Source organism: Microcebus murinus, chromosome 13 (assembly GCF_040939455.1).
Source record: "Microcebus murinus isolate Inina chromosome 13, M.murinus_Inina_mat1.0, whole genome shotgun sequence".
NCBI lineage: Eukaryota > Metazoa > Chordata > Mammalia > Primates > Cheirogaleidae > Microcebus > Microcebus murinus.
Genome location: NC_134116.1, coordinates 79,971,600 through 80,043,688, shown reverse-complemented (window position 1 = coordinate 80,043,688; position 72,089 = coordinate 79,971,600). Strand labels below are relative to the sequence as shown.

At 44.7% G+C, this 72,089-nt stretch overlaps 1 protein-coding gene across 1 annotated transcript; it reads left to right on the top strand.

The window, feature by feature from the left end:
• Positions 1-15,434: 15,434 nt before the first annotated feature.
• FGF9 (fibroblast growth factor 9) lies at positions 15,435-46,803 on the top strand. Its single transcript, XM_012778690.2, has 3 exons — positions 15,435-16,552; positions 24,835-24,938; positions 43,316-46,803. The coding sequence occupies exons 1-3, from the start codon at positions 16,276-16,278 to the stop codon at positions 43,559-43,561; spliced, it is 627 nt and encodes a 208-aa protein (XP_012634144.1). The 5' UTR covers positions 15,435-16,275; the 3' UTR covers positions 43,562-46,803.
• The last annotated feature ends 25,286 nt before the right edge of the window (positions 46,804-72,089 follow it).

Sequence of the window (72,089 nt, the reverse complement as noted above, 5' to 3'; positions counted from 1 at the left end):
ATGTAAATTAGTAAGGAACCGTGGCCTAAAATAAATTTAAGAGACTGCCTGATAAAAATAAAGCTTAATGGAGGGCAAGCATCACAGAGCATTTGGAGCGTGCAGCGCGGGAATCGCCGAGGCTGGCCTCCACCTTCTCTTCTCCTTGCGTTTGACGTTGTTGTCAAAGGGAAGCAAATTTTGCTTTAAACGTTGGCTTTTCCCAGCCTCTCTACTGTGCTTTTCACCAGGGCGGAAGCAGCAGCCTGCACAGAGGAGGAGGGATACTGTCCCCACGTGCCAAGGCATCTCCGGGAGAGTATGGGAACCATGGTGGCTGAGTGTCAAGTTCCTTGTCAGCCTAGCACTGCATCTCCCGCCTCGGGAAGGAAGTCAGAGACTCAGCAAGGGACCATTTCTGGGGAGGGGGTCTGCAACCAGCTGAGATACTAGTGGTTTTAAACACACCAGGAATTAGGAGAAAATAAAGAGAAATGTTGAATTCTACTCGTCGAGGCTATAGTCCCCAGTTAGTCAATCGAATTGTGATGAACATCGACAGTCAGTTGACTTTAACTGGGGAGATGATTCTGGATGATCTGGGTGAGCTTCCTTCAAGCAGTCGCAAGGCTTTAAAAGCAGAACTGAGGTTTCCCTGAGGAAGGAAAAATTCTTCCTAGTGCACTGCAGGGTCAGCTCCTCCTCTGCAGCTGCTGGCCACAGGCTGCCCTGCAGAGCTCCATCACCAATTCACTTCTTGCAAGGAATCTCTCCCTCTCCCTCTTCCTTCCCCTGCTCCTTTTTCCTCTCCGCCACTCCCTGTCTCTCCCCACCTCCCCTCCCTCTTTCTCTGCTTCCCTGGTGGCATCCTGACTGATACAGTGACCCTTACTATGTGGACTGACTCACGATCAGAGAACCACCACCACTGTTGTTATCAAGAGACATAATGAGGGCGGGACCCCATCTCATTTATTTTGCTTCCTCCTGGAGCCTGGCACATGGCTCTCAATAAGTGATGAATTGAGTGAAATCATTTTTAGCAATCATTGCAAACAGCTCTGGAGTGCATAAAACAATATCTTGAAAGTTTCTGCTAGGAAGTAGGTAATTTATTACAAAAAAGGCATCATTTAGCTTTCAAAATTCAATATTTATATATTTATATGTATATAAATAATAGATTATCCTAGTGAAAATCTGGACAATGGAGGACAAAAACAGCATTAAGATCCTAACATAACTAGCGCCAACAGTTTGGTATATTTCCTTCAGGTTCCCCTTTGGAACCCCTATCTCATGCATGTGTTTTTTTTGTATGGTGGTAATCATATTGTATTTAAATTACTTTTTTCCTGCTTTTCCCCTTATTATCACCTGGTCTTCAAAAATTTTTTCTCTCTTTTTTTTTCCTGTTGAAAACAGCCTTACTGCTTAGATAAAGTTAATTTATGCTCATTAACAAGATGTATCTGTATTGAGCTCTTTTTGGGCACCAGTACCAGGTACTGAACTATGCACTTTACATGGTCTATCTCTTTTTATCCTCAAAACAAATATGTGACAAGTATTATAATCACCCCCCTTGTACAGGTGAGGAAATTGATCTTGGAACTATTGAAGTACTTGTTCAATTGACCAGATGGGAGAAGACTATGCAATTTCTACCTTGCTATACTATCTCATTTGTTTATTTTACATTATCTTTTTGTGTGTGTGTGTGGATGAAGGGATCTATGAATTGTGAGAAAGCATTCCTTTTCATCTTTTTCTGTGAAAAAGAATATGTGCAAAGACTCAACATCTGGCTTCATAGTTTACCATGTAGTATAAGTGTTTTTCTTAAACTCAGCAAAATGAAGCATGCCTTTTCTCTTTTGGGTGCATGACTATTGATGTTTTACTTCTGTTCATATTTTCAAATTTAGTTCACATTCCAATAATTTTTATGGAGGTAAAAAGCCATAGATTTTTTTTAGGCATGGCGTTAGTCACTGTAACTATACTATTTGCAATGCACATAATCAGATATAGACTTGAAGTGGTCAGAAAAAGTGTTACATGGTCATCCAACCCAAGTGGAAGGATGCAAAGTGAAATAAACAAATAGATGAATAAATAAACTCCAGCTATCATTAAAGAAATGTTCAGTGATTAACAATGGGCACTGTCAGTGGCTCTCCTCTTAGTTTTCCAGGTGAGAAGTGATTCAAAACATAGAATTCTCTCCATATTTGGACATACTTAGAAATGCTAAGAAATTTTTATTGTTCTTTCACTGTGTGTTCAACACATTGAAGCACACAATGCCAAACCAAACAATCCCAAATATGGCCAACAAATTAAAATATGTACTCAATCAAATTACAGCATTGAAGAGAAGAAAGCATCACTACTCTTTGCATTTTTAAACACAATTTCACTTCCTTTGCCTCATAGTAGCTCTTGTATATTGCAAATAAGAATGCTACATTAACATTAGCTGTCTACAGTGATGTAGTATGCTAAGTATGGCCATATTTTCTTACTTTTCTCTGAACTCATGCTATCAATTATTCTTGAGTAAATGCTCATATACAGCTTGATATTAACTGTGTGTCTTCTGGATCTGGCTAGTTCATGAATAAGATTTGCTCAGGCTGGGTGCGGTGGCTCACACCTGCAATCCTAGGACTCTGGGTGGCCAAGGCTGGTGGATCACTCAAGGTCAGGAGTTTGAAACCAGCCTGAGCAAGAGCAAGACCCTGTCTCTACTAAAAATAGAAAGAAATTTATTGGCCAACTAAACATATATAGAAAAAATTAGCCAGGCATGGTGGTGCATGCCTGTAGTCCCAGCTACTCGGGAGGCTGAGGCAGCAGGATTGCTTGAGCCCAGGAGTTTGAGGTTGCTGTGAGCTAGGCTGATGCCACGCCACTCTAGCCCAGGCAACAAAGTGAGACTCTGTCTCAAAAAAAAAAAAAAAAAAAAAAAAAAGATTTGCTGTCCTCTACCCTCTGATTTTTTTTTCAGTTGTAGTGTTGGGTGAGGAGTTTTGAGCATCGTGATTTTATGGATCTCCTTCAGAGGACAGCACACAAGCGTTGCTGACCACTATGCCAAAGACCAGCTCGGCTGCATAGCAACTACGCTGCCACAGTAGAAGGGGCTTTGCTGAATTACAGGAGCTATCTAGAAGATGGCACTTAAAGATGTTGCACATTGCACTTCTTTGAAACACCAGCTTGGTAAAGCTATGTAGAGAGATAGTAAGATCATACATATCCTCCCAGCTCTATGTAATACCGAGAAGTCAGGATAGTAATCTCGAGGTGACTGTACGTACCTACATAATTCACAGAAGTAACATGTCAGGAGGTTCAAATAGGGTACAATATTATTGTTATGCAGCCTTAGAAAAATTTGGAATGTTATTTTTGCTTTTGTGTTTTTTTCCAATCAGCAACCCAATAGATAATGCTGCCTGAGGTGATTGTTTCATAAATGTTACAAACTTGCCTTTAGCAAGATCTAGGAAAGTGATTCAGTAGTAACTTTAAATCTCAACTTGAATCTGCATTCATGCAGTTTTTTTACACACTAATAAGTGAAAATCTGTTGGAGACTGTGTTGTTTGGCCTGCTGAATAATCTCCTGTTTATTTTATATCCTTACTTTAGAGAGAGTGTATAAGCTCGGTCTCAGAAAGAGTCAGAAAAGCCCTCTTAGCCTTTCCCACGGACAGTTGTGCTCAGGTGGAGTGACTTCAGAGATTCCTGCCGTCGCAGGTACCCCAGTTTACCTACATCACAGACTTGGTAAAGGGTTTAACTGAGATAGTTTAAGACCTTTGACAACTATAGAGCACTACGAAATATAGGGAAGAATATTTGATATATAATAATTTTCTCATTTTCAAAAATGAAATATGAGATGACTACTTCTGGATGGGATGTAACTGGTCCCACTGTAGCAACTCAAAAAAGCTGGAGAAATTACAAAAATTGTAGTTTTACAAACATTAGAGAGCTGTGGAAGAAATGAGTATTAGATGAACTAAAATCACAGAAAGGAGAAGACTATTCCAAGGTAAACTGATGACTGACATTTTTTTTTTTTTGGCCCTAGGGGCATTGGTTGATTCTGGACACTGGTTGAAGATTGCACTTGGTTCAGGCAGAGGGTCTTTGAGAAGGAAAGAGAAACCAGCAATGCTTTAACCAACATGGAGTAGGTGTGATGCATTGGCCACCCAGGGTGCTTCCAACTCAGAACTGGTTTTCTCCACCAGATATTTGCTCAGTTCTTAGGCTTTACAGGATACTGAGGAGTCAGTCTGAAAATTTCTAAAGGCTCCCTGAGGCTTATATTCTTAGGAAACAGGAGCCCCTAGGGGTAAGAGCCTGTTTTTAAACACATGGCTGTTTTTGTTTTCCCCCTTAAGACCTTTGCCAGATTTTGAAATTTTGGGGGCCAAGAGGCTGGAAAGCTGATTTGAAAATCTCTGAGGGGTAGAGTTTCAGGAATCTTTCAGGATTGAGGAAACTGATACCTACCAGATTCTCCATCAGAGGCCTGAGAGGGCTATACATAAGGGACAGGGGTGAACCAAAGGTCTATTCAGTCTTGCTAAAACTGCAACCAAGTCCCAACCCAAATCCGTTTCTGATTGGATTCAGGTGATCAGCCAATCTGTCTAAAAAAAGAAAAAGAACACACTCTGATGAAATATAACATCATCTGAAGCCTTCATTTTTTGATACAATGTCTGGCATATAATCAATAATATCCAGACATGCAAAGGGGCAAAAAATATGAATGATAATAAGAGCAAAAAAAAGGTAGCAGAAGCAGACCAGATGATAAAACTATTAGAATTAGTAGATAGGAAATTTTAAAATAATGTTCAAGAAAAAAGAGATAGAAACAACAGATGAAAATATGGAAAATTTCACCAGAGAATGGGATTCTATTAAAAAATTCAAATGAACAATCAGAATTGAAAAGGTCAATATCTGAAATTAAGAGCTTAGTGGATTAGTCGAACAGCAGAAGGGAAATAGTAGAAACTAGGATTAGCGAATTGGAAGAGAAGTCAGTAGAAATTATACAAACTGAAGCCCAACCTGAAGCACAGAGAAATAAACTACTAGAAAAAAATGCCTAACATATACATAATTGTAGTCCCAGAAAAAGAATAGAGAGAGAGCAGGAAAGAAGCAATATTCAAAAACATGACTAAGAATTTTTTAAAACTAGAGGATATCAATTATGGATTTAAGAAGTTCAGCAAAACCCAGGGAGAAAAAAACATACAATTTTTTAAATCTAGGGACAACATATTAAAGCTGCTGAAAAATCAAATGCTAAAAAAGAAAAATCTTAGAAGCATCCAGACATAAAAGACACATTATCTGCAAAGTGGCAACAATAAGACTTGTAGTTGACTTCTCAACTGAAATTATAGAAGTTAGACTATGAGATGACAACTTTAAAATGGCAACATAAAATAACTGTCAACCAGGAATTCTATACCCAGTGAAAATATCCTTGTAAGGTGAAATAAATAAATTTCAGACAAATGAAAACTGAGGGGATTTAGGCCCAGTAGCCCTAACTAAAAGAAAAACCACACAGAGTTCTTTAGGCAGAATAAAAATGATTCCAGGTAAAAACAGGGAAATGCAGGAGGGAATAAAGGAAAGGGAAAATATAAATGAATATAGGCTATACAAAAATAAAGATGAGATTCAGAACCATTTCCTATATGTATGCACATCAGAAACAATCCTGAAGCACAATGCCTTACACAAAGTACATGCAGCACAATAAAATTTTTCTGGATAGTTTCTTTTTTCTAGAAAAATTTTGATCTAATTAGAAAAGCAATTATTTAATAACTGTATACATTTTTTTTGCAAGAGAAAGGAGTTAGATGGTCTTCTTTCATTTTTTTCTCATTACCATTTTTCTTTTTTTCCTCATCCTTCATCACATTTGACATATGACTTCTACACATTTAAGTCACATCTCTAATCCTATTTTATTGCTCTTAATATAATTTATGCTTCTATAGTTTTTCTACTCTTCCTATGTCTTATGTTTTTAGGTCATACACACTTATTACAAAAATGGCACTTTGGTAATTATTCGTTGAATCACTAAAAAGCATGGGACTATGAGAAATGAAGCAGACAGATGCTCCATTAAACTTAGCATCCTCATTAATGGTGATAACAAAGGGAAGAGTTGTAAATAAATGGAGATGGGGAGAATTTAGACAGACAACTCAGTGGGAGTCTGAATAGAAATTAGGTTTAAGTTGGGGAGAAGGAGATGCAGAGGAAGCTGGGGAAAATACAGTCTTAGAAAATAATTAGTGACAGCAAATATAGGGAAAGGTAAAGACTGTCATTCTAATGAGAGTTACTAAAATTGTAGGCAGAAGATTCTCATGGTGGTTATTCAACACTGTTTAACATTTATTATGTTTGAAAAGTGAAGAAACTGCACTGCATAGCCTGCGGATTCTATTAAGGGAATCATGCATCACGATGGCTGCTCGTCATACTTAGAATAATATTCTGCCCCAGAGCAAGGCTGACAGGGATCTAGAGGACCTGTCCTTTGTCGTGTCTCTCTCATCCATTTCACAGGATTCATCTCACTCACTCTGCCACTGCCACTGGCTGCCTTTCTATTCGCAGTCATTTCCGGGTCATTCCTGGGTCATTTCCGCCTCATCTGTGTACTGCTGATCCCTCCGCCAGGAAGTCCCTGTACAACGATCCCCTCTTATCCATGGCGGGGTGTGTTTCAACTCCCCAGTGAATGCCTGAACCTGCGGGGAGCACTGGACCCTACATATTCTTTTTATGTATTTTGATCTGATAACCACGATGGCTACTGAGTGACTAACGGGCAGGAGGTGTAGACAGCGTGAGTCCACCGGACAAAGGGACGATTCACGTCCCGGGCAGACGCAGCTGGACAGCGAGAGAACGTTCTTGTGCTACTCAGAATGGTGGTGAGCAATTTAAAACTTGCGAATTGTTTATTTCTGGAATTTTCCATTTTTGTTTTTTCAGACCTTGGTTGACCGCGGGTAACTGAAACTGCGGAAAGCAAAACTGCAGATGAGGGTGTCTACTGTACTCAGATCTTAGCAAGGCCAGCTCCTTTTTGTCATTCAAGTCTCAGCTTAAGTGTCACCTTCTTAGAAAGGCCCAGAAGGCAGAGCTTCCGGCCACTTCCACAACACTCTGATTTGTTTTCCTTTTAGCACTTACTGGAATTAGCTTGCTTACTTGCTTTTTGTCTGTTTTCTCTCCTAAGAATGTAAGCTCCACAGCAGCAAAGGCCTGGTGTATCTTACTGTTGTAAATACGTAAGCCAGTAATAATTATTGTGAAGAAAACATAGGGATCGTGGGTGACAGGCTATTTTAGAGAGAGTGGTCAAAGCAAACCCCACTGAGAAGGTGACAGTTCCATGGGGACCTTCCCGAAGTGAGAGAACAAGCCATGAACAATTGAGGGAAAGGCGATGTAAGCAAAGGCCAGCTGATGAGGATGTACTGGCACATTTGAGAGACCACAGGAGGCCTGTCTTACAGGAGTAGAGTGAACACATGGATGGTGGCAGGAAATGGAATCGGAGTGGTGGCCACGGGTCAGGGAATTAATGCTACTGTAGGTAATTTGGTGTCAGGGTAACTGAGAGTGACACAACTTGATTTACGTTGTCTGGCTTGTGGCTACGATGCCTATGCAGGAAGCCCAGTGAGGAAGTCATTGCCGTAATCCAGGCAGGAGATGTTGGTGGCTAGAGCCACAGTTGAATCAGGGAAGTTGCTAAAAAGTAGCTGAGTTTTGGATCTATTTTGACGAGATTGGGCGCGTTCAGGGTGGTATGGCCGTAGTGGATCTATTTTGAAAGTAGAACTGTTATGGCTTGGGTGAGGAATGACTCCTCTGTGTTTGGTCTGAGCAGCTGAGTGAATGCAGTGACGTTTACTGAGACAGGGAATACCTGGGAGTCCAGATTTCCGGAGGAGTGGCATCTGGAGACAAAAGAGATCCATTTTGGTAGTGTTGGGGTTTTTTTTGTTTTGTTTTGTTTTTTGTTTTTTGTCTGTTTGTTTGCTTTGTTTTGTTTTGTATTTTTGAGAAAGTGTTTCATTCTGTCACCAGGGCTGGAGTGCAGTGGTGTCAATTGCTCACAGCAACCTCAAACTCCTGGGCTCAAGCGATCCTCCTGCCTCAGCCTCCTGAGTAGCTGGGACTACTGGCACTCTCCACCACACCTGGCTAATTTAGTGCTGGGATTTGAAGGTCTTCTAGACTGTGGGGTGGAGGTGTCAGGGAAGCAGCTGAATGCAGACTAGAGTTTAGGGGAGAGGGTAGGGCTACAGATGTAATTTGGGAGGCCTCAGTGAATGGATGGTATTTAAAGCTTTGGGAGTTGATGAACTCTTCTAGGAAGTAAGTGTCAATTGGGAAAAGAATAGATCCAAGGACTGAGCCTTTGCATGCTCCAAATGCTGGATGTTGGGGAGAAGAGGATACAGCTGAGGAAACTGAGCAAAATGATTTGTGAAGTAGGAGGAAAACCTAGAATGTGGTCATGGAAGATAGATGAAAAAAAACATATGAAAGCTGGGAGAATGATTAAGTCTGCCAAATTCTGCTGAGGGGTCAATTGAGTAGGTTGATAACTGACCTGGATTTACAAAGTTGGACACCAATTGTAAGAGATTATGGTAGTAGCAATGAGGAGCAATTTGCTATTTGTTCCTACTTACTCTTGGAGAACACTGGGAGTGTTCCATCAACTATCAAGGAAGAAGAAAATATCAAAGATGCCTTTAGGAAAAAGGCATCTTCCCCCTGACATATGTTCAATGTAAGGATCTCAATTTAACAGAAAAACTGTTTCAATATATTATGAAATTCCCCAGTATGTTAAAATAGCTGAGAACCCAGGTGATGGTGTTGAAGGTCTGTGTTAGAACCCTGCCCATCACCTCCTAGCCATCTGACTGTGTCAGTTGTGTTAACCTCCCTAAATCTCAGTTTCCCCAACATTAACAAATAGAAATAATGTCTAACTGGCCATGTAGTGAAGTTAAATGAAACAATATATGTGAAGTTCTATGGTGTGTGTTTGATAAACGTTGTTATTACTTTTATCCATCTATATTGTAAAAGTAGGGAAATAGGAAGGAAAAGAAAAGTTAAGATGGGTTTTGCTGAAGTGGCCATAAGAAGAGTGAAGAGAAATGGAAAAAAGGCAGATGAAGAAGAGGAGGTCATGTGAGGAAGCTGGGCAGTGTTACTGGCCCTAAGGATAGACTTGGAGTGGGAGATGGGGCATGTGGACCTGGCAGTGTGATGTAATAATGGGACAATTACAAGTGAAGAAAATCCCAGGACTTTGTCAGGCACATTTTATGATAGGAGAAATAAGGAGAGACAGGAAGGTAAAATGAACAGGAAAAAGGCCAGGCAATGCTAAGGAAGGACAAGTTAGAGTGGAAGAAAATGGAAAGTAGTAGCATCTTGCCAAGCTTCCCCAAGGCCTGATGAGTTTGACTTTTCACATTTTTGGAGATGTATCAATTCATGCACTGAGGTGAGTGTGGGGGAAAGTGGCCCCCAGTTATAACATTTTCTGCAATTGCTCACAAGATCTTTGTATCAGGCACAGTACTTACAAGCCTTTCAAAGAAGAATATGTAATTATTATAAAAAATTAAACTGTTTATTTGTAAATAGATAAAACATTCAAGAAAGTGTACATAGTGAAAATTCTCCCTCCTACCCCTAGTTCTCCAGCTATATGATTTTCTTTCCCAAAGGCAACCAATGCTATGTTTGTTTCTTGTATAAAAGAAACAGGGGCAGGGGGTGAGCTCCTAAGGCCTCTGGCAGCTCTGCCCCTTTGGCTTTGCTGGATACAGCCCATATGGTCGCTCTCCCAGGGTAGATTCCAATACCTGTAACTATCTCAGGCAAGTGTTGCATGCTGCTGGTGGCACAACAGTTCTGGGGTTATGGGGGCAGCCCCCCCCTCATGGCTCCACTAGGTATTGCCTTGGTAGATACTCTGTGTGGTAGCTCCACCCATGTGGCAGGTTTCTGCCTGGGCCCACTGGCTTCCTGTGACATCCTTTGAAATCTAGGTGGGGGAGATCATGCCTCCATAACTCTTGCATTCTGCATGCCTGCAGAGTTAGCACCATGTGGACATGCCAAAGCCTATGGCTTGTGCTCTCTGGAGCAGTGGCCCAAGCTGCACCTGGGGCCATTTGAACTATGGCTGGGGCTAGGAATTGCTTTACTGGAATTGAAATCACCCTTTATAAAATTAATTAAGGGCCACAAGGTGGGAACTGTGGTAGGGGCCTGAATTAAGGTATAGGCATAGTGTGTGTATATATATATATAGAACCCTGCCCATCACCTCCTAGCCATCTGACTGTGTCAGTTGTGTTAACCTTCCTAAATATCAGTTTCCTCAACCTTAACAAATAGAAATAATGTCTAACTGGCCGTGTAGTGAAGTTAAATGAAACAATATACATGAAGTTCTATGGTGTGTGTTTGATAAACATTGTTGTTATTACTTTTATCCATCTATATTGTAAAAGTAGGGAAATAGGCAGGAAAAGAAAGTTAAGATGGGTTTTGCTGAAGTGTGAACATATATATATATATATATACACACACACACACATATATATGTGAATATATATATGCATATATATACACACACACTATACCTCTCTATATATAACCAGCCATTGTCCCCTAGTTTGCTTTCTAGAGTCACATAGCTGATGGCTATAAAGATTCTTAAATTTCTTAATTACTCCCATAGGTAACATCACCCTTGTAAAACCTAAGGCTAGTTTTTGAGATAACTTCTGGGCCCTGCACTCCAGTGGGTTGGCTGACCCACCCAGACCAGTGGCCCATCCCAAGGAACTGACTCAACTGGTCTTGTGACCTCCACCCAGGAACGGACTCAGCACAAGGAGACAATTTCTACGCCCCTGTGGTTCCACCCTGAACCCAGCCAATCAGTAGACCCATCAAACTATCCTTAAAAACCCTTTCTCTCAAATTCTAGGGGAGACAGATTTGAGAACTTCCTCCCATCTCCTCGCTTTGCGCCCGTGATACTAAACTCTTTCTTTGCTGTAATCCCTGCTGTCTCAGTGTATTGGCTTCCTCTTGAGCAGTGGGCAGTGAGCCCAGTAAGGCTGTCACAGAATGTGGGGAGCAGAGTTCTGAGGTGCCCTTTGCAGTGAGCCTGTCCTGCTCTCAAGGCCCTACTGTGCTCAGCCTGTGGTGGGAGAGGCAGCCTGGGAGCTCTCTGCAATGCCGACGGTCATTGCCCCATCATCCTGATGAATAGTACCTGGCTTCTTTCTACGCCTTTCAATTTGTTCAAGTTTTCTTCTGTGTCCTTAAGGGAGATTTAAAAATATTTCTTCATACAGATCTTGACCAATTTTTAATTATATTCCTAGGGGGTCTTCTCTCTCTCTCCTGTTGTAACAGGGATCTTTTCCTTCATTTTGTCTTTTAACTGGTTGTTGTTTATATAAATCCAATATATTAATAACTGGTTGTTCATGTATATGAGCATATATTCATTGCTGTATATTTTGTGAAAAATGCTTTTTTTTTATTTTGGCAAAAGATGCTTTTTTAAAAAAATTAAAAGTATATGCCGGTTATGATAGAAGGCAGTGTTGCACAATGGAGGTCTGAGGTCTATGAACTTGGCTCCATCATTTATCAGCACTGTGGCAATACGCATGCCATATGCCACAGTTTCCTCACCTGTAAAATGGGATAAAATAGTACTCACCTTACAAGATAGTTTTGAGGATTAAAAAGTTAAAGCACAAAAGCACTTTATAGGTTGTCTGAAACACAGGAAGCAGTCAATAAATGTTAGTTATAATAGTTCTATACTCTTACCATGGAAGCTGGAACCTAGCCCTTGGGGACAGACTGGGAACAGACTTCAACCTTCCCACACCATCCTCCTAAGCTCCTCACAGCACCTAAACCAAAGCCTACAAATAGATTGAGGGCTCATGGGGTGGGGAGGGGGTGAATGGAACTTATGGAGATACAAGGGCAGAGGTCAGCTTTATTGTTGTAGGACAGGAATGAAAGGATACTGTGCTGATTTGCTTTGAGGGTTTAAGGAAGCTGAAGGAGGAGACACAAGTTAGTGAATAAAGCAGGAGAGGTGAAGAGAGCACTTTTTCCAAATGGTCACACCTTAAATTTTTTTGTAGAGGACTTTATAGCTTTACGGGCCACTTTTATAGACCAGTATCCTAACCGGATCTTCATAGCAACAACGCACAGGGGCCTGTGAGGAGCGTACCACAACCAGACAGGGAGCAGGTAGAGGGCTGCATGACATGTTCCAGATCTATTGACTCCTGTTCTAGTGCTCATTCCTCTTCATAGCCCTCTTTACTTGTCATTTATTCCCATCTGGGCCTACATACTAAATTGATGGCAGAAAGAAGATGACACATGTGACAGAAATCACAGGTAAGGGGAAGAAGGGAAAATGAGAGGAATTCAAACATTTAGAGAAGAGCTGGCCTAAGAGAGCTTTGGGATTAAAATCAATAATCATATTTGCCGAATACCGCCTGAGCAGAAATCCATGGAGGAACTATTATAAGGAATAGTATAATGCCAACAACTATGTCTTGTGTGTCTATTATGTGCTGCCTCTTTTATGTGCATTTTTTTTCTTTTATTCCTAACAACAGTCTTCCAAGGCAGGTGTTATTAAGCCCATAACACCAGGTGTCTCTAGGAAGCAAGACCTCAGTCTTTTTGGAGGGTGACATCTATAATATATACTAATTGAAGAATACTTGGAAAATACAGGCATAGGTGAGGACACAGGAGTTCATGATCATGGCCGAGCCGTGAAGTAACCTTGAGGATGTCAGCCATAGCCAGTGGGGTGAGTGCGGGAGAAATGTGATGTGCTCAGCGAAAAGGACGGGCTTGCTTACACTACTACTGAGAAAGCCGACCGAACCGAAGCAGCGAGGGAAAGCAGGTGTGGAGAAAGGCAAGGAGACAAGGAAGCAGCGGAAGCTTCCTGCAGCTGGAGTTAGGGATGCAGACGAAATGTGCACCACGCCAACCGCAGTGGAAGAGAGCTGCGGGAGGAGGCCGCTTCTGCCTGGGAAAGTGCTCCATCAGCTACTTCGCCCTCTCTCCCTTCGCTGCGTCGCCTTTGAAAGTGACAGTCACGATGCTGCAGGATTCGGAAGCGGAAACGGTCTTTGCTCATTGGATGGCAGTCTAAATTCAGACCGAAAGAATGTGGCTGGAGACAGCTGGTGGAAATGGTCCCGGTCTTGTCCTCAGTGGAAACGTCCCAGTGCTGCTCGTCTCTCTCCTTATCAAGCGTCTCCCTGTCTCCGTCTCTCTTTCTGCTTGTCTGTCTTTCTTGCATCAGTTTTTTTTTTCTCTCCCTAAGTAACCAACCCAGCGCATTGTACCCAAGTGGTCGAGGGACGCCCCTGCTTAACCCAGCGCTGCTGGCTGCCTCGGTGATTAACGCGAGCTACTCGGGTGGTTTATGAGATGTGACACTTCCTCCCCAGCCTCTTGTGTCTGCTCCCCAGCAGTCAACGTTAAAGCCCGCTCTGTGCCTCCGCGGGTAAGACTGCTGCGAACACCGCCCGCTAGGGCTCTCGTGCTCCTGAAACACTCAGCAGCACGCACCGACCCAGCCTCCGGACGCCCAGTGACCCCACTGCTGCCAAGGGGTGTGGGAGTGGGGGGAGGAGGAGGACCACCTCGTCCCTCTCTCCTCCCTCCTCGCCCGGCCGAGCACGCCCTGCACCCCGGGGGATGGGGCAGGAGAAGGTCGCTCCAGGTCGCCCGCACCTGCAGCCCTTTAGAAATCTGCAAATTCATTGCCCCCTTTCATCTTCGGGAGAAACTCTTCCGTCGGAGTAGGGCCAGCCCCAGTTCTTCACCTCCAGCCTTCAGCTGACTGCTCAGGCGGGGCAGACTTCTGCATAAAGAGGTTTTGATTCGTTTCCCCACCACAGGGGTTCAGTCTCGCCTTCGACTTCGCTTCTTACTCGCACTCCCCGCAGTCTGGAGCTGCGCTCAAGTCTCGGCAACTTTCACCATCTTGACCGAGTCGGGCCATTTCGGAGACAATGTGAACAAAGGAGCAGGGGGAGGGCGACGGAGGGGCCCGCGGGCGGCTGCGGAGCGAGCGTGCGTGTCGGGGCGCCGCGCGGCAGCGGCGGCCGCGGGGGATGCGGGCGCGGGCCGGCCGCCCCGGGCGCAGAGCGCGCCGCCGCCGGGCTCCCGGGCGGGCCGGGCCAGGCAGCGCCCCTCGCGGCCCTGGGCGGCGGGTTTCTTTGTCCCTGCCTCTGCCTGGGCCCGAAGGCCGCGGGCCGCGAGCAGAAACCCGAGCCGGCGCACGGGAGCTCGGGCTTCCACGTGCGGCCCCGGGGGCGAGCAGGAAGGCGCGGCTGAGGCCCGGGGCGCCCCGCGAGCATCGTGCGCCGCCTCGCCCGGCTCCGCGGCGGGCTTCGGCCCTGGAGGGAGACACTGGAACTCGCCTTTCGCTTCGCCAAGCCGAAACGGGGCTCGGGATGGCAGGCTTCGTCCTAAGGACCGTGGTTTGGGGAGCCCTCTGGAACGCTCTCCTCACCCGGGCTCCCCGAGGAAGCGCGCGCGAGTCGAACTCGGGGACAGAAGAGGTTCTCTGGCGCCCCCCTGCCGGCTGAGCGGCGGCCGCCGGGACTCCGGCGGGGCGGGACCTAAACGTAGCCCCGACCCCAAGATGCACAGCCGAACGCCCCAAACAGAACCGAGTCGGTGGCTCCACCTGCGCGCGCGAGCGCGCGTGTATGTGTGTGTGTGTGTTTGTGTGTGTGTGTGTGCAAGGCGGTGGGGGAGGCTCAGATCCCACCGTTTACCTGCAATATAGTTTGCGCTTCTGTGTATCTGGCATTGAAACGAAAGAGAAATTGCCATGGCCATGCAAGCTCATTAAATCACCCCCTGCCCTCCAACTCTCAACTAAGACCTATTTTATAATGCAATGCAAGATTGCAAAACCCACCCGAAAACTAGTTTCCCTATTTCACTTTGAACCTTCCTCAATGTAGTGAGCTAGATTTTTGGGTTACCAGCTTCTATTCCGCTGAACTTTTGAGTCTCGGGAGACTCGGGGTTCCTTCCTCCTGCCTCGCGCAGTGCATCTTTCATTTGCTTTTCTTTGTAAAGCAAGGGCTCCGCGGCTGCCTCCCTCGGAAGTGCTGCGCTCTGGCGCGCTGCGCCCGGCCTGCCGCAGAGCAGCGCGGGCCGCGCGGCGGACGCTAGGACCGCGGGGAGCCGGGGCGGTCGCGGCGCTACCTTAAACCCAGCCCAATGCCGCTGCCTGCGCCACTCTGCGCGCCGGCGGGGGCTGCGCAGGAGGAGCGCTCCGCCCGGCTACAACGCTCCGCGGGCCGGCGCGGCGACACCTGTTCGCGGCAGCCAGGGCGGCACGCGAGCTCCCGGACGCCGCTCTGCTCGCTCGCCGCTCGCCACCCGCCCCGAGCCCATGGACAGCTGCCGAGCCTCCGGAGAAGCCTGGATACTAGCTTTGGACGCCTAAAGTTTCTTCTTTTTGTTTTATTATTATTATTTTTATTTTTTGGAGGGGGGACCGGGAGGGGAGATTTGTCGTCGCCGCCGCCAACGTGAGATTTTTTTTTCCCCTTGAAGGATTCATGCTGATGTCTGCAGAGTCGGTTAGAGAGTAAAAACAGCGCATGCCTTCCTGGAGTCAGGATCCGTAAATTCTGACGTAGCCCGTGCATCTTAAAAACCCCTATAATAACGCCTAGGCATTTAAGTTGCTATGGTCATTCTGATCTCGAACCAAATGGAGAAACTACGGATCTTTTTTCCTTATTACGGTCGGATGGGATGAAGACCTTCCTGCCTGCTAAGAGCTGGGGATCTATCTATAGAGATACATAGATATGTTTATCAATATGTCAGTGTGTGAGTATAAAGTGGTGGTTTCTTAGACTATCAGTGGTTTGACCTTGAACCTGTGCCAGTGAAACAGCAGATTACTTTTATTTATGCATTTAATGGATTGAAGAAAAGAACCTTTTTTTTTTCTCTCTCTCTCTCTGCAACTGCAGTAAGGGAGGGGAGTTGGATATACCTCGCCTAATATCTCCTGGGTTGGCACCATCATTATTGTTTATTCTTGTGCTCCAAAAGCCGAGTCCTCTGATGGCTCCCTTAGGTGAAGTTGGGAACTATTTCGGTGTGCAGGATGCGGTACCGTTTGGGAATGTGCCCGTGTTGCCGGTGGACAGCCCGGTTTTGTTAAGTGACCACCTGGGTCAGTCCGAAGCAGGGGGGCTCCCCAGGGGACCCGCAGTCACGGACCTGGATCATTTAAAGGGGATTCTCAGGCGAAGGCAGCTATACTGCAGGACTGGATTTCACTTAGAAATCTTCCCCAATGGTACTATCCAGGGAACCAGGAAAGACCACAGCCGATTTGGTAGGTATACCATTAACCCTTTAGTGTCCATGCAATGACATGTTGGGATTATAACTGCCGAGAAGGTGGTGGCCGGGCGGGGGATGTGGGAAGGGACCCCCCCTCCTTTCTCTGTCTCTCTTTCTCTGTGTCTTGCCAGCTCAGGAAAAAAAAAAAAGCCTCCGGAATTGCAGATCTGCTGCTGGCACCGATGCAAGTATACATTTGAAAGCCCCCCTTTTAATTTAAAGGGGGGCATGATTTTAAATATAACACAAGTACCTAGTTTTTTTTTTTGCATGAGATATGTGGGTTTAGGAAGTTTCTTTTGAATGGACTGATTGCACGAGTTTAAAGCTTTAATCATTAACTACTAAGAACTTAATGCATTCAGTTTCCTGAAGGCAGTGGGTATCTTGTACCCAAATGAAGGTTTTCTCCCTTCCTCTTTAATAAGTATACTGCTTGAATTGTAAATTAAGGGTATTGTTTATTCCCCCGCTAGTGAGGGTCTGAAAGCCCAGTAGGCTGAGGTTGCTGACTGATTGTCCTGTTGGGAGGAGGACTAAAGTCACATTTTAGACTCCCTGAGCTGCTAAGGCAGGGGCGCTGGGGGAAAATGACTTGGGAAGGAGCAGGAGGCTTGCCAGGGGTGTTCGCCCTTCCAGCTATCAAGTTATAATCTCTGCTTTTTATTCTCTATAGTGTGCAGCCCTGTGTGGGTTTCCTGCGTGGCTCTCTGGTGTGAGTGTGTGCGGGTGCAAAAGCTGCGAGCTAATTTTAAAGGGCATTCCGAGGATTTCATTTTCAGAGGAGGGTATTTGTGACTCAGCACCGAGGGCTGCAGACTGCCCACTTTAATGCCTGCACACACGTGCTGGCTGGGGCACCCTGAGCCCAAGAGCACGAAGTCAACTAGCAGAGTCCCGACTGGGTGGACTCTCGAGTTTTCCCCTTAGTTAAAAAACAGAAAAATTAAGCGTCTGTTTGGGCAACCAGACTGTTGGAAGGAGTTAACTTCTGAGTGAACCCACCTGACAACACTTAAACTAGGTCGTAAAAAATAAAGTCCTGTGGTGATTTTTCTTCCTCATGCTTTCGTGCCAGATGTTGAACACAATCTAAACTGCATGTTTAGCTTCGTGGGGCCGTAGAGGATGCCCGAAGGTGAGGAGGCTTCAGGCCCGGCGTGGGGACGGTCCCAGATGCGTGAGGCCCAAGGTTTGCCCCTCTGCCCGCCGCTGAGCCTAGCGGTGTGCACTTCTCCGGCCGTCTCCCCTCGCTGCTTAAAAAAAGTTGGAGCTCTTCTCTGTGCAGTGATTCGGTTTAAATATGCCCGTTCCTTCCCGACCCCAGGAGGAGACGTAGCTGCTGGCCGTCGCGGAGGGGAGACCAAACTTCCCCGAAGTGCCGTTCCATCGGCCGCTTTAAGGGCTGCGGCGAGCCTGGCGTTCGGTCCCAGAACAACAGGCAGTGGGCGGCCGTGGGTGGGAGAGCCAGTGCGCCCAGGCCGGGCGGCCGCCCGCGGGCGGGCGGGCGGAGCGGGCGGCGGGCGAGGGCGTGGGCGGCCGGCCGAGGAGCGCGCGGCCGAGCCCCAGCCCTCCCGCGCTCGCGGCCGGCAGGTGCCGGCTGGGCCGCCCGGGCCCCGCGGCGCACTCGGCGGCCGGCCGGCCGGCTCCGCGCGGTCCTAAACGCGCTCGGGTTCTGGCTCCCTTTCCGCCCGGCGCGGGTGCGCCCTTCAGTGCCGCCGAGACCGCTGGTGTCGGGGGGCGGCGGGCAGGGGCTGGCAAACTCATGGCCGCGTTTAGGGAACCCGATGTTTCGTTGTGCCCAAGTTTAGCCCCTTCGCTTTCTCTTTGTGTGCGAGTGTGGGTCCCGCGGGGCTGACAGCCGCCGCCCCGGGCGGCGCGGTGGTTTGCGGTGTGGGAACGGCTGGAGGCGCGCGCCGCGGCGGGAGAGTCGGTGGCGGGGACCAAGGACAGGCTGGAGGTCGGACCCCTGCACTCCCCTGTCCTGTCCCGTGTCTCTCCCCCTCTTTCTGCAGCGCGCGGGGGCTTTCAGGGAGCCGGTGGGCTGCGCGGTGCCCGGGAGGTGGGTCGGGGGCTCCTGTGCGGGCCAGGCCGGAGCCGCAGGGAAGGGTGGGGGACAAAGGGCCGCCGAGGCGGGCGGAGGGGCGCTGTGCTATTGTTAATCGCCTTCGGAGACCAGAGCTAGCGGGCTCGCAGCTCGTGGGTCGGCTCTCCCGCGCCCCGGCCTCGGCCTCGGCCTCCTGGCCAGGAGAGCCCGGGATGCGCGCTGGAGCGCGGCGGGGGCGCACAGCTGTGGCGCCGCGGCGGGCCGGGGCCAGCCTCATTGTGTGGATTGGTCGAGCTCGGCCTTGGAGAGACCCGGTCGGAGCTCGGCTGCAGCCCTGCTGGGCCCCGGTGTAGACAGATTATGGGATGTTCCGGCTGGGGCTCTTCCACGCACCTCTCACCCCCACGAGGTTTTTTTTTTTTTTTTTTTTTGATGCAGTCACCTTTAGGATAGGACGTTTGCCACACGCAGTGTAGCTGTGGAGAACCGGGGTGCGAAGGTGGGGGCCGCGCGGGCGGAGAACCGGGGAGGCGCGTCCTGGGGTCAGCGGGGAGGACTGCAGGGACCGCAGCGGGATAGAGACCATCAAACACAAAACCAGACCTCCTCACCCTCCTCGATCCTAGAGGTTGGAGAAAGGTGTCGCCAAGGAAGTGACATCTCCGTAGACTCTCTGCAGTGTGTGTGTGTTAGGCGGGTGATGTTGGGTGGCAGGGGAGCGGGAGCCCCGGCCCAGGTTGCGGGCCGGGAGCACCGAGCCCGGGGCTTGCAGGTCGGCCGGGGGGGGAAGGGCGCGCCTGGCGCTCCGCGGTGCGGCTCACCCTCGTTTGGCTGGAGTTGAGTGGGTGGCTGTGCGCAGTGGGGGCGGGGAAGGAGGGTGAGGCGGGAGGGTTATTTAAGTCTTTCATCCGGTTGCAGTGAGAAGCCGGCCCCCGGGGTGACAGCAGTGCCGCGGTCTCCCGCTGCTGCCGCTGCGGCAGGTCCCAATATTAGCAACCTCTGCAGAGCCGAGCGTGTGCCCGGAGCCGCCTCCTCTTGCCTTCCCAGCCCCGCCCGGAGGGAGGCAGGGTCGGCGCTAGGACCCCGCGGGCGCCCGGGGAGGGCGGGGGAAGCGAGCCGGCCCGGGGAGGGGGCCGAGGGGCTGCAGCAGCCCGTCACACCTGGCGCTGCGCTCGCCACCGCCTCACCTTCTGCCCTCCTCCTCCCCAGCCCGCGCCTCCCCCTCCGCATCCCTGCTTCCCGCGGGGGACCTCGCCTTTCACCCTCAGTTTCTCTTCCGATTCTCTAGAAAAGAGTAAGGGGGGTGGGGGGGCTTACACCTTGATTAAAATAGAAGGTGTATTTTCTACCTGAAATGAAACAGCAGAAGGAAACGTGCTGGAAAAATGGCTTTTGCCGCCCCCATGCAGTCGCAGGTGACTGCAGCTGCTGGCAAGCCTAGCGGTGACACAGCAGCAGCAGTGCAGGGGACGTGGGGGTGGGGGAGTCTTCTGTTCCTGCAGGAGCTGCAGCAATGTCAACTTAGGTGGGACCTTGAGGGAGCCCTTTGTTTTTTCCTTTGGGGGTGGTGGTGTGGAGGTTAGGTTGAACGAGAGAAAAGGAACTGGGAATTGGATCTCTGGTTAATAGCCTGGGGGAGCAAGCGGTTTTGTTCTATGTGTGTGTGTTTGTGTGTGTGTATACACACACATACACACATACACATTTTTTTCACTTTCTCATATATATTCACTTTTAGAGCACTCCAGTCTTGCTAGATGGGGAAAAAAGGGAGCTGAAAAATCAATGGGGGAAATGGGAATGTAGAATAATAAAAAAGTGAACCTTGGGCCTGATCTACCATTTAACTTGCACAGGAAACCCAAGGAAGCTGAGCTTTTGGCTGGTGTAGTGGGTCCAACAAGCCGGACCTCATTAGAGAGCCAAACTGGGGCTTCAGAGGGGGTCAGGTGTCAGATGGAAGTTGAATTAGAGGGGAGAAATAGGATAGACAGTATGATTTTTTTTAAAAAGAGATATTTTTTAAAAAATCTTATTTCCAGGGTTTTACACTTTAAAAAATTCTGTTCTATGTATCTGATTCTTCAGTGTCTCACTAGGGAAAAGACTGCGCATTTAAGGAGCTGTTTTTAGGATGGCTTCAGATTCTGGGAAAATTGGTGGGGCTATATCTCCCATTCAGTTAGTCATTTTCTAAGTAAACTCTGCGCTGTGTGCCAGTTGCGACAGACCCAGACTTACCCGATGCAGGCTCTGGGAGGGTGGGTCTGGCACCTGGGTGTGGGCTTCTCCAGGTGAGCAGCTGAGCTCTGCAGGGAAGGGGCTCACTGGTGGCTTTGCCGAAGTCTGCATGCGTTTGTGTGGTCTGGAGAGTGCACTCTGGTAAGTGTCGGGGGCTTTTAGGTTAGAGGGCTGTTTGACAGAGGCCAGAGTGGAGCAGCTCTGCCCAGTCTCCCAAACTGGCCTTGTCTGGCCTTGGAGGTGAGCCCCGGCACAGATGGGCCTGGGGGCTGGGCCCCCTTTGGGTTGATGATCTGTTTGAACAGAGGCAGGGCAGCCCATCGGCTCTGGGCCTGATCACTAGTAGAGTGTGAGTCTGGGGAAAGGAGGAATGTCTGGTGTAGTCATTATTCTGAAGTCATCCAGGCACTGACCTGGTCTCTTGTGGACCAGGGACAATCTCTGACCTCATCAGACCCCATGGACCCCCATGAGCACATTCTCCTTTGGAACTGTGGGCTGCTGTGGAAGATAATAAAGAAATGACACCAGCCACTGACCCCATGCTTCCATTACTCCACCACAACCTGTCACTCTGGGCCTTCTGAGCTGAGGTTGTCCAGGCTGTGTCTGCCCAAGAGACAGGCCACCATGCTGCACATGTGAGGGGCACAGTTCTAATTTTTGGCATAATTTCATCATTCTCTCCTTCCCTCCCCCCTCCTCCTCTCCTTTCTTCATTCTTTCCTTCCTTCCTCTGTCCTTCTTTCCCTTCCTCTCCCTTTGGTCACTAAATGTTCAGACATCTCTATGCAGAGGCCTTCCCCTGGGCTGTTACTGCCCACTCAAGTAAACAGGTAAGGTGGGGGTGGGTCATGCTCTAGGGAGTATAGTCGGAAGCTTGCTTGACACCGCCCCTGGCCCAGAGAGGGATGAGCTGACCTGGTTAGGGTGCAGAGCTTATTGTGGACAAGATGGTGCCAGGAATGATAAGGATTGCAGTCTGGTTGGGGTGGGATCCTGCTGCTGGGCTGCCAGGTCTTCCTGACCTCACAGTACTGGCGCTCTTTGTGTGCTCAACCATTCAGGTGCGCTTCCTGCCCTGGGGTCACTAGGGTCACCTCTTAAAAAGTTGGGCTGTTCTTTTGAGGTCTCTGTTTTCCAGGAGCTGCAGAGATAAGGATGGTGGTTTGAGGTGATGAAATCTTTTCCACCTGGGGTCACTAGATAGTTGCTTCTCACTTGGATAGCTCCTTGGGGACTTATCTCAGCTATTACTTTTTTCAGGAAGCTTCCTCTGACTTGCCTTCCCAAACCTTAGTAACTGCCCACACACTGAACACCTCCCTCCTCACATTGACCATGTTGTTATAACATGTATCTGTGTATTTGTCCTTCTTCCCATTAGATGGTGAGCAATTTGAGGGTGATAGGGCCTAGGCTGCATCTTATTCATCTTTATGGTCTCAACAAATGGCATGGTGCTGGGCTTATAGTAGTCCCTCCATAGTAGTTTATTGGACGAATAAGTGAATGCACATGAATTACAGTTATCTTGTCAATGCCAGAAAAAGAAACAAGATAGATATCTTAATACTTTCATTTCCAAGTTATATTATGGTAATAATTTCAGAACTTAAATATGTGACAATGGTATAGAAATCACAGATACATTAAAAAAAAGTAAAACCCAAATGTAAGACATGTGTAATATTAATAGTTAAGGAAATAGGCTTTGGAGTCTAATTGCTTGGGAGTCAGTTATTTAACCTTGTTAAAACCTCAATTTCCCCATTTGTACACCGGGGATTAAAACACTGTAATGCCTCGGGTTGTTCTGAGGATTGAGTGAGAGAAGGCCTCTCATCTGGCATAGATGAAATGCTCGAGAATTCCAGCTATTACGATCACCATCATTGTTGTCATTTTCCTTGATGTTCTGCAGACTGGCCAGTGAAATGGTTTTCTGAAATCGCATACACCTTGTTCTTTGTTGGACACCTAATTATTAGTTCTCAGAGTTGCCTCATGTTTAGCGAAAACAGAAAGATCATCACATGTCCTCTTAGAAGATGCAAGTGTCTTTTAGTTTTATAATTAAAGCTTTCCTCATTGACCTGGTAACTTAAATTCTTCAGACCTCAAAGATGGCAAATTATTTCTGTATTTCATTTTATAATGAAGATTGGACATGAATTAACTCCTTACACTAATTTCAGGATACATGCGATCCATATTGTGGTGTGCTTTCAGGTAGCTAAGAAGAGACGCACATATATATGATTCCCAATAGTAATAAAATGCCACAATTTTGATTAATTTGAATTATAAGAATTAGAAATAGTACAATGAAATAAAATGATTGCATCAAAAAGAGAGTGCCTTTCATGTGAAATGCATCTCATGGTAACATTGCTTCATTTACCTTTCCATTTGCTTTGTGAGGGAGGGAAGGCTAGCAGTAAGCTGGCTTGTTTTAGATGTGTCTTCCATGACAGAGTCAGAGATTATCAGATTCGAAATATAACTTATAATTTCTCTTTATATTTTTTCTGTATATTATTTCATACTCTATTAAAATAAATAAGTTTGCATATCCAGATATATATTCTATAAACTGTAGCACAAGATAAAGTTATTAGGTTTTGTCCTTATAAAAGAATTAGGAATACCCCTTTAGAAGAAATAGCTCTTCATTTTTGTATCACCTTAGAACAGAGTTTCCCCTTGAGTTAATCTTTGCTGTATTAGATTTATGCAGTTCATGTCTTCTCTTGATTGTGGCTTAGTCTATTTTGTGAGAGTTGCAAAACTAATTGTTTAAAAATCCATGTAAGTGCTTTTATATTGGTCACATGAGACTGACTATAGCACAGTGTTTCCCTTAGTTTTTGCTAAACTCTTACATGTAAGGTTAATTCTTCAATATTTGAAGATATTTTTAAAATAAGAACTCAATATTTGGTATGCATTAACACAAGGTCTACACAAAGTAGAGACTTTAATTTATAACAAAAATGAGAAAATGGCTGAGCACAAGTAATATTAGCAGCGTCCTAAATAAATTGTGGGATAATCATCTTAAAACAACAATGTAGTTAGAGAAATTGAAGCTGCTGTTGTGTGGCCATAAAATTCTGGATTTATGCCCAGCTTAGGTGTTGTTATTCTTAGTGAGGTAAGCAAGGGGAAAGAAGGAAGTAAAAGAAGATCATTATGTTGAGTTGATTTTGGGATATGGTATTCTATTCCTATTGTAAATCAAGAACATTTTTGGAACCAGAATTTTTCCCTCCAGAATATTGTTATCTTAATTGCTTTACATACCTGAGAGTTGGATAAGTGCAGCAAAAATCAACACTTGGTTTAAGCAGAAGTATTTGGGATGTATGTAGGCTATTTTAGTTTTCCACATCTCAAAAAAGTAATACAATAGCAAGACTGGGTACTTTTCTGTCTCAATCAAGGCTTTAATTAGCACTTTATGCTTTCATTTTTGAGAGACATTGTCTGTGAATAGAATACTTTTTTTTTTTTTGTCTTATACAATAGACACTTATTTCTCACAGTTCTAGAGGTTGGGAAGTCCAATATCAAGATATCCATATACATACATTTTACTTCACATTTATAAAGTGGAAGTAGGTTGTTTTCCTCTTAAATTTTACTCTTCCAGTTGAATTAGAATATGTATGTTGGTTTGTCTGTCCTATCACTTCCTAGCCTGTCTATGTAGATACTAGCTTTCTTATTTTTAAAATGTTTTGTTTATTATGTAAGTCATGTTGAGAAATATTTTTGTATCACTATGATAAGTTACAATGTAGTTGGAAAATCAATTCTTTTAGGCAGCAGTTTTAGCAGAGAAGACTCTTCTTTAACTAGTGAGAGGTTATCAAAGTTGGGAGCTGGGCTCAGGGTCCTCTCCAAAACCTCGGGGGTGCTGAGGCTCTCCGGGTATGTTCTCTGCTCTAACCTGTGCTCTGCCTGCCGCCTTTGTCTCGCAGGCATTCTGGAATTTATCAGTATAGCAGTGGGCCTGGTCAGCATTCGAGGCGTGGACAGTGGACTCTACCTCGGGATGAACGAGAAGGGGGAGCTGTACGGATCAGTAAGTACTGGCAGAGACTTCATCAAGCTTTGTGTCCTATGGCTGCTTTGAGCCGCATTTTCTGGATTAAAAAGGGCTAGAAACGAAATGGAGTCTGTTTGGAAGGCAAATGTAAGCTTTTCCTTTTTTGAGGAAAGCTATTTTATTTTTATTAATAGATAAACAGCTCTGCATCTTCACTAGAGCAAAGTTGCTAAGAAAATGCATTTATTTATGTGCCAAACCCTCTTCATTATCAAGTAAATACAAAATTCACAAAGTGTGAAAAATCCCATCTTCTTATATTGAATGGGAGTTATTTTTGAAATGAATTGGAATGATGTCCCAAGCTTTGCCAAGCATTGTAATTAAAACTAGAAATAGACCATGCAGTGAGTCTGAACTCTTTCTCTGAGCCTTGTCCAAGATTTTCATTATGCAGGGAGAGAAGGGAGATGGAAATTGTTGTCAGATATTTTTGTATGCGAATAAGAATATAACAATATTGTAATTATTTGCAAGTGTTATGAGTTTCTTTTTCCCCAGCTTTATTCCCCGTCCCCACTAGGATGTACAGTCTTGGGGGAGGCGGAGAAGGGCACTTACCTGTGTTCTGCCAGGTGTGGGCCACTGTTCTAGGTGCTGGGGCACAGCCGGGGAGTGAGGCCAAGTCTTCACTGCGCCTCCTCTTCTGGGAGGGGACTGACTTTATGTCATCGCATTTCTTTCTTCCTGCTAGTACAGTACCTAAAACACAGTGCCTGGTACACAGTAGGGATTCAACAAACTTGCTAAATGTATGAGTGTGAGTTATAGATTGTTAGTTACCATATACTAACTTGGGTTTTCAGCATTAAAACTGGTGATTAAATTAATCGTCAGTTTTTCTTTTCCTTTATAATTATTGGTGGTCAGATGAGCATTTAAGCCATGTTATCTGAAATATGAGAACTTTGTTTAGAGTCTGCAAAAAGTTGAAAATTAGAGGAAGCTTGGAATGGGACAAGTTTCGGGTTCCTCAGATATGAAAGGCAAACATTTTTCTAGACATGCTCCTCTCCTAGCTATATGCTAGTAAAGATTATGTACACACTCAGATATATATGTGGTGCAAGGAAACTATATGTAGTATTAAAGTTTTACTCAAAAACTCCACATAACAGTAAATAATAGCCTGTATAACTTGAGTGTAACACACACCATTGTCAATGACACCAGGATGTGATTTTTTTCTGTCTTGGTAGAACTTTGAACTATAGGTGGGGCAGTTTAGTTAAATATTTAAGTCTTTTAAGAAAAGTGCCTCGAGAGAATAAATTATTTTAATATATATGTTTGTAAGTATAGAATTGATTTTAGCTTTTTCGGTTTAGACAAACCGAAAATACAGTTTAGACAAAATTATTTACTTCCTAAATGACTTTTGTCAACACCTTCAAGAGCAAAGAGAGATATGTAAGATACAAGACGAAAGATGCTTTTAAGTTTAAAAAATATAAAATAATGAAAAAAAGTATAAAATGATATTCTCTTTTCATCAAACCCTCAACTTTTTTCACCTTTGGGTATGTAACGTGGGTTGAAGTCGGTCACAGTTGAACCACAATAAAATGCTTTTTTGTATGTAGAAGAGAAGTTCTGACCTTTAGTAGGTGGAAGGGGCTATGGTTTATCACAGTGGTCTCAAAACATTTTTTTTTATCACATAACCCCACCCCTCATCTTAACATATGTATATTATTAATAAATTATTTTAAAACTGTGTATATGAAAGTATAGTTCATATGTTATATTATTATGTAAGGTATTCAAAAGATCGTAACGAATGAGTAAGTCCAAGGAGAGCCCACACTATTGGTTCCCTGCTGCAAGGGTCACCTTGCACACCCCTCTGATTGTCCCCGGTTGTGAGGTGACCAGTGTGTCACATGGAAGCACTGGCATGATTCAGACGCCTGCGGTTTATTGGTTGACAAGGAGAGCACAGCGGATTTTGTGTTCAGCAAAGTGGCCTGTAGGATTGTTGCCCGGGCTGCTGCTCCTGCCCCCGTCTGGGCTGTGAGTGGTTTCTTACTCGCGCCCTTCTGCCTGGGTACGCCCCAGTTCAGAGCGCAGTGCTGGGAACGGGGAGAAGGACCCGGCGGCGTGGAGACTCAGTGGATGCCGGTGGCGATACTGTGGGAAAGGGCAGGCGGGAGGTGGAAAGGTGGAGAATGCCATCTTGTGTGTTTTCTGGGCAGCCAGACTGTCTTGTTATGCTTTCTGGGAATCCTGACTGCCTCATCTCGGGCTTTTTAAGAACAAACACAGAGTGTGTGGTTAGGAGTAGACTTCTCCCTGACCCGCCACACGGCCACACAGCTCACTGACAATCCCAGTCACAGAATCCCAGCTAGGCAAAGGGGTGTCCAAGAGAAGGCAGAATGGCCCTCCTTGTACGAGAAATGCATACCTTGTTAGGGAAGGAGTTTCCCCAGGCTTGGAAATGCTCTGAGGAACGACACTTTTCCATGTCATGATTTCCCTGTGCAAACCTATCTCCAGTATCAGGCATCTCCCATCTCCAATCTATTGTCTGCACCGATGGCAGAATTACCCTTGAAACCCAGATATGAGTGTCACCTCCCCACTGAGATCCCGCCGAATACTTGTCTCTGAAGCAAAATGCCCCCAGTTTTTAGTGTAGCAATCAATACTTTTGACAACCACTTTGCCTGGATCTGCTGTGCTAGATCATCTTTTGCACCTTTTTTCTCCTTGTAATCTGAGTCCATCTGTTTGCTGGTTTCCAGACACTTCATGCAGTCTGAAGTGGCCTTTCTTGGATGCCCTTTCTCTTCCATTCTCCACCTGATGAAGCAGCACTCTTGATTTAAGATTCAATGGAAACATGACTTCTTCTGCAAAGCCTTCATTATACCCCTAACTGTACACCTGCTTACTTTAGTTAGCATTTCTTGTGTTTTCCTTTGGGCCCCAGTAATACTTTGTTTATATCTCCATTATTACACAAGTAATAGTACAGTTTAAATGGCCAATTGGCCGGGCGCAGTGGCTCATGCCTATAATCCTAGCACTCTGGGAGGCCCAGGCGGGAGGATCGCTTGAGCTCTGGAGTTAGAGGCCAGCCTGAGCAAGAGCAAGACACCATCTCTACTAAAAATAGAAAAATTTCCCAGGTGTGGTGGTGCACACCTGTAGGCCCAGGTACTCGGGAGGCTGACGCAGGAGGATTCGTTTGAGCCTAGGAGTTGGAGGTTGCAGTCGGCTTCGATGACGCCACTGTAGTCTAGCTGGGATGACAGAGTAAGACTCTGTCTCAAAAAAACAAACAAAAAACCCCCCCTGCCAACCTTAAATTCTACAGTCATTGAACACAAATGTCAAACATAAACAACAACAACAACAAAAATGAAGTATGGCCAATTGTATTTCTGTATTCTATAATGTATCAAAAGGGCGTGGAACACATTTTTCTTTTTAACATTGCCTGACACATAGCAATGGCTCTAGCACATAGCAGATGCTCGGTAACAGTCGTTGGATGGAATTGAAGTAAAGGCTGTGATTTATTTCTATCCCCCATTAGATATATAGGTGCGGGCCTCAGGGTGGCTGCGCCTGTGTGGCTGGTGTGTGCTTAGGACTCGGGTGGGAGAAGGATCACCGCCTTCCTTTCCCAGGCGTCACTGGACCGTGCCGTGCTGTCTCTTGTGCGCGGCCCAAGGGGTGTGGCTGAGGCCGAGCGAAGGCAGGGTGTGGTTGTTGAGCGCTCATTCTGCCTCCGCTACGAAGGAGGCGCCGGGCCCTCATTCTCCTCACCTCTGAGATGAAGTTAGACGTCTGCAGTGTCTCTTCCCATCCTGGATGGATCTCAAGAATTCTATAGTTTGGATTTTTTCAGGCTTCACCCTCGAGTCTTCTGTGCCTCACCCATGATGTTCTCTGCATGTGCACGAAATGGTGTTTATGCAGCGAGATGGCTCGCCTCTTCTGCGCGGAGCTGGAGGAGAGCTCCCTGGGCAGCAGGCATCTCCCCGCGGCCTGCGCCTGGCGCGGCCAGGGGAGGACCAGGGCGAGAGCCTGGCTCCTCGGGGGCCGGAATCGCGCTTCCCACTGGGTTTGCGGTTATCATGCCCGTGTGGCCGTGGGAATGAGGAGTGGCCAAAATATCTGATTTTCCTTGTGACGAGTCTGAGAGAGGGAAAGCGAAGAAACAGGCGATGTTTCTCTTACTAAATACACTGGCGTTTGGAGCTTAAGGCATCTTTACCCGGGCAAAGGTGCGTGAAGCTCGGTGAGCTAACGTGGAGGAGAGTCATTTCTAAATGTTAAAAAAACCTTGAGAAGACTGGTCTTACTATGAAAGAAGATAATTAGGAGATTTGGGGAAATAAGAGTCAGTTGCATAAGGTAAATTAATATGTAAATATAGCTAAAATTCATTTAAAGTGTATTTTCTTATTTTGGGATTAATTTCTCTTTTCATTTATGTAGTTTTTTGGTCTCCATGTTTACCTTGAACATGGATCTAAGAAGTCAGAGGTCAATGAGGTAAAACTTCTTCAGAAAAATATCTAGGATTCTGATAGCCTATTAGAATGTAGAAATAGGAAAAACTGTGTTGCTGATGTGTATCACGATTTGATTTGAAGGAGAACGTGAATAATTCTAACTCCAGGGTAGAGTTTGATTACTATATGCATGTGTTAATTAATCTATGCATCCATTCACTTATTTGCTCATTTATTTATTTCACAAACATTTGTGTCTACGATGTGTCTAGCACTATGGTAAGAGTGTGTAAAACAACGAAACAGATATCTCAAAATCTGGCAGAAGACATATACTTATAAATAACGAGTGTCATGTGAAATTTTCTATGGTAGAGGAATGCACAGATGTCTTGGGAGCCCAGAAGAGTGTTTAAATAGCTGCTTAGGGAAGTTGGCTGGTAGCATTTAAACTGGGTGTTGAGGGATGAATAGGAGTCCCCGAAAAGGGAGGTCAGGCAAGTTAAGTCACATAACTTTTCAAATGTAAAGATTAGAATATTCTGCCTGGTTGACATTTAGAGAAGATGTTAAATCACTCACACACACACACACACACCACCCACTTGGCTAGAGGATTAGAGTATTAGTTTACATTTGTCACTTGTGTTCTTATCAAAGAGGCTAGAGGTATGGCTTTGATAGTTACTTTTAGGGTCTTAATCTAAATCATCTGAGTATTATCAAAATACTTTAAAGCATCAAGAATAATTGACTATAAGAAACGTCTCCTTAAAAAAGAATGCCATGAAAAAATTAATCTCCTACAAGAAGGTTGCACTTAATGAAAGGTATTTGACCTGTCCATTAGAAAAGGTAGCACAGTCACTAAAATTATAATGTTGTAGGAACGTAGAGCATGGAACCTGCCAGAGGGGTGCCGGAGGATGGCACACTGATGGGGAGGCGCTGGCCTTTCTGGACTGTGTCCCTCTACGGCATTTACTTTATTCTGCCTGGAATTTTAATTCCTGCTGATCTCTCCCATCAGATGAAGTTTTTTGGAGTCTTGAGTCTCTGGCTTTAAAATCGTCCTATTTCCTGAAGGCCCGGCGGTGTGCTTTGTGTGAAGTTAGCATGTGGTAAATGTTTGCTGACCCAGTTATTCAACCGTCGTGAACCACGGGTGTGCAGCGGCAACGCTGTCTGAGCTTGTGCAGGGACAGCGCTGCCTGGCTGTGTAGTTGTCAGCTCCACCATCCAGGTGTCTCTCATTCAGCTACCGGCACTGGAAACGAGAGAGGTTAAGTGACCTGCTCCGACGTGCAGAGCTTGTAGATGCAGGGGCAGGCCTCGTTCCAGTGTTCTGGAGCCATTTCTGTCCTCATCCTGGCAGAGCTGCTTGTTAAAGCAGGTGTCTATGGTGGGCTTGGTTATGTGTCCAGGGACACAGCTGGGCCCTGGTTTATAGGAATCATGTAATGAGTAACCAAGCTGTGATGGGTTTTGACAGGGTTTGCGATGTGCAGAGACTTTGTTTCAGTAAGTACATTAGTGGGGCAGTCGTCTCTCCTGGGTAGAGGTGTATGAGCCAAAGAGGGTTCTTGCATGGTGTGTCCGTATTGTCGGGTAAATGGAAGGAACCCTGTAGATGTACCTGTCCCAGGGTTGAGGAATGTATCAAGCTCTTTAAAGGGGAGAAATACAGTGTTCCAGATCCTCAGGACCCCATATTGACTTAAATTAGTTTTATTATGTTATTTACATAGTATGTACACTCATAAAACCGATGCATATTCCTTATACCTCTTTGACAACTGTAATTCAAAACATATTTATATTAAAATTCAAACTGCACTGCAAGACCAGTGCAATCCGAATTGGCACGATCGGTGTAACGTGGAGGGTGGTGTTGCCTGGCCGAGACCCGGAGGCCGCTTGGCTGTGCGTGGCCCTGACGGCCGATGTCGGGCGCCTGTGCCTCAGGGAACCTCGCGTGCCTGGGTTCTCCCTCGCTCCATCCTGTTTGGATCACTGCGAAACCAGGTACTGTCACCTTATCTTCCCAGGCACGCTGCTCATGTGCCACGTGTGCCTCTCCCTTTTCCTGCTAGCCCTGAGGCTGAAAGCAGCACTAGGTGGCACTGAGAGTCATTTTAAGCCCAAATGCATTCTTGGTGGCAGTAGTCTATGGTTATGGGGTGTCACCTGGAAGATCCTGAGTATCCTTAAAATGATTGCTCTACTTTCTCACTGAAATGAAAAGGCGATGCAAACTTGTGGCCCCGGATGATGTCGTCGTCTAGGGATCTGCAGACCCGGGTTTGCAGAGCTCTGCCTCGGCGGGCTCCGTGGTGTGCTGTGGTGGCTGGAGGTCCGACCTGGCGACTTGTGGAGGCCTTCCTGTCTCCGTCAGGCGCTCTGCAGGGGCGGTTCTGAGCCGCTTTTGAACGCGCGGAGTAACCTGTGTGTGCGTGGAACAGGAAACCATACTGAACGGCAAGGCACTGCCGAACTTAGTAATTTGTCACTGTGGTGCTTCAGTTCGGATTGCTTTGATGGGAGACGTTCAGGCATGTCCTGTACAAAGTCTCCAAAGAATGCAATTCACATAAAGAAGATGAAAAGGTTCATTTGTTTGGGAATCTACCTGATATCAGGCATGCTCTGGAAATGGGTGGTTTTCAACAGACATTTTGGGTAATTGAGCATTGCCTTCTATCATGCTTCATATGTGCCAATTTTCAAGGGATTAAGTAATAATTCTTAGGTGATAAAGAGGGTAGCACCTCAGAATAGCATCTTTTACTATATGACTTAGTCCATGCAGTATCCTTGTTTTACAGATGGGGAGAGTGAGATTTTTAATGGCTTAGTGACTTACTGTAGGTCACATAGTAAGTAACAAATCAGGATTTGAATGTAGGTAAATTAGTAAATCTTGTCTGATATATATGCCTGTTAAAAGTGGCCATCCATTTTTGTGAATAATTTTTTTTTAACTAGAATTAACCACATAGTGGAACAAGATTTTAGTATTTCTTTCACAGATATGATTTTGGAGGAATTTTTTTCTTTCCAGTAGTCTAGTTGTAATCTAGTGGTTTGTTTCTTTCCTTAGCTAGATCTATACTGATGGCCATTAGTTAGTGAAAAACCATCTTTTAAATCATGTATTCACTTATTTAATTTTAGTTAAGTTTATGTTGTTGGGCAGGGTAGCTACATGACTAAGCATCTAAGGCACACTTAAAATATCCTAAGGTAGCATGGCCAAAGTCACAGAACAGTGGCCTGGAGATTTCCCAGGTTTTGGGAAAGATTTCATCTTAATCATTCGTGGCTCAGTAGGCACATTCCCCATCTGGGATGAGAATTTGGAGGAGAATGGTTCTGGGTCCCAGGGAACATGCTCAGAAGGCCCAGAGCAGAATCCTCCTGGTGGCAGGTGCAGCGCTTGCAGCTGACCCCAACTCCCATCCCCTCTCACCTCTGTGTCATGCCACACTGCGGCTCCACACTGCTGCATTTGCTGAAGTCACCTTGCCCTAGTCCCTGCCGGAGAAGCCTGCGTGGGAAGGCCTGAGAGAATGGCTTTGGGAAGACCCACGTCAGACACTTCGCAAGCTGTTGGCTTTCTTAAAGCAGAAGATCTGTGAAGGCAGGGGCTTGGCTCCTTTTGTTTCCTGTACTGCCACTAGTTAAAACAGAGCCTTGCATGCAGTGGGCACTTAATAAGTATTGAATGAATGAATGTGTTGTCAGTGGCATCCCAGATCACTTATGTGTGTGTTTGTGTGTGTGTTTTAACAAAAAGACCAGGCAGGCCCTGGCTTATAAGTACCTAATGTACGAATAGGCGTCTGAGAGCTTAGGGGAGTTGGCACATAGTCCTGTGGGTCCTGGTCACTTGAGTGTGAGGTTTCCTTTTAGTCAAAAGTGTTAGGGAGCCGCACGTGGTGGTCGTAAGTGTCTTGTGCTTGTGTCTTTTGATTGACGGCAACAGCTGTGAATTCATTGACACGGGAAGATGAAACGCTTCCCCGCAGGTTGGGTAGATGTTGGGGAAGAGTGGCGGTCTGTGCTGTGGATGGATATTTCTCATCGGTGGGGTGACTGTCTCGGGACACAGGTCACGTCTGATTAGCTTGTGAGTTGGGGACCATGGGTGACAACAGCATTAGGGACAACAGGCACAAGCTCGCTGACCCCCAGCGTGACCTGCTTCCTCTGCCCCTGCTACCTCCTGAATCCCGGATGCCTGTCACCCAGCCCTTCTCGCCACTGTCCTCTGTCTCACCTCTCAGCGTCACCCCTTTTTTCAGAATAGACTGACGGAAGAAACCAGAGCCTCTGTGTTTCTGACTGGTCTTGAATTGCAGAGCTTCTTGCTTCTTGAGCAGAGTGGTCTCCCTGAGTTCTTCCAGTTCATGCCGTTGGTTGGACAGGTGGATTCGGAATTTGGGCTCAGACTGGAAGTGCTTTCTAGTCGGTCTGTCGTGCACACGTGCACTCTTCTGTTAATGGCACACGTGCATACTCACTCGTGCTTGCTCGCACACTCCTTGCTTTCTTTTGCAAAGTCAGCAAGTGTTGCTGTTCACCTGCTACTGATACGTGCCAGGTACTTTAGTAGGTGCTGGAGATAAAGTTGATCCCCATTTGCAGATCATGTATTTGTGAATTCGCCTACTTGCTAAAATTTGCTTGTAACCCCCAAATCAATATTCACCTGACATTCATGGTTATTTGTGGATGTGTGCAGAGAAGCAAAAAGCGTGAGTCACCTTCGTGCACTCATTCCCAGCTGAGGCCTCTCAGCCTCCTTGTCCCAGCAATCAGGCTGCAACAAACAAGGGTCCTTTTGGGATCACTTTGTTCCGTGTACTTCACATTTTGTGCTTCTTGTCGGTGACATTGGCGTGTAAATGTCTCCTGCATGGTCTGGAGGTGTTTCTGGCGTTGCCGGGCGGTGGCTGAGGGGGCAAACGCATGCGTTCGAGAAGCTTCCTTCGGGCATGAATTACAGTGCTGCCTGGCTGTTGGTTGTTAATGAAGCAACAGTGTGTTTAGATAAGGTAAACATACACAAAAAGGTTATATGTGAATCAGCTGACAAAAATGTTATGACCAGAGGCTCACAGGAACCCAACCCTGTATTTCCCGCTAGGAGCAATGGCTCAGTGTTCTGGGAGACTTCCTGGAACCTCACCACCTGGAATAGCAGCAGTCAGCGGGACCTACAAATGCAGATGTCCTTCCTCTTGTGGGTGACCTTAGAACTGCTCAGGAAGAATTTGCAACGAGGGAGTCAGACATGTAAACCAAGAATTACAATTTGGTGTGGCAAATGCTACAGAATCATGTGTAGAAAAGGCTCAGAGACGTGCAGGAGGGAGCTTACTTCTAGGGGTAGGAGAGAACCTTAGGTTATTCACAGGGGAGGTGGAGACGAACGGATAGTTGTTCTCAGCAGAGGGAAAAACTTTCTGGTCGAGGAGGCAGCTTTGCTGCCGGGCGGCCGTGAGACGTGTCTGGGTTCCGGCTGTCTCTCCTCCGGCCCGCGTGGCTTCTGTCCATCCCAGCTGTTGCCAGAGGCTTCTTTGTTGACATTTGGAGGGTCCTCCCCTGTCGGCAGCATGAGCCACTCGGGCTGTTGCCGCTGCATGTTGTTCTGTGTCCTGGCCTGGGAGGTGACCTTGGTCCTCACAAAAAATGCTGGCCCTGCTGGCGTGAAGTGGGAGCCACTGCCCTGGGGGCAGCGTCAGCAGTGGCCGGCCACCCCATCCCTCCTGCCTTCCCCGCGCCAGGGAATGACTTGAACTCGTACAAAAACATCGTTCGTCAGCCTGCTGGCCTGCTGTTCCTCCGTGGCATTGTGACAACTGGCTGAGAAAAACGTCTTCATTCCTGACACCCCTGCTGCAGAGGGCTTCCCCCGAGCGCCGGAGGGTGGCGGCGCTAAGTGGGAGGGACAGGCTCGGAGCTGTCTTCCTTTGTGCTTGCTGTAAATGCCTAAAATCCCGACACAAGTTGATTTCGTGACACAGCCTCTGACAACAGATAAACTTTTTTTCTTCAGATCAGAATGTGGCATTGCTCAAATCTTACTTTAAAATGTCAACTGTGAAACCTTATTTATCAGGATTGATTTTGTGTCCTCTGTTCTCATGCTGCTCATCATTATTTTATCCACTTAAAGAATTTTCTTTGATTCGGGGTTTCATTTACTTTGTGATTATGATTATTATTTATTAAATGCCCACGTGTCAGTGAATGCACAGGCTGTCCCGGCACCCAAGATGCCTCCGCACCGTCAGCGACTGTCTCTCGGGGCAAGGCGCCATGTTTAGCAAGGCCCAGGTCAGCGTGCACGTTTGGTTTTCCTGGAGGAGTAGGTTGACCAGATGACCGTCTTAGCCTTGATGAGCACTGGGAGAGAGAGGGACCCTGAGAGAATCAGAGACAGTCGCGTCAGTGTTGAGGAGAGGCAGGGCCTTTTCTACATCTCGAGGGGGGTTGGCAGGAAGGGTTGGGTTCCAGAGAAATGTGGGCTGATGTGAGTACGGGGGTGCTAGGAGTTGGGGAGCCAGGGGCAGGTGAGTGTGCTGGAGACAAGCTTTATCCCCCTTGCAGTCTTACTTGGGATTTCCTGGTGGGTGTTGGGTAGAGATGGGGAACACAGGCTCCACTGAGGGGGGGTGGTCTCAGTAATTCAGGAGTCACGTGGAAATATCAAATAATGACCGAGGGAGTCCTGGTATTCTCTCTTCGGTGTTGCATTTTCTCTACCTTGTGCACCTGTCCAACTTTCCCCTGAGATTTGGGAGTTCTACGATATTTCTAACTTTTTGTTTTCTTACAGGGCTTGGGTTTTCTTTCCAGTAAGCTCTCTTTGGGCAGTTCATGATGTAGGGTTTATTGGTCAGGCAGGCCGCTCGTTAACGAGCCGTGTTTATTGAGGCCAGTGCTGGGAGAGGATGTGGCAGGCGCCCAATTGCAAGGACATGTAATAGTAACGTCCCCAAGGAGCACATCATCGGACGGCCTCCCAGGGAGGACATGCGAAGGCCCCTCCTGCCAACGTGGCTGTCTTCTTCCCTGCCCTTCTTTCCTCCTTGAAATAGCAACCTCATTCTCTTGACTGTTTCTGGAAGCATAAATTCAGTCCACGTTTCCAATCTGCTGCCTGCTCCCCCCTGCAGTGGGCAACTGACGCAGCACATTTTATTTGGTTTCTTTCCCTACTTTCCAACTGCACTGCAGTTTCTTTTGTCATTTCCTGTTCGATATGTCCTTCCAGGGTTATCGTAGATAACTTTGCTTTTCACATTTTGATGTTCCAAGACTGAATCGCTAGAATCTTAGTCTCACAGGGACATTAGAAATCTCTTAGTCCAAGTCCCTCACTTTACAGAAAAGGAAATCGAGGCCCAGGAATGTTAACCAACCCACCCACAGCTACCAGTTATATGTGCACGTTTCTGCGAGGTTGGCATTGCCTTTACTAAGGAAATTCTACGCAGCTTTGAGTTCGTCAGAATTTGTCTTTGGGTTTATACTGTCATCCTATTTGTTAATCTTTCCATTTATCTTGTTAAATTTATACAAACCATGTGCTGAATTTAACCTGCCTTGTCTATCACAGGAAGTCTTTGGTACATCTTTCTTTTTTGACTCTGCTCCCTCCAGTATCTCAAGAACCAAACAGTTGGATTCAGTTGTCTTTGTATAATGTCCTTCTTGAATCCTCATTCCCTTAATTTCACCTCTCAGCCTTTTAGCTTTTCATTTCTCCTGCATTGTCTGTCAGTCTGACCCTTCAAGGTCATGCAATATTTAATTTGAAGTATTTTCAGCTTTTGTATAACTTTGATAGTCATTTCAAGTGGTCATTGAATGACACTTATCAGATAATAGTCTACGCGGGAAGAAATGTTACATGTGATTTTTTTCAACTTGGTGTTCTAAAATTCTAAAAAAATATGATGATTTTTTCCCTATGGATTTGTTTATGGAAGAATTAAATATATATTGGCTACACATTAACACAAGCACAAATATTAAAGTGAATATTGAACTTTTCAAATTTTCAAATTTGAATTCTATCATTCCCTTGAGCAGGACTTTCTTTCTCCTGTGGGAATGCAGCTCTGAAAATGTATCGAAGGTTTATGAGAGAATATGATATGCTAAACAAATATTCATTTTATAGGCAGTTTCTAAGGAAGGCCCCTCAGCTGTCTGGTTTGTCCTGTGGTCCATTTGGCAAGTTCTGTCCTGGCAGCATATTGGGGGCCACATGGCCAGTGAGCGTGCAGCATGGAAGGTGTGTGTACGTGTGCACGTCTGCATGTGTATGTGCACGTGTGTATGCGTGTATGTGTGCATGTGTGTATGTGTGCATATGTGTATATGTGCACGTGTGTATGTGTGCATGTGTGTATGTGTGTATGTGTGCACGTGTGTATATGTGCACGTGTGTATATGTGCACGTGTGTATGTGTGTACGTGTGTATGTGTGCATGTGTGTATGTGTGCATGTGTGCATGTGTGTATGTGTGTGAGCACCTAGACTCATACTGGAACCCTGATCTTTGGGTCCCCAATACTGAAGTAAGAAGCTTCTGAGGAGAAAGTGTTTTCTGTTTTCTTTTTTTTTTTTAGGTGGGGCAGTGGTGGAGAGAATTTAAGAATTCTTAAATTTTGACATATTTTGATGAGACAAAATGAAAAAATGCCTACCTACTTGCATCATTTTGTTTACATTGACCAGATGCAACTGAGTCAATTGTTCCCACAATTCCAGCGGCAATTTTGACGGCCACGATGGTAGATATAAAAAGCAATCCTGTCTGGGATAGTGGGGAATTTTAAGAGGTCTTGAAAAACGGGGCTTAAGGTGCAGCATATTATTGAGGGTCCCAGGGGGTTGAATCTGGACTGGGGCTCCTAACAAAATAAAAAATAGCGCCCTCCTGCCTGTTCTCTCTGTGCTTGTTGCTTTCTGTCTAGTTGGAGACTTCTCCCAGGAGAGAAGAGTTAAAAGATCTGGCTTCTTATTAATGGTTCTTTAGTCATTATATTTAATCACCCTGATCCTTGCAACAACTCCCATTAAGGATTTGCTGCTAGATTATTAATGAAGAAGAGTACATCTGTACGAGTAATTGTGGTTAAGGAAGGTTTAAATACCATGACTGTAATAAACAGTAGATATGAGAATGAATGATTGCATCAAAGTCATTAACTTATGAAATGTTCAGGAACTCTACAATTAAGTCAATGTATAGTCACTGATCATGAGTTTACGTGTCGTAGTAGTTTATAATGTAGTAGCAAGTAGTTTAAGCAACCCCTGAGTTAAATAAATACATCCATTTGGGTAGTGTGGTTAAAGCTACACCATATGCGTGTTAATATGGAAATTATATTTTAAAATAGCAGCATGACATAAGTCTATATGTTTTCAATGAGAACTACTACTGAATCTTGAATTTTCAAACAAATCTGATTTCATTTTTTAAATGGGCATAGATATGAATTGGCCATAATCATGCCCATGTGGATTACACGTTTTCAAATTGTCTAATATTTTAAAATGGTGTCTATATAAGTTTATGTCTTATAACATTCCTAAGCATTCTCTGGGCTGTACTATAATTTTCACATTATTATCTCATACTTCGGTTTTAATAGGATTGGTAAAAGTTTTGAAGTTTTAATTTCAGTTTTTCCCAGTGCTCAGAATTTGATGATACAAAACGAAAAGAGGTTTCCATAGTTGCTAACATTCACCAGATTTTGTTCCAAAGCATGGGCTTTAGTAGATTTTTGAATTAAATCCACATTCTCCACCCAAGCCTAGTGATATAATCCAACAGTTCAAAGATAGGTATGCCATAAACAGCTATAGTTAAATAATCTAAAAAAAAAATTAAAACATGGAAATACAATAAAACAAGAATTGATCACTTTATAGTGGAATACTCTATAAACTGTCTGCATTGGAAACATGTGGTGAGTTTTAAAACATCTGAGTTCTATAATTCTAGAGTGTATAGTTTATTTGAAGGCAGACACTCTCTCCTGCCCCTCCAACATATATAAGAATATAGGTTAATAGTTTTTTGTTGTCCCAATTTGCAATCATTTACTTATTTTTAATTTAGAAAAATAGTTTTGGAGTAGAAATATATAATATAAATATACTCACCACAACTAAATGATTTATCATTAAGTACTGAAGTGTGATCATAAAGAGATTAATTTTGTAAATCTTGCTATTCTGTCTAAAACGAAAACCACACATTGATATAGTCCCAAATAAGAGGAAGAAAAATATTTAAAAGCATATACATGGTTTAGAAAAGTAACATGGTCTTTAACTTTTAATGATAATTTTAATTTTTCAAGTGTGCAGGTTTGTCAGTGTGGCATAATTGGTGTAATTGCAGGAGCTGAAATGTGGCAGTGGTTTTGCAATGTAATAATGTCTGCACAGTCTCATTTAACTTGTTAACCAAAGTTATACAGCTCTCCCCTGAACAAGACAACTGGACTCTGAACCATCATGAAAGGTGCTGACTACGGATTGTACTTTTTAAAATTGAAATAATTCACTTTATTTTCTGGGCTGCCTTGAAAGTTATGTGTGTGAGCGATGCTCTCACGGCCTGCCAGGGACATAGAGCAGTGTGAGCTGTGCAGCGAAAGGCCAGCTCCGTTTCTTAGCTAATTCACTATTTTGAAAGCAGTTTTTCATATTCTTAATAAAAGTATAAAATGACAGTCTTTTCTTAATCACTGAAAACAAGTCAGTGTCCCATGTAGATGGTGCTGCCTCTACCCCGTAGGATTTGGTTTGTGCTTTCTCATTTCCTTCTCTCTGTGCCCCTTCCTTCTGCAAAGTGAATAGCATTTTTAGAAAATTATATTTTGATGTAAAGAGGCAAGGATGCCTCTCTGAGAAGAGTCACTGCACTCAGCTCCTGAGCCTACTTTGCAAACTCCAGCCCTTTGCCTATAAGACCCTCCCCAGCGCTGGCCCCTTGGGAAATGGCATCTGAAGTCTCACGGATGAGAGGGGCGCTAGCAATCACACCACCCAGTCAGTGAAAAATGGAAAACGGAAGGACTCTGTCCCAAGAGTGTGGCAGCTCCGGTAGGGGTCCGGGAGACTTGCTCTAGTGGCTTCTTTATGTAATAACGAGATCTCGTTATCACCCAAAGACTGCGGCAAACCACTTCACATCTGGGCCTTGCTGTCCTGTGTGTTTAACATAATATCAACACCCCGCCCTGTATTCAGGGCTTCCTCTGTGCTCAGCACTGTCCTTCGGTTGCATCTTTGTCACTACCCTGTCTCAAGATACTTATTACTGACCTGTTTTAAAGATGAGGCTACCAAGACTTGGAGAGGTGAAATAACTAGGTGTAGATGTCCTTCAGCTGGCGACCGGGGGAAGTTGGGACTTGAGTAGGCTCTGACTCCAAAGCCAGCCTCTTTCCTATTGTGTAAACTCGCTATCTTCTGCTGAGGTTTCTGAGTTGCTATTTCTGATCCAAGAAAGGTCATTCATTGTGCTATAGGCATGCGACGTGTGCAAAGGAAATATAAATGTGTGCCCAACTCATGGCTGCAAAAGGAGGAGGAAGTGTTCTACTTTTTAAAAATAAAGATTAATTTTACAGTGTTTGCCAGGTGATATGATTTCCTGCTGAGAAAAAGAAAGCTTGATTTGAATTAGTTTTTCCTGTCCTTTGTAGAACTATACACTTGGCATCCATTCCCATGCTTTGGTCCATTTTATTAATGAAAAAATAAATGCACATAATTTGTTTAGAAAATTTACTTAATTACAGCAGACCGAAACCAGCCATTTTTAGCCAGGAATAATCTTGCCTGTAAGGAAACTATTTATTATGCAAATGTAGTAAGGACTAAAATAGACCTTAATGTCTTTAACACACTTTAAAAATTTCATTAGTTTTAATAGAGATGAGAGAAAATGACATTCAGCCAGATCTCGCCAGTGCAGGAGGCAGTCGTGTCCCCAGAAGAATGCCCTTCTAGATTCACACACAGAGGGGTCGCGGGGTGCCTCTCCACTGTGCACCCCATCCTGCAAGGTGCCTCTCCACTGTGCACCCCGCCTGCTTCTCTAGGCACCCCCAAATGGGAGTAGTCCGGTTGTGGATGCAGCCTGCTTTCCGCATCAGCAGTCTAAAGTTTTCCCATCATTTCGTCCTTGCCTAACATGTTTTTTTCCTGCTTTTTCTTATTTCTCCCTTGGCAAAAATGTGTCCAGTGAGAGAATATTTTGCTAAAAACCTACTTGGTGCTTTTGACCACTTGAAGAGCACCTGTTAGGAGGCACAAGCTCTCACGAGCTATTTATTGCGTGGGTCATAAGCCTTAAGGTTGGGGAAGGGACATAGAGAAGGCCTCAGATTGGACTATTTATTGATTTTATCAAATTCTCTCCTCTGTCCTTTCCTTTGCTCTCTGGACTTACTCCACAAGCAGTTGGAGAAGATTGATTCTACTCAAGTGCTACTATAAATTCAGCATATTAAATTGTGTTCTTAACTATGTGCACATAAAAAGGACATCTGTATTTTGGCCACGTATAAAGTTTGCTGTTTGTCCTCTGGGTCTGAATGGCAGAAATGAAAGATTGTTAAACGCTCTTATTTGCATTCGCCTATTTGTTCTCTTATTCATGTAAGGTTCCAGGAGGATAAGAGCAAAGGAACTATCTGAAGTCATCCTACTGTTTACTTTTTAAAAATTACCATCTGGGAAGGTATTGATTTTAAAAGTTTCAACGGAGTGAGTAGAAGAGCAAAAAGGCCAGTGGATCCTGTTGCCTGTTTCCCCAGGGCCCAGCTCAGACACTCCGCCGTCTGCCTGGAGCCTGTTCAAGGCTCTGGGTCCCGGCGGTCACTGCCCACGAGTGACACGGCGCAGGGGCCCCAGGTTGGGCAGTTGAGCGAGACCCGGGCTTTCACAGAGCTCAGGTGGAGGGAAGTGAGCATGTCTGAGAAGACGGGGATCCGTTTTGTTCTGGGAATGTAGGAATAGGTACAGGTTTCCTCTTGGCATCTGTGTACCTGAGAACGTGGCTTTTTTAGTTGGGAGTCTCTTCCTCTATCTAAATTCAAGGAAATGGAAGAGCCAGAATATTTGTTTTCACTTTGTATTTAGGAAGACCATCAGTCATGACAGAAGCATTACATTTTAACGTGGAGTGAGGACTATCTGCATCGGAATTCTTTCAGGCACCTGTTAAAAATGCACATATATATATATATATATATATTTTGAGAATTTCTAGATCAGAATTTTAAAGGGGTAGGGCTCAGAAATCTGCATCTGAAAAATCATCTTGGGTGATTCTACTGCACAGTGAAGCTTGAAAACCACTCTTGGAGAGTAATAAACAAACAACCCTGCTGAAAAGTACAGGAATATCTGATACCACCAGTAATTTGCTAATGTTGGTCTCCATGGCAAGTACTTTATAAAAAGTATACCTGTATTAAAGATGAAGCGGTTATCCGAGCCTCGGGCAGGCAAAGTCCCTTCCTCCCAGCTGGGTCACCGTGTAACTGCCGTGGGAACAGCTATCACCTTTTGCCACCGCCTCTTTCACATAATGGCCATGCGGAAGATGGTTAACTGGAAGGCATTTAGAATCTCTGTACTTCAGCCATTAGGAATAGGAAATTAGAATGTAGTTACAGAGTTCAGCAGTTTTTGCAAAATGCATTAAAATGTATTAAAAATCAGTATTTTCTTTCTCATCAGGGTTATATTGTATAGCAACAGAATATTACTTTTAATACAGAAAGTGGCCAATTTTGCAACATATTTATTTGCCTTTTTTTTTTTTTTAACAGGAAAAACTAACCCAAGAGTGTGTATTCAGAGAACAGTTTGAAGAAAACTGGTATAACACGTACTCGTCGAACCTGTACAAGCACGTGGACACTGGCAGGCGGTACTATGTCGCGTTAAATAAGGACGGGACTCCGAGAGAGGGGACCAGGACTAAACGGCACCAGAAATTCACACATTTTTTACCTAGACCGGTGGACCCCGACAAAGTACCTGAACTATATAAGGATATTCTAAGCCAAAGTTGACAAAAGACAAAATTTCTTCACTTGAGCCCTTAAAAAAAAAAAAAAAAGTAACCACTATAAAGGTTTCACGCGGCGGGTTCTTATTGATTAGCTGTGTCATCACATCAGCTCCACTGTTGCCAAACTTTGTCGCATGCATAATGTACGATGGAGGCTTGGATGGGAACATGCTGACTTTGTTCTGCACTTAACTGGCTCGTCCTCCCGGAGGGCAGAGGGCCCCTCGCCCGCCTATCGCGAGAGGAGAGGGGCGAGAGTCCGCGCGAGGGGCGGGGCGTGGCGTGTGTTCCGGGGGAGCGGGGAGCAGGGGGAGCCGGGAGATGCTCGAGGACCAGGACGGCGGCCCGATGCATGCTGGGAAATAGACACGCTTTTCCATTTTTGATCAGTTGTCACTTCATCCCGTGTCAGCGCGGCCCCCCCCCTTGGACTCCTCGGGGTTCTGGCTGGCGGCCTGCGCGAGGGTACATTGCTGCATTTTTCAAAGGCATGGAGGGTGCAGTCTTACTTAAAAGACTTTTTCAGTTAATTCTCACTGGTATCATCCCAGTGACCTTAAAGCAAAGACCTCTTAGTAAAAAAAAAGAAAAAAAAAAAAGAAAAAAAAAAGAAAGAAAGAAAAAAAATGTTAAATTTATTTATAGAAATTCCAAAGGCAACATTTTATTTATTTTATATATTTATTTATTATATAGAGTTTATTTTTAATGAAATATGTACAGGCCAGATAGGCATTTTGGAAGCTTTAGGCTCTGTTAAGCATTAAAATGGCAAAGTCCGCTATGAACCTGTGGTAAATTCATGCAAGTAGGTATAATGGTGCATGGATATGAGAAATTCTAATGACCCCAATGTACTAAAGGCGACAATCTATTTTGTGCCCGTATTATTGTAAACTTATGCACATCGCTCATGACACTGAGTATTCACTCTTCAGACTGCTTGTTTCATAGCTTATCCCAGAGGATTAAAGATAAACTGGGTCTCAAACTTTTATCCTGTGTCTGTAATATTTCCTCTCTCATAAGTGACTCCATCACTGTAGTTTCACGGTTGGAAAGTATGAGGGTTGGTATATGTCTTACTTGTTTAAATCTATTGCAGAACATACCAAAGCTAAACAATAACTATGCTTTTAGCCAATCTCCAGAACAACAGGACTCATATCAAAAATTGTACTGACTTAAAATTCTTTAAAAAAAGGCAAAAAAAAAAAAAAAGCTTACATAGCACAGACTATTTTTTTAAGAGACAAAAATAAGATTAACAGGATCATACTTGTAAACTTTTTGTTTGTGCACTTGGCTATCAAATATGAAATTATACAAGGACCATAGGGGTCATTGTAACATCTTTTAGAGAAAATGGCTTTCAGTGTGAATTGTCATAATTACGTGGTAATAGCACCCTTCAAGAAAACTTGCAAAGTGAAACTAATAAATATTTATCAATAATGACAATGAGGGGGAAAGTATAATATTTGTTGACTGTGTTTTGTTTTTTAAAATGGTCTTCACAAACGCTCAATTTTTTTAGAGGGGAGGTTACTATATAGAATATCTTTTACAAGGCTTTTATAACATTTTATGCTGAAAAGCATAAGAATACATATTTCTTGAGTAGCAATAATTTTGGAACTTGCCCTTGGGCAAGGGAGACTATTTCTTACTATATAATAAGGAAAAAAGAGCCAAATTCTTAAAGCAATATTTGAGAAAAAGGAATTTATAACAAATTCTTGTCTACATACAACACTTTCTAGCCAGTTATGTTGGGAAATTGAAAGTGACAGTTAAAAAATGTGCTGGGATTTATGTAACTAATTTTAAAATTTAATATTCCAATGTTGTTTTACTCTGATGCACATTCTCTATAAAAAATAAAAGTTTGTCACTGGTGAGTTAAATCTGTTACGAGCTAGAAGTGCATGACTTATTGTGGTGACAATATATTGCCTTTCTATGGTCCAAGTTGGAGAATGTGGCACTGCCCTCCTGCTGATGTGCATTAAGGAAAAACTAGTCTAATATTTGGAAATGAGAAATATTCTTGGGGGAGGGGACAGAAGCAATGTAAAATAGTTGATTTCTGATAAAAGATTGCCCTCATTTCATTTACTTTCTTTTCTTTTTCCCTTTTTCTTTTCTTTTTTAACTTTCTAAACAGAAATTGCATTTAATTCCAAGAAGTAGTATTCTTATTTATTATTTAACCCTTTGCTGCTGCTAAAATGTGCACATATTCAGGCTTTAGTTTTTCCAAAAGGCATTTAATTATTATTATTATTTTTTGGTCTAAAAAACATTAAACATCTGACCACAGGGAAGACGAATCAGGTTTCTAGGATGTCATAGGTGTAATATTTAGCACTGAAGAAACTGATTTTAGAAGACAGCCAAAAGTAATCTTAAAGTAGCACAATTCCCTAGATTATCAGCTTAAAAGAAAAACATATTTGTGAAAAAGACTAAAATCTCCATGCATTCCTAGAAAATGCTACTTTAATGTCTACTTTTGGAGTTGTTTTGGTACCTTTTTATCTTTAAAGAAAAGCAAAATGTTATATGCTTTTGGCAATTGATACAATAAACTGTAATGGTCTGTAAATAAATAAATACTGACTTATGCAATTTATGTGAATAGGCGTTCTGGAAGAGTAGATGGCTCAGGGTTTCGCGTGGGCATTGTCTGTTGGGCAGTAGCGCCAGCGAGTCATCCCCAGCTTGTGGGTTTGCCTCGGTTCTTGTCCTGAGAGACCCAAAGCCTGCTGGATGGCAGCCCTGAGCCCCTGCAGAGTGGGTGGCCCCAGTTTCACAAACAGTTGCTCATGTAGCTAAACCACTATCTTTTTGGTGCCAACACTTGCACATGGTCAAAGACTTACCGAGTACGGACTGAACCACCTCTCCTTCTGTCACACGAATGTCCCCCAGCAGTGCTGAAGAACATGCCAAGTCAGTCTTGGGGAACCTACCTTGCCAGGTCCTGTTTTGTAGATAAATGGGTGGCTTCCGTATGGTGTTTTCATTCTATCTCATCTCATTAACACTACAACATTGTGTTACTTACTTGATAATCTGTAATTGTATGTAAATACATACAGAATTATGTAATTTGTGTAAATACATAATTACAGACTTTTGAAAACTGGTATATATATATATATTTTTAACTTGATGTCCATTTTGGAGCTGCTTCAGATTCTGTGCCTACATGAACCAATGGAATTTTAAAAACATGCTTTCCTTGCTCTTACAGCTGTGCGTGTGTGTTGAGGGCTTGGGGGTGTGGGGCGGGGGAGGGGGAGGCGCACACACATCCAGATGTCTTTTCTGCAAGCATTCAACGAAGAAGCAAGTAATGTTCTGGGACGAAGATTTATGAACTTGCAGCAAGTGAAGTGCAGTGTGTGTGCACGTTTTCGTGGACGAGTGAATGGACAAAGGCGTATTGTTTGAGGTCAGATTCTGTTTGCTGCATCACTTGACCTTAAAATGTGCCAAATTTAGATCTACTGTTCGTGATCACTTGCACGAAAGAGCAATGAAATGGTGGGGTTAGGGGAACATGCCAGATGGATTTGAAAGATGTATTAGCCACCAAGCCCCCTCAAGCGTACGTGCGCGTATGTGTGGTCTCCATGCTATACGATGCCCGAGTGTATCCATAGACATTGCACAGTTTTGAATTGATATTCTATTCTTAAAAGGGGAATGGGGGGAATTATGACAATAAATTGTGTCTGCCACCTTTAGCACACAGTCCAAAATTCAGAGATTCAGGTTTGTAGCATGGACCCTGGCCACAGAAGCCTTGCTCACAAATGTGTGAATGATGGCTTGAAAGTGTGATTTCTACCTTTTACTTGCAGTGAGCGTGTCACTGTTGTTGCCTTAGTTCTTTAGAAAAGTTTTGATGTAACCTTTTCTTCATCAGAGAGGAACATGCAGAAGTAAGAAACAGATGCTTCTGTAATTTTCTTTGGGAAGAAAGCGAAAGCCTGTATTCATTCTTACGTGCATGCTCCACCAGCCATGGTCACTGAGTTGCTGGACAGAGGACAATTATGAAGCTTTTTGCTATTATGGTCAATAGTAAAAGAGAAAATTCCAACTGTATTCTAGCTTATATCCTGGAAAACACTTTAAAAATTTAATTAAAAATGTTGTAGGCATAACTGCATAACTGAATAACCCTTGGCAAGCCGTGCTTATAACTGGTCTTCGCTTTCCCCACCGTCCCCCGTCCCCTTCAGAAGGTCCTTTTAACTGTTTTCATGGTTAACGTTATGATTCCCATTGATATGAGCAGACTTGGGAGAGTTTGATATGGGGGGCGAAGGAGCTAAAATTAAAAGTCGGGCGACGAGAAGACCCAGAGCTGAACAACCGGCACTGCTCCCCGCATGCAGGGAAGGGCAAGCATTATTAATAATGTGGATGACCTGGCTTGAAGAAACTTGTTTTTAAAAACCCTCATGTAGGCCGGGCGCGGTGGCTCACGCCTGTAATCCTAGCCCTCTGGGACGCCGAGGCGGGCAGATCACTCAAGGCCAGGAGTTCAAAACCAGCCTGAGCAAGAGCCAGACCCCCGTCTCTACTAAAAATAGAAAGAAATTAGCCAGACAACTAAAAATATATAGAAAAAATTAGCCTGGCATGGTGGCGCATGCCTGTAGTCCCAGCTACTTGGGAGGCTGAGGCAGGAGGATCGCTTGAGCCCAGGAGTTTGAGGCTGCTGTGAGCTAGGCTGACGCCACGGCACTCACTCTAGCCCTGGGCAGTAGAGCGAGACTCTGTCTCAAAAAAACCCAGAAAAAACAAACAAACTAAAACCCTCAGGCTTTTTCCTGAGTGTATCGTGGGACGCGGCAAAACACTCTGTAAGCTCCACCGGGCTGTCGCCTCTGGCTTCTAGGCACTGGGTTGGGAACGACAGCCTCGTGAGGGTTCTGTTTCTGCTGACACTAAGCGGGCTGTGCCCAGTCTGCGAAGGCATTCGAATGAGAACTGCTCTTTCAGAGGGAAGCAATACTTCAATGTGTCTTTATGTTCAACCAAACTCTTCCCCTCCTCCCTCCCTTGCTATTTTCCTTCCCTCCCTCTCCTCCCTCCTCCCTTCGTCCTTTATGCGGAGCTGGCATCGGGTCCAAGCAGACGGGCCTGGCGCAGACGGCGCTCGCAGAGTTTAAACCAGCAGGCGTCCTGGGCCACCTTGGCGAGTCTGTGCCACGTGAGGTGTGCGCAGTGCAGGCTTGGGAGGCTCCGGGGTCTTGACGGCTAAGATGTCACGCGAGGGATAAGTAGGAGTCATGGGAAAGAGAGCTGCCGATTCTCCGGTGTCTTTTACATGTGTCAAGAAGGTGCTTTGCCCGTTGAGAATCTGGGCTCGTGGCATCTTTCACTGACGTTTCCCGGATGACGGTGGCTGAGCCTGCTTATGGGCTGGCTTTGGTCTGCGGAGTGTCCTGGCCTGCGCAGGGGTCGGTTCCTGGAGGCCCCAGAACCGCCGTCTCCGAGTCAGACCCGCGCTGTTGCCCGGCCTCACCTGCGGCCTGTTCCCGATGCTCCTTGTTACTCTTGCTGTCTATCCCGAAGGAGGTGACCCTACCAGTTTTCATTCATGTTACTCATTTTAATTTTTCACCTCACATTCACGTTCATGTCACAGGCAAATTCTGCAACACAAAAACAATTGAATATAGGAAAATGAAAGAGGCAAAACTATAACACAATCTTTAAAATATCCAGGTCATTCTTTCAATAAATATGTATCAGGCAACTACTATAAAACAGTGTTGGGGACGAAACAGTGTTGGGGACATAGTAGGAAAAAGAGAAAGACAACGTTCTGATCTTGTTTCTTAAATACCGAGCTGAGTTCTCTGTCAACGATCCTGGAGACGCAGGGGACCGGCTCACGCGCCGTAGGACTGGACGCCAGCGTTTAAAGGCAATTAGGACGACTTTGCCGATTTTCCATAAACTTCACTCTTCTTCAACTCTGTGTTTAATTTTTATTAATATATAAGCACCCAGTTAGAAGCAGCCTCGTTCAACTCCTATTATTTTAAGTAGGATGGCATCGGGAGGGTGTCCTCAAATTTGGTGGTACAGACTGTTTCAGTAGATGAGCTCCTCCTTGGCAGAAAATGAGTCTCTTTTGACATAAACAGAGGCTGACCTGCTCTCTTCTTCTCAGGAAAATTCAAGGAAAAAGGCAGTGGAATTCCAAAAGTTTATTCATTATAGATTTGTGATGTCTTTTGAGGGCATGAGTGCTCAGTGTAGATATCACTTACTGGGCTAGAAGAACTGATGATGCTTGGAAGATGCCTCATCTCCTGCCATCACACCCACCCCCTTGGAATAAAATGGGCATAGAACATACACCCATAGCTTTATTGCCAGAGAGATGAAATTATACACCTGGGTACAGGAATAAAAGCTTTTATTTTGTTTGTCTTCACCGGAATGACAAATCTGCGGTTAATGAGGTTCTGGCTTTCTCGTGGCTGGCTTTGGTTTTCTTTTCTAGTTGTAGGGGTACCACTATGCATTCCTACTCTCTTGGGTCTCTCTCTCTCACCATCCCATATTTCGAGAGTAGACATGTTTAAATGCATGCTGCAGGATAAGTAGAACTGATAGAGTGTGATGGATGGTTTTTAGAATTTTCCCAGAAGAGTTTTATGATCTTCAATGTGGCATAGGAAATAAGAGTTAATAGAATGACAGCAATGTTCAAAGCAGGGCGTCTCGGCTAGAAAAGAAACTCTCTATCCTTCAGGACATACTGGAGGGCTGACCCCGGTAAAGCCCAAGGGCTAACCGTTCTATGATGCTGCCGTTCCCCGAGCATCGGAAGTGCCATCTGCAGATGGATGAGGGTTATGAATGACTCTTTGGTAAATGGGCACAGAATTAGAAATCAGGCCATTTTTTCTGATGATCTGTTTCAAAGAAGCAATTTAAAATTTTCTGGTGACTCTAATGTGCCTATATATATGCTTCCTGTTTTGTCCTCTTGGTGTATTTCCTATGCAAGCAGGCTAAATTCTACTAACTTCATCTCAGAGCTTTCATTTTTTCCCTAGATGCAAAATGCTTATTTTTAAAAAAAGTATAGATTATTGAGTGGAAGATTTATATTGCATTAATTGTGCTTTCTGTCAAAGTACATGAATTGACCTGTCTGAAAACATGATTTAGTAACATCTAGCTCATATCCATGACCCCAAGAGCAGATTTCTGTATTTTGGACCCTTTCTGTATTCTATGCAGCCCTAAATGTGTTTCAAGTTTTGGTACCTTGAAGTGGCCAAAATGCATCTCAAATGAGTTGTTTTATGTCCTAATGAACTGGTTTCGATAGACACTTGGATTGTATATATATTTTTTCAAATATCAGAAGTTCAGATTAAAGGAGACCTAAAAATAAAATACAGATCAATGTTGTAGTTTGAATAAAAGAAGTTGTTTTATTGTAGTCATGAATCACATTTGGTACTTGAAAAAACCAAACTTTTAAAAACTGGCCAACAATTGAGTTTTATTAGGTAAAGCCATGATTTTTCAACATGTCTATAATAACCAATGCATGGCTTAGAACCAAAATTCAAGTGATAGGAACTTTTCATTGAAACTTATTAATTTATTCAATAAGGCATTATTGACATATATATTCCAGGATTATGAAAGTAGAGGCAGAAATATTAAAATTTATTTTCATATATGTGTATAGACATATTTGGCTTATGCCTACCTATCATAGAATTTTCATGAACTAATTTCATGAGGTTTTTTCTTGTTTCCTCCCTGGAAAATATCACTTCTTCCTGGGAAAGGGACTGGGATATGGCTTAAAGTAGAGGACCATTTCTCTAAAGCAAGTACATTAAATAATGAACTTATGCCATTTGGAAATCTTTTGTTTCTCATTCAAATGGGTGCTTAAAATTGTTCCCAGAGGAATTCCTTCTTGGTTTGACTTTGAATTGAAAAGCATCTCTGAAAAATAAAGCATGCATAAAGTTAATATGAAGTAATTTAGCATAACTTTTTGGCATGTTTTATAACAATGAGTTTTATATTTTTAGTTCAGAACAGCAGTTAAAGTTCAAAATTCCTGTGTGACTGTTTTTATCTCAGAAACATGTGACAGCTTGTCATAAGGCTATCTTATTTGGGAACCACACCCAATGGTTTTGAGCACATTCAAGGAACTATATTAAGGAGCATGTGACAAATGTATGAACAATTTATAAATATATTTGATTAGTTACTACTCTCTAAAAGGGACTGCATACTGATTGGTGCATGAGTATAAGGAAACTACTTAAGGACAGAGAAAGAGTCACTCTAAAAGATGATGAGTAACAGTACTTGACACTTACAAAGGGCTAGGAATAGTGCCTTCCCTCTAGCCAGACTAGAAAACGTCAAGAGTCATGAGCACTGGGTAAAGTACACAGAAGGTTCTGCTTCAGTTGTGGAGAATAATTAGTCCTAGACTAAACACTGTTCAGTCCCACTTAGCATATTTTAAAAGCAACACCAAAAAGAATCAAACTATTTTCATGTTTGATAAAGCTCATCCCAGAGCAAAGCTCAATAAAATATATAGGAATAAAAAAAATCTAGCACCCAGGAAGGTGCTAGAAATGCACAATATCAGATATCCAATCAAAACCACCAGAAATGCAACAGGCAAGAAAATACAACTCATAATGAAAAAAAATTAATTCAACCTGATCTACAACTACAAAGATGTTAGAATGAGCAGAAAAATACATAGAAACAGTTATTATAACTATATTCTACATTTTCAAAAAGTTAGAGGCATAGAAGATATAAAAAAGATCCAAATTGGACTTCTAGAGATGAAAACTACAATGTGTGAGATGAAAAATACACTAGACAGGATTAATAGCAATCTATTTGCAAATTTGGGCAAAAGAAAAGATGAATGCTTACAAAATTATAGCAATAGAGACTATCTAAAGTGAAAGAAAAGGGAATTAAAAAAATTGAACAGAGCATCAGTGACCTTTGGCACAACTTCAGATAGTTTAATATATATGTAATTGAAGTGTCTAAAAGAGAGGAGAGGGAGGAGACACAAAATATTTGAACATATAGTGGCCAGATAATTTCTAAAATTGATAACAACTATAAACATACAGATTCAAAGTTCAATAAAACTCAAGTTTATTGGAGAACATGTTCATGTTCATAAGGAACATGAAAGACACTACACCAAAATGCACAAAAGCTTAAAAGCTGCCAGTTAAGAAACACAAGTTACAGAGAAACAAAGTTAAGATGACAGCAGATTTCTTATCAGAAACAACTAATGTAAGAAGACAGTGGAAATATTAATGTAAATATTAATGTTAAAAATGTCAAAATCATAAAATCCTTCAGGTAGATGGAAAAAGATACCACATGAAAAATATGTATCTATACAAAGGAATGAAGAACACCAGAAATGATAACTATAGGGGTAGATATATAAGATTTTTTTCTTTTTATTCATATCTTTTAAAAAGATAATTGACTATTTAAACAGCAATAGTAACAATGTAATGTGAAATTTATTGCATATGCAAAAGTAGAATATATGATAAAAATAGTACAAACCTGGGAGTGGAGAAATGGAAACAGATTATTATAAGGTTCTCATACTGCACATGGAGTGGTATAATATCACAACAGGTTAAAGATGTGTGATATAACCTTAAATCAATCACTAAAATTATTATTATAACATTATTATTATTATAAAGTTATAACAAATTGATATATTTAAACCTATTCATGCTAATAATCACATTAAAAGCAGAGATTGTCGTATCTGATTTAAAAAGGCAAGATCCAGCTATATTCTGCCTATAAGAAATACAGTTTAAATATAAAGACACAGATAGAATAAAAATAAAATAAAAATAAAAAAATGAAAGGATGGAAAAATATACACTATGCTAACACTAATCAGATGAAAGCAGGAATGGCTATATTAATATCAAACAAGCTTGATTTCACAGCAAAGGATATTATCAGGGACAAATAAGGTCTTGATTTAAAAATCAAGAAAATGTAAAATTCCAAAATATTTGTGTACCTAAAACATAGAGCTTAAATATACATGAAGTGAAATGTGATAAAACCTCAAAGAGAAATAGACAAATTCACAATTATAGCTTAAGATCTTAATAACCCTCTTTCAATAATTGATAGAACATGTAGACAGTAAATCATTAAGGATATAGAATGTTTATACAACACTATCAACTAATATGATCTAATTGACATTTATAGAACACTCTACCCAATGCTAGCAGAATATGTAACCTTTTCAAGCACACCAGGAACATTTACCAAGATATTCAGAGCCATTCAAGCAAATCTCAATAAATTTAAAAGGTTTCAAATCATATAAGTATGTTCTCTGACAGTGAAATTCAATTAGTAGAAAGGTCTGTGGATAATCCCCAAATAATGGGAAAGAAATAATATACTTTAACCCATGGCTCAAAGAAGAAATCAAAAGTGAAATTAGAAAGTAATTTGAACTGAATAAAAATTAAAATACAACATATGAAAAATTATACACCACTACTAAATTAATACATAGGAGTAAATTTATAGCAATTTTTGTATTAGAAAACAAGAAAGGTCTCAAGTCAACAATCCCAACTTTTCTCCTAAGAAACTAGAAAAAAGAAGAGAAAATGAAACACAAAGTAAAAGAATAAAGGACATATAAAGATCTGAGTAGAAATCAAGGAAATAGAAAACTGAAAAACAATGAAAAAATCCCCCAAACTTTGACATAATCAATAAAATTGATAAAAATTACAAACCTTTAGCCAAACTGATTAGGAAAAAAATAAAGAATATACAAATATTAAAAACCAGAGGTGACATCACTGCAGATTCCAGAGATGTTAGAATGAGGGAATATTAAAAATAATTGATACTAACATTTCATGTTGAATAAATTCAGCAATTTAGATAAATGGATGAAGTCCTTGAAAAACACAAACTAGCAAATACCAAACTCACTCAGGAAGACATAGATAACATTTATAGCCCTATTTTTCTTAAAGGAATTTATAATTAAAAACCTTGCCACAAGTAAAACCCTAAGCTCAGATGGTATCACTGATAAATTCTGCCAAATATTTAAGAAAAAAGAAGCGCTATTTTAAGATAAACTCAGAAAATGTAAGAGAAGGGAATACTTTTTATTTAATAAATTAATTTTATAAATTAAACCAGAGCAAGACATTATAAGAAAACTACAGACTAATATCCCTTATGAACATAGATACAAAAATCTAAACAAATTTAAATCCAACAATATGTAAAATAGATAATATGTCATGCCCAAGTGGAGTTTATCCAAATTATGCAAGATTGATTTAACAATCAAAAATTAATCAGTGTAATTCATCTTATCACCAAACTAAAAGGGAAAAAAAATCTTAATAAACACAGAAAAAGCATTTGACAAAATCCAAGTTGTCCCTGATAAAACCTCAACAAATTATGAATAGAAAGACACTTCCTCAACCTAATAAAAGCTGTCTGTGACAAACCTACAGTGAACATCACACTTAAGAAAGACTGAGTGCTTCTCACTCCAAATCTCAGGAGCAAGACAAGGATGCTCACTGTTATCACTTCTGTGTAGCATTGTACTTGAGATCCTAGACAGTATGATATTATTTCTTAATAAAAAGCATCTCTGTTGAAAAGCAAGAAGAAATACTGTCTTGGCTTTTGCAGATGACATGATCATTTATGTAGAAAATTGTATGAAATCTACAGAAACGCTATTAGAATTCAAAAGTGAGTTCAGCAAGGTTGAAAGAGCAATGTACAAAAATTAATTGTATTTCTACACGTTATTAATGAACAGTTGGATATTGAAATTTAAAAATGCCATTTAATAAGATAAAAAATGAAATATTTTAGGGATTTAAAATGACAAAAGATGTTCAGGACCAATATACTGCAAACTATAAAACATGGCTGAGATAAATTAGAGAAGGTCTAAATAAATGGAGCGATATACCATGTTCATGTGTTATTATCATGTCAATTTCCTGCAAATTGATCTATAGATCCAAGGCAAGCCCAGTCAAAATCTCATAGGCATTTCACCTTTTTTGTTTAAGAAATTAACAAACTGATTCTAAAATTCATATGGAAGTCCAGAAGATCTAGAATAGCTGAAACAACTCTGAAAAGGAACAAAGTTGGTGGACCGACACTACATGAATTCAAGATTTATTAGAAAGCTACAGTAATTCAGATAGTGTGGTATTTGTAAAATGTGTATCTGATAAGGACTTAATTCTCAAAACTCAAGAAAATAAACAACCCAGGTAACAAAATGAGCCAAAGATTTGAACAGACACTTGACCAAAGAATATATGAATGGCAAATAAAATATGCTCAATATAATTGCTCATCAAGGAAATACAAAATTAAACAATAATTAGATATAGCAATATGCACCTATTAAAAGGGCATTTTAATTGACTATATTAAGTGTTGGTGGATTTGTTGGTGGAGGAACTGGAACTCTCATACACAGCTAGTGGGAATATAAAATTGTACAACCTTTTTAGAAAACATCTTGGTGGTTTCTTAAAAAGTTAAACATATGCCTACCATATGATTTAGTCTTTCCTCTCCTACGTATGCACTCAATAGAAATAAAAGCATATGTTCACACAAAAACATGCAGCTTTATTTGTAATAGCCCAAAACTGTGAAAAACAGTAGAGGCGAGTGAGTAAGGTGAATGAATAAACAAACTACGGTATATCTATACAGTGAAATATTGCCTCGCAGTAACCAAGAAGGGATTACTGACTCACACGGCAGCACTGACAAGTCTCAAAATAATTATGCAGAATGAAAGAAGCTAGACAAAAAGAGTACATACTGTATGTTTCCATTTAGATAAAAGTCTAGAAAGTTAGAGCTAACGTTGAATTCTAGAAAGACCGTTGGTTGCCCGGGGACGGGTGGGACAGGTAGGGGGGTGGGGAGGGGTCGCCAAGGGGGATGGGGAAACTTTTGGGGGTGATGGATATGTTAACAGTCTTGATTTCCGGGGTGCGTAAACATGTCCAACTCATCCAATTATACACTCGTGTGTAGTTTGTTGTTTGCCGATTCTACCACAATAACACATTTGAAAAACATGATATAAAATGATCGCAAGTGATAATGGCCTTCCAGGGCTGTCAGGTGGATGAAATGAGGTAACGGAAGGTGGTGTGACCCTGGCATGTCAGGGAGCCCAGGTATAAGTCAGCCTAGAGCCGCGGCCTGACGTTGTCCCTCAGGGACGTGTTCCTCAAATTTGCCAACTCCTGGGGCAAGGGAGAGTTCCGGGGACGGGAAATAGGACATTCGCCCCACTGCTGCTTTCTAACATTCAGCTCTGAGGACTGGAGTGACCCCCCGGGGAGAGAGACGGGCGGTCTGAGGACGAAGGAGGACGCTCCGGATGAGGCTGAAGGAGCTCTCCCCTCCGATTCGGACCGGACCCGCCTGCGGGAAGCCGCAGCCTCCGTGGGAGAGAGCAGCTTGCTCTGCCACGGCGTGCGGCCCGGGAGACGCGGAAGCAAAACGGACACCGAGAAAATCCAGCCGTGTATGTAACGTCGTTTGGAACATCTCTCTGATACGCTTTGTAATGATTAGCTCTGTATTTTTAGTTCAGAACAGCAGTTAAGTTGCAAAATTCCTCTTTAGCTGTTTTTATCTCAGAAACATGTGGTCGTCAGGAGGCTAAATTGGGAACCACACCCGATGGCTCTGAGCACGCCCAGGGGACTATATTAAGGACCATGTGACAAATGTATGAACAAATTACAAACCCATTCAGTCAGTTACTGCTCTGTGCTAGGGGCTGAGTGAGCGTGTGAAGCAAATGCCGGGATTCGGACGTGTGCTGTGAAGCCATGGGAGAGGGGAGGGGCGTTAACGTGACATGCAGTGCGGTGACCACTGAGCTGGCCGTCCTTCGGACTGCCTGACTTTCAGATACGGCACAAAGCAAGGTCGAGAATGTAGGGTTATGGATTAAGGGCCTGAAAACAAGTTATGTGTAAAGAAGAGGAGGCCTAATCAAAGCCTCATTTGGGGTTTCCGCAACAGGACGTGAAAACGTTTTGTTTGGAGGGCAGTCAACAAGTCTCAACAGGAATTAGTTCATTTTGTGCCTGTAGTAAACAGTGTTGTGCCCAGCACTAAATAGGATCTACTGGACTTAAAAATTACACATTCAGACTGTGCAGCTTAACTATTTAAAAAGGAGAACTGGGCCCATTAAAATATTAATCATTTGTACTGGTGCTAATTCACATTTGAGTAATTGTCGTTAATAAAGAATATTTGCTTGCATTTTCTCACGGCGAGCTGGCTGATGGAGACCAATGAGACGCCAACATTTTAAGAAGAGTGGGGGTTACAGGATAGTGCCATGCTTCAACATTTATGAAACGGGCGGTTTACAAAGCACGGCGTTCGGGAGCGTGGGCGTTGCCGTCAGGCCACCTGGATTTGCATCCCACCTCCACCGTTTCTTCTAACTTTGTGAACCGGGACAAAGTTGCTTGCCTCTTTGCGCCTTAGCTGGGTCCTCCCTCCCTGCCTCTATAGGGGCCGCTGTCAAGATGAAGAGCAGATTCGTGACGCATTTTCAACAGTGCCTGGCACACAGTGAGCACTCGGCAGGTCGTGGCTGTCCCCGGATACCTAACATCTGAGTCTTAGAATAACACAAGAAGGAGCTGTGACTGTCCCTGTTTCATGGATAACAAACTAGCTAGCCCGTGCTGTCTCTGTGCTTGGGCTGGGCTTTCTGACCTGCCTGGTCTTGGCTTTTCTTCTCGACACTGTATTATGACACCAGAGAAGTGCTGCCCACGGAGATTTCTATTTACGGGAAAGTGCCACCTAGTATTCTTCTGAAATCGAGACGGATTTCCTTGTGCTCCTCCTGACCCTGCTCTGACGGTGCAAATGTGGGGTCCGCAGTGCCCTCTGCAAGCTGCGTTGCCTCTTGGAATGTGGAGCCGTGGACAGGCGCCGTCTCTCTTACCTTCCCCGCATTCCAGAGAGGTGATGCACTGGCCGCGGGCCTCTTTTATTTCAGAATTGAAAACAAATGGAAGTTTGCAGAAGTGATGTGACTTGATTCGATTCAGTTGCCACTGGGAGTGAGAAACAATCCGCCTGGGAATCCGACTGTCCAATGTGCACATCCTGTATCCCAGTAACATGCCCGCTCCCTTCTGTCCGATCTCCTACGTCCCTTTATTCCCTCCTCCATGTGGCCGAGATCTGGCCAGATGGGCAGTCCAGGAGTCTGCGGTAGGACTGGCTTGGGGCGGACTTGTTGGGCTTAATGGGGAAAGACACGGCTGTCCATTAAGGTCCAGACTTTTCTTCCCTGGGTAGCCAGGTCCATGGAAATGCTCCTGACCTAGAGACGCAACTTTGACCTTACGGACAAGCCGGTGGTTGGTGGGGCGATGGAGATACGAGAGGGAAGGAACCTTTACTCCTTAGATGTCCGAGCACAGCATTCAGCCCGCCTGCCCTGGGCTATTACAAGAGGAGAGAAATAAACAAGGACATATTCGCACTCACTGAAGCAGAGAGGAGAAAGGGGCTGGGATGGGGGATCCGGGGCATGCTAATCAAAGGACACAGAATTTCAGGTAGGCAGGAGGAGTAAGTCCAAGAGCTCTATTGTGCATCATGGTGACGATGGTTAATCACAGTGTATTGTACACTTAAAAATTGCCAAGAGAGACTGTAAGTGTTCTCACCACAGAAAAAGGTGAAGTAATACATATGTTAATTGTAATAGCCTGATTTAGCCATTTCACGATACGGCATGCACATTTTTCAAAACATGTTTTACACTATAAACATGTATAATTTTTATGCATCAGTTAGAATATAAATAAAGCCACTGCCCCACTCAAGGACATATCATCGAGACCGTATTATTGGTTCTCTCTATTTCATCTTAGCCTTGCCCTTAGCTTTACGCTCTGTCTCTTCCAGAGAAGTTCTGCCCACTTCAAATGAGCAACAAATTCCGAAGACAAAACAAAAAAGTAGCCCATAAGCAGTGCTGCCCACCTAGGTTCATCGAGTAAGAAGGACTTGCTTCATATAAAACGGGTTCTCGGCTGGGCGCTGTGGCTCACGCCTGTAATCCTAGCTCTCTGGGAGGCCAAGGCGGGCGGATTGCTCAAGGTCAGGAGTTCAAAACCAGCCTGAGCAAGAGCGAGACCCCGTCTCTACTATAAATAGAAAGAAAAATAATTGGCCAACTGATATATATATATATAAAAAAATTTAGCCGGGCATGGTGGCACATGCCTGTAGTCCCAGCTACTCGGGAGGCTGAGGCAGTAGGATTGCTTGAGCCCAGGAGTTTGAGGTTGCTGTGAGCTAGGCTGACGCCATGGCACTCACTCTAGCCTGGACAACAAAGCAAGACTCTGTCTCAAAAAAAAAACCAAAAAACAAAAACAAAAAAAAAAAAAAACGGGTTCTCAATCTTCGGTAAGTCCGCTGTCCGCTTTTGGCTCCAGAACTGCGCTTTTGGGTGAGATCTCCTGGTTGGGACTTCGCTAGGGTGTGCTGCTATGCCTTCCTTCCTGCCTGGAATCTGGGGGCTCCTTCGAGGGAACACGCCTGCATTTTATAAATGACTTCTGAAACCACTTCAGAGATATCAGGAGAAGAGTGAAAAAGCTGTAGACAAGGAATCCAGTGCTAGGAGAAGTGCAGGTGGGAGGAGAGAGGAATGTTGACTCATTATGTCTCCCCTTACTTAATAAAACGCCACCGTAGACAGTCGTGGAACTCCTTATTGCTCTGATTTTAAAACATTCACAAGCTCATACTCTCCTACCTCTGTATCTCAAAACAAAACAAAACAAAATGAATGCCAACCATATATTTTTATTTTACTATATAATGGTGCTTGAATTGCTACCACGCTGTTTACCCAATAACCTGTTTCTTTGCCATTAACAAAAGAGGCCACGGTGGTGACCACCCCTGGGCAGGAGTGGAGGCTGTCCGAGGAGACAGATGTGTTTGGGTGCTAACCTGGGTCAATGGCAGGAAGCAGCTTAGGATGTGACCAAGCCAGCACAGGGCAGGCAGGAGGAACAGAAGACCAGGGCAACTTTAGAGCCCTTCCTCTGCCTTCTGGCGCCCGCCTCAAGCATACCTGAGATAGCTTCTTTAGGGGGTTGCTGGAGAGCCTCGCTGGGGCTTCTCTGCCGTCTCTTCTTGCAAGGTGGAAAAGAATTCTGAATTGCCTCTCCTCTCCTTCCTCTTCTTTTGCTCAGTATCAATCTATAAAATTTTAATTTACCACCATGCACTGCCGAACATCTCCCCTGGGCTAGCTTGCAGCCTGCATGTCCAGCTCCTTGCCGGACGGCTCTATCCGACGTCTCCTTGGCGCTTCCCACTCGGTGTGTTCAGAGCTGAGCTGCTGATGCTGCTCCCTAACCTGCTCCGCCCTGGCAGGCAGAGGGAACTGGGAGTCCTTGCCCCCACCTCCCAACCCTGTATGTCACAGTCTCCAAATCCTGCTGGTTTCTCTCCAAATTATTTTCCACACTTATTTCCTTCCCTCTATCCCTCCTTCCAGGACCTCCACAGACCTGGACTCCCCACCTCAGCTCATGGCCCTCCCCACAACGTTCCCAGAGCTGCCAGGATGGTTGGAAGCTGCAACTGCATACCTCCGGGGTCTGCTGGGCTTTGGAATGTTCCAGATTTTAGAAAGGTGATATGGTGTGTACATACCATATATTATATAACACCCCAGCAGGCTCTGAGGTAGCACTTCATGTTCTAACACATTAATATGGAAAAACCGATCACATTAAGTGGATAAATAAAGTCTAGGCGTAGCTTCAGACCATTGCAGGTCAGGTCCTGCACAAGTCCCAAGTTTAGGTCGGGAGTGATTTTGTCAACCAAGGTGTTAGGAATCTACCGTTTGTGCTCTGCACTTTTGGGGTTCCGAGGTGCACACCTCAGTTAAATGTCACTGCGCCTGCACCAGCTTTGGCCTGCAGGACAGATTCTAATGGAACTTCCCAGCCGCCATCACCTGGGCTCCCTGAGCTTCTGCAAAGTTAGCATTTGCTTCTCCTTTCTCTGCCCCTGCACCCCTGAAACGCTCACAGTTTCCCCATACACCCCACTTTTTCTTGACCTTCTGCTTTTGCTTGCACAGGAGCCCCCCTGCTCCCTTGCTGGGCTCCACAAGACCCTGGTTTCCCTCACCCACCTGGTTTGTGTTCGTACCCTGAGAGCAAGCCTTAGTCTCGTTTCTCTTTGTATTCCCAGTGCCTGCAAGTGCCCAGGGCGGTGCACCGAGTAACAACCCAGGAGCAGCTCCCCGTCCTTGCTTTCTCCCTGGAAGGCATTCCCCGGGTTCTTGTTGATGTTCGTGGGGGAACGGGAATTCCGTAGATGGACTTTAAACTTTAAAGTTGGCTTTTTCAGAACAAACGTATGCATCAAGGGCTGCCTGGACTTTGCCTCCAAATTTCCTAACTACAACTCATAAGCATTGGCTAAACCGATGCAGAAAATTGTTCACCAAACATCGCAATGAGCTGGGGTCTGCAGCTTTGTCTGATGAGCTGGTGCAGAGAAATGTGGGGTGCAGGGAAGTGGGGGGCAGGCAGCAGGGTGGGCTGTGCAGGTGGCCTGCGGCGGCTGAAGCGTGGCTCCGCCACTTGCTCTAGGTAGTTATTTACCTTGTGAAAGCCTCAGTTTCTTCATTTGTAATTAACATCTCGTGCTGCGAGCAGCACCTGGTAAGCTCAGCGATGACTATAGCGCTGGGTGTGCTGCGAATCGGGTCATCTGGGCTTGACTCCACCTAAGAACCTGAAAACGGAAGTGTCGTGCTGGGAAGGCTGAGTCTCCAGCCTCCGCGGTTGTATCCCACCACGCACGTCCCACCCAGGCGCGAGTGGTGGAGCAAGTAGTTTCATTATTGGAGATTCAACACTTCCAAGAAATGTTCTTGTGGGCGTGGAAACGTGCCGGGCCTGTGTCGGGATGGGGACGCTCGGGGAACCAGGAGGCCCCTGTCCACAGGGGACATGAAGTCCGGAAGGGGAGACGGGTGTGAATAGGCAATGCACAGGGGTAGTGGGGGGGGTGACGCATGAAAGCAGTCCATGGATTATTTACTTTTTGATTTCTAATAGGTCAGAGTGCCTCCTTCCAGGTTATCCGTGTAACAATGCCACTCTCATTTAGTTGTGTTCTGATAAGTGTTTTTTTTTTAATTGTAGAAGAATTGTTTTAATAGCTTTATTGAGCCATAATGGACGAGCAGGAATTGTTTCTATCTAAGGCGTACAGCTTGCCGTGGCGATGCACATATGCACTGCGGAACGCTCGCTACGGATGCTAATTATCGTATCTGTCACCTCACCCCGAGGATCTTCCCTCTCAGCACGTCTCGAGTACACGGTACAGAGCCGTCAGCCACTGTCACCACGCCGCGTCTCACGTCTGCAGAATGCTCTCGTCTCCCATACCTGGAACTTCGCACCCTTTGACCAGCACCCCCCGTTTCTGCCCCCTCGTCCCTGGCAACCACCACTCTACTCTCTGCTTCTCCGAGTTCCACTATTTTAGATGCCACCTGTCAATGAGGTCTCGCTCCTGTTTGTCTTTCTGTGTGTGGTTATTCCACCGAGCAGAAAGTCCTCCAGGATCATCTATGGCGCCATTTTCCTCTTCTTCTTTTTAGTGGCTGGATAGTACTCCATTGTATGTATAAACCCTTTCTTTATCCATTCATCCACTGCCTGATATACGTTTCTTATGGTGGAAAGAAAGGGATGAGAATATATTAGCGTGCTGGAAATTGCGCATAAATAAAGGCATGTATATGTGAACTGGTTTGAGAAAAAAGTTGAGCAGGATTGAAGTGTTAACATAAGACTGGCCCTTCTGACCCCTCAAATGCTGTCTCTTGTAATCCACACTGGCAATCCCACTAGATCCTTGGCGCTTTAAGATGACCAACATTATGTGTGATTTTCGGTAATAGATGCTTTTATTTCATTCTGTTTCTTTGCACACTGGTCATTCATTCATTTCCCTTCCTGCCAATATTTATGGGACGATGGCCAGGCGCGGGGACTGCGTGAGGCAGTGGGGAGGGAGCACTGTTCTGTGAGTTGGGGTAGTAGGGACATGCAGAGGCTGGAAACCTCTACGATTCAGAAAAACAGGATTTCCTCCTGCTGAATGAGAACATGACTCCTCAGTATCTTTAATGTCTCTGCCTCTCTTCTTGTCTTAAAAAAAAAAAAAAAAAACCCAAAGCCCAACAACACGACGTTCCCGGGCAGCGTCCTCCTAAATTGTCCCCCCCCCCCCCCGGCCTCCCCGCCGGGCTGTGCCTCCTCGTGCCATGCCGGGCCGCTCTCCCCGCTGTCTACGCAGCCCTATTATTTATAGGCTGCGAGCTTTCTCCTGCTGCTCCCCAGCGACACCGCCCAGGCGTGCAGTACGCACTTAGTTATTTTAATCTTGCCCAGTAAATCCAGTCTCCCAACCTCCCCACCGTTTTTATTACTCTTCTCTGAACTCCCTTTGGCTTTCCTACGTCCGTATGGCATCGAAGTGCCCGGAATTCAATGTGGTTCTCCACGTGGGGTTTGCAAAAGGCTGTTAGAAAGGGCTTCTCGCCTCTGTTCTCCGCCGATGAAACGGTTAGGAGAAAAGCCCAAAACCACACCAGCGCTGCGCCGCCGTGTCGGCCTTGCGGCTCGCATCTCCTTCTCCCGCCGCCGCCCTGCAGCCCGCGCGCAGCCTGGACAGCCGCGGCTCCGTGCATGGGACGGGCTTTGCTGTTTCACGGTGGGTTTTGCTGGCTTTTAGCCGGGCGTCAGGGATCGGCAGCAAGGAGGAGAAGAAGAAGAAAGAAAACATTCGAGAACAGAGACCCATTCGGCAGATCTCGCAGTTTAGTTAATCATGATGATGGTAGCTGTTTGCGTGCAGTGCTGTGTGCTGGGACTTATTTATGGATTCTCCTATTTAACACTCGCAACAATTTTATCAAGGCGGCTGAGGAAACCTGGGGCTCAGAGAGGTTAGGCAAGTGTCCAGATGTCACTCGGCTGGAGATGGCACAGCTGGATTTGAATCCGGGCCAGCCTGGCCGCAAAGGCTTGGCTCCCAGGAACCAGCGCTTCCCGAGGGGAGGGAGAGGCGGGCGGTGACCGCGGAGCGCGGCGACAGGTCTCTCTGGGCGATTGCTCACTGAGGAGTCACAGCAAGTGCCGTCAGGGCCTCACTTTCTCGTCCTGAGACAATGTGGCTCCCCAGAGGACCACGGAGGTCTGTGATGGTGTGCGTGGAGGATGAATGCTGGGTGCAGTGGGCGCTCCATGAATGTCAGCCTCCTCCTCCTCCCTCAACTCCGTCACCCGGAAAGCAGCTTCAGGACTCACCCAGGCTGGAATCAGAGCGCAAAGCTCAGTAAGACAGACCCTGGCAGAGGAGGTCTCTCAGAGGTTTTAATCCTGAGCAGCAGAAATGGCTAATGATCCGAAGACTTTCTTTTTTCTTTTTTTTGACAGAGTCTCACTCTGTTGCCCGGGCTAGAGTGCCATGGCGTCAGCCTAGCTCACAGCAACCTCAAACTCCTGGGCTCATGCGATCCTCCTGCCTCAGCCTCCCGAGTAGCTGGGACTACAGGCATGCGCCACCACGCCCGGCTAATTTTTGCTGTATAGTTTTAGTTGGCCAATTAATTTCTATTTTTAGTAGAGACGTGGCTTCGCTCTTGCTCAGGCTGGTCTTGAACTCCTGACCTTGAACGATCCGCCCGCCTCGGCCTCCCAGAGTGCCAGGGTTACAGGCGTGAGCCACCGTGCCCGGCCCGGAGACATTTCCAAAAGGAGCTGCACTGGAGGTGGAGCCCTAACAGCTGCTCGCCAACGCTCAGCCTAGCGCCGCTTCCTGACGCCGCACTGCTGTGTTTCCTCCTCTTTGTAATTCAAAATGAAAATCGAGCAATTCAATTTTATTATCCCTAACACTTACTTATACCTTGATCAGGTGTCTATGGAAAATGCAATTTGACGGGGGAGATTGGGATACAAATGGTTTATTTACTGTGCGTAAAGATGGCTTCTTCTGAGAAAACATACGTTTGTACTTTGAAGTCATCACTGTATTAAACACACACTGCTGGGCTGCCCTTATCTGTCCGCTAACTCCTTACACGCCACTCTGTGCAGTAGCAGGGTGTAGGGGAAAAGGCGCCATTGTTGGAATCATGCAGATCTTGAACCCAGGCATCGCTATTTCTTAGTTTTGTAAAATTGAGCAAGTCATTTAATTTATTTGATTCTAATTTTAGTCATCTTTAAATTATAATTTCTGCCAATCAGTTGTCGTGAGGTATGAATGAAATAATACATCCTGTGCAGCACTTGATATCCAAGCAGGTGATTCACAAATTTTGTTTTTATTTATACTTATCTCTATCTCGTATTCTTTGTAATTCATGTAGTGATAGTTTTCCAGACAACACATACATCAATATTCATAATTTATCTACTCTGTGTTCAGAATTATTTGATGCACATACTAACAACTATCCCACCACCACCATCATCATCACAACCATCACCACCACCACCACCATCACCATCATCACCATCATCATCACCACCACCACCACCATCATCATCGTCATCACCATCAACACCACCACAATCATCACCACCACCATCACCATCACCACCACCACCATCACCACCACTACCACCACCATCATCACTGTCATCATCACCAACACCACCACCATCATCACCACCACCATCACCATCACCATCATCACCACCACCATGATCACCACCACCATCACCACCATCACCACCATCACCATCATCACCACCACCACCATCACCATCACCATCATCACCACCACCATCATCACCGTCATCACCATCAACACCACCACCATCATCATTACCACCACCACCATCACCATCAACACCACCACCATCATCATCACCACCACCATCACTATCATCACCATCATCATCCCTACCACCACCATCACCATCATCACCACCACCGCCATCATCACTGTCATCACCATCAACACCGCCATAATCATCACCACCACCATCACCATCATCACCATCATCATCCCTACCACCACCATCATCATCACCACCACTACCATCACCATCATCACTACCAGATCACCACAATTATCACCACCACCACCACCACCATCATCATAATCATCACCACTACCATCATCACCATCATCACCAACATCATCACCACTACAATCATCACCACCACCATCACCATCATCACTGCCATCATCACCACTATCGTCACTACTACAACAAAGACCATCATTACCATCACCATAAACACCATCAGCACTTATTGAGCACTGTTGTGTACCAGGCACTAGGCCAAGCTCTTTATGGACACTTTCTTATTTATTCTTCACAATTAGCCTGTAAAATAGGTACTATTATTATTATAATTTTGAAAATGAGAATAGTGATGCTTGAAGAGGTTAACTAACGTATTCAAGGTCATCAGGCTATGAGACACAAAAAAGAAAAATGAGCCATGAGCCCTGCCCTGAGGAAGTGCATGATCTGTTGGGAAGCAAAATTAAAGCGTATGCAAAATTAGTGACCTTTAGAAGACACTATGAGCAAGTGCCAAATTGCATGGTGCAGGCTGGAAACACTGCAGATGTTCAGGGCCTGGGGACTGGTGAAGGTCAGTGTGTGTTAGGTTCTTTTGTTTTATGGAATTAACACTTATTCAGCTTCCCTTTGATACGGTTAGGCATGGACATGCGTGGGAAACAGGAACCTCGGGTAGTCATGTAGTCATTAGACTTCATAAGAACCCAGGAAACGTCCTACAGACAGGGTTCTTAGGTGAAGTAAAAACCCAATTAGACCTGGCCCCATGAAAACTGGACTTGGGAAATTGTAGTGGATACAAGGGGACAATCTTGTGGCCTGGCAGCAGCAGGAATTGTGACTCCTCCCTCTAAGGCTCTACTGTTATTGTAACTTGACTGCCCGCTGGTGTTTTCGCTGCTGCTCCTGGAAGTACTGCCCCTCTCTGTGTCTTCTGCAGAGACTTCCCAGAGAAGGGGTCCCACTGGTCTGGCTGTGCTTGGTCCTCTTTATTTAAGCAGAGCTTGCACTTGGCACGCTCATCTGACCCAGCTGCCTACAGACTGCCAGTCTAAGTTAGGAGTCCACCCTTATCCAGACTGCCCGTCTAGGTTAGGAGTCCACCCTTATCCAGACTGCCCGTCTAGGTTAGGAGTCCACCCTTATCCAGACTGCCCGTCTAGGTTAGGAGTCCACCCTTATCCAGACTGCCAGTCTAGGTTAGGAGTCCACCCTTATCCAGACTGCCCGTCTAGGTTAGGAGTCCACCCTTATCCAGACTGCCAGTCTACGTTAGGAGTCCACCTTTATCCAGACTGCCCGTCTAGGTTAGGAGTCCACCCTTATCCAGACTGCCAGTCTAAGTTAGGAGTCCACCCTTATCCAGACTGCCCGTCTAGGTTAGGAGTCCACCCTTATCCAGACTGCCAGTCTAGGTTAGGAGTCCACCCTTATCCAGACTGCCAGTCTACGTTAGGAGTCCACCCTTATCCAGACTGCCAGTCTACGTTAGGAGTCCACCCTTATCCAGACTGCCAGTCTAAGTTAGGAGTCCACCCTTATCCAGACTGCCCGTCTAGGTTAGGAGTCCACCCTTATCCAGACTGCCAGTCTACGTTAGGAGTCCACCCTTATCCAGACTGCCCGTCTAGGTTAGGAGTCCACCCTTATCCAGACTGCCCGTCTAGGTTAGGAGTCCACCCTTATCCAGACTGCCAGTCTACGTTAGGAGTCCACCCTTATCCAGACTGCCAGTCTACGTTAGGAGTCCACCCTTATCCAGACTGCCAGTCTACGTTAGGAGTCCACCCTTATCCAGACTGCCCGTCTAGGTTAGGAGTCCACCCTTATCCAGACTGCCCGTCTAGGTTAGGAGTCCACCCTTATCCAGACTGCCAGTCTACGTTAGGAGTCCACCCTTATCCAGACTGCCAGTCTACGTTAGGAGTCCACCCTTATCCAGACTGCCCGTCTAGGTTAGGAGTCCACCCTTATCCAGACTGCCCGTCTAGGTTAGGAGTCCACCCTTATCCAGACTGCCAGTCTAGGTTAGGAGTCCACCCTTATCCAGACTGCCAGTCTAGGTTAGGAGTCCACCCTTATCCAGACTGCCCGTCTAGGTTAGGAGTCCACCCTTATCCAGACTGCCAGTCTACGTTAGGAGTCCACCTTTATCCAGACTGCCCGTCTAGGTTAGGAGTCCACCCTTATCCAGACTGCCAGTCTAAGTTAGGAGTCCACCCTTATCCAGACTGCCCGTCTAGGTTAGGAGTCCACCCTTATCCAGACTGCCAGTCTAGGTTAGGAGTCCACCCTTATCCAGACTGCCAGTCTACGTTAGGAGTCCACCCTTATCCAGACTGCCAGTCTACGTTAGGAGTCCACCCTTATCCAGACTGCCAGTCTAAGTTAGGAGTCCACCCTTATCCAGACTGCCCGTCTAGGTTAGGAGTCCACCCTTATCCAGACTGCCCGTCTACGTTAGGAGTCCACCCTTATCCAGACTGCCCGTCTAGGTTAGGAGTCCACCCTTATCCAGACTGCCCGTCTAGGTTAGGAGTCCACCCTTATCCAGACTGCCAGTCTAAGTTAGGAGTCCACCCTTATCCAGACTGCCCGTCTAGGTTAGGAGTCCACCCTTATCCAGACTGCCAGTCTAGGTTAGGAGTCCACCCTTATCCAGACTGCCAGTCTAAGTTAGGAGTCCACCCTTATCCAGACTGCCAGTCTACGTTAGGAGTCCACCCTTATCCAGACTGCCCGTCTAGGTTAGGAGTCCACCCTTATCCAGACTGCCCGTCTAGGTTAGGAGTCCACCCTTATCCAGACTGCCCGTCTAGGTTAGGAGTCCACCCTTATCCAGACTGCCAGTCTAGGTTAGGAGTCCACCCTTATCCAGACTGCCAGTCTACGTTAGGAGTCCACCCTTATCCAGGCAGCTCTGGCCAAAGGATCTTGGTCATATGGAACATGGCGACCTATGCAGGAGGGCCCCTCAGGACAGCTGTGTCCCCAGGGTTGGGCTGACAAATGTTTCCATCACAGGGGAGCTCTGGGTGCGGTGGGCATCTTGACTGGCCTGTTAACCGTAGCAAGGGAAGACTCTATGAAGGAGTGGCTCTTAATGGGCAGGAGTTTTTTTTTTTTTTTTGAGACAGAGTCTCACTTTGTTGCCCAGGCTAGAGTGAGTGCCGTGGCATCAGCCTAGCTCACAGCAACCTCAAACTCTTGGGCTCAAGCGATCCTCCTGCCTCAGCCTCCCGAGTAGCTAGGACTACAGGCATGCGCCACCATGCCCAGCTAATTTTTTCTATATATATCAGTTGGCCAATTAATTTCTTTCTATTTATGGTAGAGACGGGGTCTTGCTCTTGCTCAGGCTGGTTTTGAACTCCTGACCTTGAGCAATCCACCCACCTCGGCCTCCCAGAGGGCTAGGATTACAGGCGTGAGCCACCGCGCCTGGCTGGGCAGGAGTTTTAAAAGGGATATTTCAATTTGGGAGAAAAATATCTTAGAAAAGACACAAAGGATAGACTGAGATTAGCCTTTGGTGGCAGAGGCCACAAGGAGAGGAAGAGTAAGAATTAGGGTCAGCTACGTGGACCAGATCAGGGCCTTACGAGTCAGGTGGAAATGTGTGGACACTAGTTGCGAGGCACTAGTGAGCCATGGAGGGTTTTAGAGTATAGCAGCCATGCGAAAGTGGTGTTCAGGAAGAGCTAGTATGGTTGAGACGCGTCACATAGGTTGGTGCAGGAAGACCAGAGTCAGGGATTCCAATCGGGGGTGGAGGCATTCATCTGGATGTGTGGCCAGGAAACAGGAAAACAGAATTCTTTTTTAGAAATTTAAGTTCCTTATCCTCAGGCACCTTTTAGGATTTCTAGCCCTCTTCCGGACTTAGGCAATTAACATGTTTACACGACACTCTGTTTATTAGATACTCACACGGTCCGGTTTGAACAACAACAAAACACCAATTTAATGGACTCGAATCATAGACTAAGTTGGTAATGAGTCACAAGTTGTTTTAAAAAATAGCTATTTTGTTTACTGAATTCACCTGCTTGCTAAATCCCTGAACTAAACTCCCATAACGACTCTTGCTATCATATTTTTACTTCTATATTTTCTGTTGCATTTCCTACCTTTTCTTTTCTCAGGTTTTTGCAGAAGCCACTTTAGTTTTTATTATTTAATTTTTATGTGTTCTTACTTGCTGTTGCCCGAACACCACTAAGTTAACTACCCAACCCTTGGTGAGCCCTCCCTGGCCCCTCCAGGAAACATGGTGTCCTGAACACATAAGTGGGTTTGATTAGTTTTTCTTCAAGGAAGTACTTCATAGTCTTTGAAAGCTTTCTTAAAATACAAGATTTAAAAAGAAAATTGATTGGCAAACAATGTACACAATGATGGTTTTGCTCCCTCCGACCTAACATGAATCATTTGATTTTCTATTGTGTTTAGGACATATTCACCGTATTTCATAAAATCCAAGATGGCACAGGTTGGAAGACCCGCTGTTGTTTAACGTACTGCTAGGAAGCAGGAGATAAAATATACTGCCAGTTAAACTAAGACACACACGAATGCAAGACACAGTCTATGCTTGGAGATATTAAAGTGGGGAAAATGTGTTTTAGAATTGTTGAATTATGATGGGTTGCGAGAGTCTTTTGAATCATGTTTTCAAATGGAACGTGAACCAGTGAAAACCTTGGTCCTAGCCCAAACCCTTGCGCCATCCTCACCTGAGCACGACCTACCCCTGCGGCTAACCTATTCTTCACCCTAACCCCCTCTTACCCTCTTTCCTTCCTACTGCCTCCATTCAGCTGATCACTCCATTCTTCTGATATTATAGCAGGGACCGTTCGAGAGTGAGATGACATCCCACCTCTGCTGCCACTGCCTTCCCTGGCATCTCCGTCCGAACGTGCCCAGGGTCTGGTGACGCCTTGCCGTCTTGTCTCCTTGCTCAGGTCCAGCCCTCTGTTCCCCGTCCACACTGAAGACAACTTGTTTTTCTAAAATTACAATCCGATCACGTCCGTTTCCTTCTTACTCATTTTTTCCCCTCTATGTGGAGTGCCCTTTTTGTTCCCCTTTGCCTGGCAAAGACCCAGCTCACATGCCACGCCCTCTTGGTGCATTTTGTGAGACGCTGGGCACATTTTTGATGCTTTTTTAATTCTCCCTTTAGCATTCTGTCCGGAAGTAAGAGCGTGGGCTGGCGTGGGC

Coding starts and splice junctions, on each gene's coding strand:
- FGF9 (XM_012778690.2), top strand. CDS start 16,276: ATGGCTCCCTTAGGTGAAGTTGGGAACTATTTCGGTGTGCAGGATGCG. Junction 16,553..24,834: donor GAAAGACCACAGCCGATTTG/GTAGGTATACCA, acceptor TTTGTCTCGCAG/GCATTCTGGAATTTATCAGT. Junction 24,939..43,315: donor AGGGGGAGCTGTACGGATCA/GTAAGTACTGGC, acceptor TTTTTTTAACAG/GAAAAACTAACCCAAGAGTG.